The 66,171-nt window shown below is 50.8% G+C and overlaps 3 protein-coding genes and 1 long non-coding RNA gene across 5 annotated transcripts; 3 read left to right on the forward strand and 1 right to left on the reverse strand.

Moving 5' to 3' along the window:
• Window positions 1–6,736: 6,736 nt before the first annotated feature.
• Window positions 6,737–9,907, reverse strand: LOC149120511 (uncharacterized). The gene is made up of 2 exons (XR_016225874.1): window positions 9,363–9,907; window positions 6,737–8,236 (listed from the first exon to the last, which is right to left on the reverse strand). It is a non-coding gene; the product is annotated as an uncharacterized LOC149120511 (long non-coding RNA).
• A 2,532-nt stretch (window positions 9,908–12,439) lies between these two features.
• LOC100349300 (zymogen granule membrane protein 16-like) lies at window positions 12,440–19,394 on the forward strand. 2 transcript variants are annotated; one of them, XM_070064769.2, is made up of 3 exons: window positions 17,908–17,962; window positions 18,104–18,236; window positions 19,011–19,394. In XM_070064769.2, exons 1-3 carry the CDS (start codon window positions 17,908–17,910, stop codon window positions 19,366–19,368), a joined length of 546 nt encoding a protein of 181 aa, XP_069920870.2. In that variant the 3' UTR covers window positions 19,369–19,394. The 2 variants fall into 2 exon arrangements, 1 of the variants encoding a protein (XP_069920870.2); XR_016225875.1 differs by lacking the exons at window positions 17,908–17,962; window positions 19,011–19,394 and adding an exon at window positions 12,440–12,645 and having other exon boundaries at window positions 18,104–18,131.
• Window positions 19,395–39,944: 20,550 nt separating this feature from the next.
• Window positions 39,945–41,366, forward strand: LOC138847018 (zymogen granule membrane protein 16-like). Its single transcript, XM_070064549.2, has 3 exons — window positions 39,945–39,999; window positions 40,141–40,273; window positions 41,048–41,366. The coding sequence occupies exons 1-3, from the start codon at window positions 39,945–39,947 to the stop codon at window positions 41,364–41,366; spliced, it is 507 nt and encodes a 168-aa protein (XP_069920650.2).
• Window positions 41,367–51,294: 9,928 nt separating this feature from the next.
• Window positions 51,295–52,766, forward strand: LOC138847124 (zymogen granule membrane protein 16-like). Its single transcript, XM_070064875.2, has 3 exons — window positions 51,295–51,349; window positions 51,491–51,623; window positions 52,397–52,766. The coding sequence occupies exons 1-3, from the start codon at window positions 51,295–51,297 to the stop codon at window positions 52,752–52,754; spliced, it is 546 nt and encodes a 181-aa protein (XP_069920976.2). The 3' UTR covers window positions 52,755–52,766.
• The last annotated feature ends 13,405 nt before the right edge of the window (window positions 52,767–66,171 follow it).

Below are 66,171 nucleotides of genomic sequence, written 5' to 3' on the forward strand. Positions count from 1 at the left end.
GAAAAATATAAGTTCCTGTTGGTGCAAAAGTTTGAAATGCATGCCTCGGTTTTTTTTAAGCCATGCACAGTCTCCATGAACTTTGCAAAGATCCTCTGTGATTTTCAAACTGTTTTACACCAAAATTAACTTATCACTGCATTCTATTTTCCATGAACTTTTTGCAGTACCCTCGCATTGCGAGGGGAACCTTGGGTAGCAAAGATGCCAGACCTTTGGCAAGAGTCCAAGGTATAAAAACAGGCTTGGGCCTGTCTCCAGGACCCCACCATCTGCTGCCACTGTTCTTTCTGCTGGTGCCATGTGTTGGAGGAGGCTGGGAACGGAGTGTGACGGCACGCCCTCAGTGCCTGGAGTCCAGGAATCTTCTAGAAATTGTCTGCTTTGACTCATTCAGCAGCAGGTGACAAAAGAGAAACCTAAAAAAAAAAAAAAAAGGAAGGTGATGTTCCCAGAGCCACACCACCCACGTGTGTGTGTGTGTGCGTATGTACGTGTGCATGCGCGCATGTGTGTGTGTGCGCACGTGAGTGTGCATGTGTGTGTGTGCGTGTATGTGTCACAGGGGGCAGGGGCTGCGGGGGAGCAGAGCTATAAAAACCTGGTCTGGTAATAGACATTCATAGCTTCTTTTGCAAAATGACAGCCATTTAACGCGCCTACAAAAATATGTTGACAAGTTAGTGTCTTAGAAAAAAAAAAAAAAGATGGCCACTGGGCAGGCTGGCTGGGAGAGGTCTGTCCCGCTAGATTCGAGGAAGGCTCCAGGAGCAGACTGCAGTGTGAGGTCGGGGGAGGAGGTGGCGGAGGAGGCCCAGGACACAGGCAGAGCCCCGAGGGGTTTAGGATCCAATGCGATTACAGCCTTCAAATAGAGCCAGCGCTTGCACTCAGAAGTGGTTGAGTTGGCAAATCTTTTGTCATATGTGTTTAACTACAAGAGGAACTTGTTTGGTTTGTTTTTAAAGATTTATTTATTTATTTAAAAGGGAGAGTTAGAGACAGAGAAGGAGAGACACAGAGAGACAGAGACAGAGAGACAGAGAGAGAGAGGTCTTCCATCCGCTGGTTCACTCCCCAGATGGCCACAACAGCTGGAGCTGCGCTGATCCAAAGCCAGGAGCCAGGAGTTTCTTCCGGGTCTCCCACATAGGTGCAGGGGCCCAAGGACTTGGGCCATCTTCCACTGCTTTCCCAGGCCACAGCAGAGAGCTGGATCGGAAGAGGAGCAGCCAGGACACGAACTGGCACCCATGTGCGATGCCGGTGCCGGAAGCTGCAGCTTTACCCACTACGCCACTGTGATGGCCCCCAATAAACAAATCCTTTTTTTTTTTCTTAAGAGTTGCTCTTTATCCCAACCGTCCTCACCTGCCCTTGCTAGATCTACTTGAGGGCCTGAATGGGGAGGGTCAGGACGGTCAGCAGCACCAAGAGTGTGGAGTTGGCTACGAAATTCCACAGCCCCCACCCTCCCCTGTGCCCTCCCCAGGGAGATCCACAGACCTACTCTGTCCCATGCAGTGGCCACCTTACCCCCACATGGCTGTGCACATTCCAGTTAATCCAAATACATCTCCGGGTTATGTCTCAAGTGTTCCATGGACACAGGCAGCTAGTGGCCATGTTACCGGAGAAATTGCAGGGTTCTTGTCTTCGCACAAGAAAGAATTCAGGCGTGAGACAGAGAGTAGTGGGAGGTAAAAGTAGCAAAGTTTATTAGGAAAGGGACATCCATAAGAACGGATGGGCACCTCTCCAGACAGGACCTGAGAGAGAGTGCCCAGTCGCTCGGACTCGGGGCGGGGGTGGGGGGGGGAGAAGGAGCAAGGTTACATAGTTGAGTGCAGAGATTACACCTGGCCAGACCAGGCAGGCCACTCAGCAGAGAGGCAGAGAGCGTGCAGTTTTTAAGGAGATGGGTCTTGCTTCCCCACCTCTGTTCCCCTTGGAACAAAGGGCTTTTTGGATGTAAATAGAAAAACTTCTGAGTTTTCTCTTGAAGGTCTGAAACAAAGGACTTTATGGATGCAAATGTTATCAGCCAGGAGGAAGGGTGGGCAGGACCCCCTAGAGAATGGGGATCCAGAGCAGGGTGTTTGAAATGCAGATACTGGGCTGCACCTGAGAGATATCAGGTGGAAGGGGGCAGGCAGGGCAGGATGTGAATACCGGGCTGCCCCTGAAACACCATCAGGATGACTTTGAGATGCAGCATATGCTGGTCATAGATGGCTTCTCTTTAGGCCTTTATGTCGCACACACATAAGCTCATAACTGACTTCCCCCCTCAAGAGGCAATACCCAAAATTCTTCTTTGGGATTATGGATGGAGATCCGTTTTCTGTAACTTCTTCAAAGCTGGCATGTGGGCGTCGAGGGGGGTTTGGGTATTTCCTCTTACTATCTGTCTTATGGTGTGCAACAGTGGCCTTGGAAAGACTGTCCTACTCGGTCCAGAGGGCTGTTCAGGTCATCCAGTGGAATGGGCTGGAAGCCTTGTCTGACGACCATTTGGAGTTCGACAGCTTTTATTCTGTTAGAGACAAAACAAACAAGGGCATTAAAAACACATGGTCCAAAGAGAAGCAGCAAGATTACAGAGGTTATTGGGCCAAGGAGAGGGAATAGCCAGGATTTCCATGACCAGATGTCAGGCCAGAAGTTCCAGCCCTGCTTGGCCTGGTCCTGGAGCTGTTTGGCTTTGTCCAGGAAAAGTACGAATTTGGATTTGTACCTGTCTAGTCTGATTGACCGAGAGACAACATTCTTCCTAGAACATGGCACAGACACCCCCCAGAACAGCACTTAGCATGTCCAATTTCTTTCTTTCATAACCTTTTGTGACTTCCACACACCCTCTTCAACTTACTTGAAACATGCCATCATTTCCATTCCAGTCTAGAGTAAACTAGCCATCAGGATTCTTACAACCATGTCCTTTCCTTATTTAAAAAGCTCTTTCCTTTTTAACCCTTCTTGCCAAGAACACTCTTTCCTTCTAAACCTTACTTACCAAGCACACATTTTTATCCTTGTGATGTTTTCCATAGAGCCTGGTTGGCTCTTTCTACCTTACCACAAGTCTGAGGTCTCCATGCAGAGTGAAGGTGCCTTACAAATCCCCTGTGTGATCTAGAGCTCTGGTTAAGGCAATCAGTTTGCTAACTGAGCAAAAGTTCCTGGGGGCAGAGCACGCTTCAGTAACGTGCCATGCTGTAACTGTTGCATACCCAGAGAAGCAGGTCCCATCTGACAAAGCTGCTTCCATCTTGAACCAAACTTCATGTGTGTTAGTCAGGGGGCTGTCTTTTAGGTCCCTTCTGCTGGCATAGATCAAGTCTATAGTCTCAGCAGAGGAGTGGAGGGGACCACTTTCCCCCTGGGTTAGAGTAGAGCAATACCTTATTTTTACCTGAGGGTTTTTTAGAAGGAGGACCTGATATTTTAGTATTCTGCGATCTGTGAGCCAGTGAGAGCCCTTTTGCTCTAATAGAGAATTTATTTGGTGTGGGGTATAAAGGGCAATGTCTTGTCCCACTGTAATTCTAGATACCTCCTCTGTCAGCAAGGCAGTTGCTGCCATTGTCTTTAGGCAGTGAGGCTATCCTTGTGCAACCATGTCTAAGGTTTTAGAAAAGTAGCCCACAGGTTGCTTAACAGGTCCCAGATCCTGAGTTAACCCTCCTAAGTTGCCTCCCTTCCTCCCAGTGATGTGCAGCTGGGAGGGTCTCTCTGGATTTGGCAGTCCTAGCACAGGGCTTTAGTCATAGCATCCTTTAGTTGAGCAAAGGCTGTGGTTTGCTCTTTCCCCCAAAGGAGGGGTCTCTGCTTTGGCTGCCTGTCGAGAGCCTGGTTTAGGAACTGTGCTGTTTTCCTGTATCTGGGAACCTGATAGAGAAAACTGGGACTGCCTGAAGTTTGCAGAAGTAGGAATTTGCTGCATGGCCCATATCCTCTCTGGGGCAGGTTTTCTCTCCCCAGGGGTGAGGATAAGGGTTAAATAATTAACACTCTAATGGACTAGCAATGCTTTGTTTTCCTCTGGATACCCAGTAGCTAGTTTTGCTAGGAAGTTAACCCAATGTACAAGACTAGAGTCTCAGGCTGGGAAAGGAGACAGACTAACAAATCATTTACATTTAACCATCTACATTATGGACTATTGTGCACCCCCCTTAAGAGATAGGCCCTTTAAGTCCTCAGTGAGGACCTGTCCAAATAGGTGCAGGACTATCTGAGTTAGCTGTTACTGAAAGCCCTGTGTTTAGGAACTGGCAGGGAGGGCTTTCTAAGCTTAATGCTATTGGATAGACTTTTAAGGCCTGGCTGGGTGTGTGAGGCCCAGACCTATCCATGGGGTGCTGGAAGAGAATTGCAAGAGATGCAAATCTCCTTTAAGGGAGGCCCCCTGTTGACTTGGATTACATGGCTGGACTAGGAGGAGAGCTGAATAGGAGGCTGATGGAAATAGGCAACTTGCATGTCACTGACCCTAGGCCATCCCCTCAATAGCAGTGGCTGGAGCTGGAAGCTGGGCGGAGGCTGGGCAGAGCCAAAGGCTTTTTAGCTCAGGGCCACAGGGTCTGTGGTTCTGAACCAGGAGTCCTTCGACACCCAGGGCAGTTCCGTGTCCAGTGGCCTTGCTCTTGGCAGCGCTGACAGAAGGCATTTGCTGTCATGACACCTGCTTGCCCAATGCCCTGGCTCCTCATATCAGCAACAGGTGCCGTTTGGGGTGCACTGGCCTTGCTGGGTCTCCTTGACGGCAGATCACTGTGTAAAGCAGCCATGGATTGGCCTGTTGCCCATCCTCTGCTGCTTGCTTGCTCCTCGTTCTCCTGGTCTCTAATAAAGTAGACCAAATAGGCAGCCTCTATGATGTCAGTCAAGGGGGTGCTCAACCCATCCCTGATTTTTGAAGATTTCTTTAATATCAGGGTGAGCTAAAAAACTATGGTCATGGGCAAATTCTGACACTTAGTATTTTCCTGCGAGTTGAGACCGCGCCCATGAGGAGAACTATGACCCTTTAGGTAAGATCCACTGTGGTGACCTGCTTGCATACTTTGAGGTCATCAGTGCAACTTCCTATCTATCCCTCAGTTTGGTTTAAAAGGGGAGTTCTGCCCATTTACCACGTACACCGAAAAATCGATCTAGCTGTCACATCAGTTCATAGTTTAACCTCTTTTTCTGGCTATGCTGTTTGGGGGCCCTATACTGTGGCCAGGCATTATTACAGAAAAGGTCAGTCATCTCTTACATCAGGTCTGGGGATCAAACCGTACATCACAGTGGAGAGTCCTGCAGAACAGTAGTAACTTCCCTTCTGGAAGAGAAAAGAGGAGAAGTGAGGCAGCGAGTCGGGTCTCTAGCCTGACTTCCTGGGCTTTCAGATTTAACTGGCATTTGACCAGTGCTTACTGCATAGCCTGACTTAGAGAGGAGAAATAGTGGCAGAGGTCTCTGCCATCCCTTGGCTTCTGGGTATTTACCATGTAGCCAGTGGGCTATGGGCCTGGGTTTCCGGGTTTAACTAGTCTTACCGTGTAACCCATAAGTTTAGGTTTTGGGCTTCCGGGCTTTCACCGTGTAGTTGTGGACACTAGAGTTTTCTTGGGCTCCTGGAACCCAGTGCTCTAGCATCTGCCGCATAACCATCCCCTGTTGGCTCTAAGTCTCTTTTGGAACACTTTCTCCCTTTTGGCTAGACCTCTGTTTGATCCACATTTGAACTAGCAATGCCTGGTTGTTCAGCGTTAGCTGGATGGAGACTGTGTCAGCCCCTGTTTAAAGGATTTGGCTTCTGAGCCAGAGACTGGAGCAGCTAGAAAGAAACACATTCATTGTCGCTCCCCCTCTTCGCGGAGGAACGACACAGGACCCCGCGCTGTTCTCTTGTCTGCTCGGCCCTCCCCACCTCCATTGAGGGGCGGGCCCCCCTGCCACTTTCCCCACTTCCGCGGGGGAGCGGCACACCGCTGGCCAGCTCGGGGGCTGTCGGCCAGCTCGGGGGCTGCTCAGATGTTCCTCAGGTGTTCCTGGTGCATGTTGGCTCTCTCCTCCTTTATAGTCCTCTTCCACCAATCCCAACTCTGCTACCCACATGCCTAGTACGCTGCTCTCCTCCAATCAGGAGCAGGATCAGCTCCTGCAGGTTATTGGTCGAACTGGAGGCAGCTGTGTAGAAGCCGTTTTCTCCTCTCCCAGCGCCATATTGTGGGAGAGCAGATGCATAGAATAAGTCTTAATTCCAGTAACTTAGTCTAGTCCCAGTTGCTCCCCACAATTTATAACTGAAGTTTAGCATCATTTCACATCTTGGCACCACTTTTAATCTAAACAGCCTGATTGGTTATTATCTCTGCAAGATGAGAGATCTATCTTTTGACATCTCCAGGAGCCCTCTGGAGATACCAAAAGTCCAGAGAATTTAGAACTTTGATTTTCAGAAAGTCTGTTAAAGGTGCCAAGAGAACTTAGAGTATCTGGTCAAAATAGAATTCCTTAACATCCTGAAATGACAGCCATTCATTAGTCAGGGTGATTTTAACACTTTTAGACCAGATCTGTCATAATGATATGTAACAATGCTTTTCATCAATCTGAACTTAACAGAGACGGTTGAGTACACAATAGATTACTTTGGCAGAACATGAATTCTAGGTCTCTTGTTGTCGAATAAACCAGAAATAAAAAAAACCTTGAACATAAGAGTTAGCACACAAAGTCATCACATAACTCAGAATTATTTAACAGAGTCAAAAAGAGCTTACACGACCTAACTTTAGAAATGGCAGAGCAACCGATTAAGCAGACATTGTTAAAAAGAGACGTTACAGTTTTTGCAAAAACAGATTTAAGATTTACGATTGAGACCATTTCCAGATATTTACCAACATTAGTGCACATTTTTTAAAAACCCCATTGTTATAACAGAAGATCAGACTTCAACTTTAGGTCAGTGTAATTTTGGCATTAGCACTCAACTTAAAGAAAACTCGTAAACAATATTTTAAAATCGTAAACATTTGAAAACTTTTCATGACTTGCTCACACCTTCTGAAACTTTACACCCGTAGTTACTTTTACATAGTCTTGAATTGTCATGTATGGACAACCTTTGAGAATACATGCTAACAAACTCAGTCTCTCTTATCGAATTTGAGATACTAAAAGTACACGTAATACATTTTCCCAAGTTTTACTTAGCACCAATGCCTAGATGACTTAAAACACTGAGTTATTAATGACTACCACACCATTATCTGAATTAAAGTCAAAACTCCATTTCCCATGCCTGTAAGTAACATGAGGGTAACACCTGAGCAGCAACAGGGACACTAGTGCATGTTTACAACTTTGAAAAGAAACAAGTTTAAAGCATATCAAGGACATGTACAACTGAGCAAGGGAGCCACCGGGCAAACCCAAGGGCTTGTGCATTAACTCAATTCTCTGAACCAAACTATACTGGCTTACTTTAGTTAACAACATAAAGGCCTGTATACACAGAATTTACTCTCATTTTCATAAGACCACTCTAGCTGGAAAGCAAAAACATGAATACAGCATAGGTCTGACACCGTTTACAACATTTTAATACATTTCACATAACCTGAATTGACTCAAGCAGCTGTTACTTTAACAAATTTTAGAGTCTCATCCTTTGAGAGTTCCAGGGATCCGACTGGAAGCCCAAAGTTGGAAGACTTGGTTTAGATTTTTTTTTTTTTTTTGACAGGCAGAGTGGACAGTGAGAGAGAGAGACAGAGAGAAAGGTCTTCCTTTTGCCGTTGGTTCACCCTCCAATGGCCGCCGCAGCCGGCACACTGCGCTGATCCGATGGCAGGAGCCAGGTGCTTCTCCTGGTCTCCCATGGGGTGCAGGGCCCAAGCACTTGGGCCATCCTCCACTGCACTCCCTGACCACAGCAGAGAGCTGGCCTGGAAGAGGGGCAACCGGGACACCCGGTGTGCCGGCACTGCAAGGCGCAAGGCGGAGGATTAGCCTAGTGAGCCAGGGCGCCAGCCTTCGGTTTAGAATTTAAGCTGTCAGAGTCAAACGGTTTAACGTAAACAACTTCCCGTTGCAGTTTTCCCATTCAAGACTCATAATGGCAATAAAAACGCGAAAACTTCAAGACAGGTGAACGCTCTCAGATAAGTCAGGGACAGCAGCACAGAAAAGAACTCGTCATCAGCGTATGAGCCCATTGCTTAGGCGTCCATAACTGCAAAGAGAAAAACCCATCAGGTTGGAAAGGTTGATGGGTTAAGGGTCTCGATCCCTTAGGTAAGGCCAGCAGTGGAACTGAATTGGAACTTCCTCCCGGGGAGGAAAAAAGCTGCCCTGGGGGCGCGCTCCCTAGAGATATCTGGCTATGCCTGCCTGGGTGCGGCAGGCCACGAGGACTGGAATAAAGTGCAGAGAAAGGCTGTGGTCCCCCATTTACAGGGAAGACTGCGCACACCGGGGCCTGGCAGGACTAGCCGTGGGGTTGGGTAGGTGCGCCATTTCACCAAGAGTGCTGGGAACCTCCTATAATTCAACCAAAGCCAGATCAATTAGGACTACTGCAGACACTCAGTCAATTACAACAGGTAGTAAACTTTAGCTCTTTTCCAGATTTAGTCCTCAGGCAATCAAAGCTTAGCAACAGGAATAGTTCACAAAAACTTTAAGACGCACCAGAGCTACCATAAGCTGCAAAGATGGAAAACTTTCTACCAGGTTGGGAAGGGTTAACAGGTAACAGCTTTTCCCTTAGGTGGAGAGACCAGTGGAATTTCCCTCTCCCTTTCTCCTGGCCAGTGGTATAGGAATGGAGATGAGGAGAGCAAAAGAGTGGGGGAGGGAGCCCCGGGAGGAGGAGGAAGGCAGAAAGCAATGGAGGACTAGACGTGCCCTCACCTTCCGCTATGAATCTCAGCTGGAGGAGAGCATAGGGAAAGGCCCTCCTGTCTGGGGGCTGAGTGGGGTTTGAAACCTCCTATCGCTCAAGGTTACCCACTACCTAGTTGTCTGAGTTTACCTGGAGGGCCAATATTAGCCTCGACCGAAGCTAAGCCCTGCTCGCGTAGCAGTAGGCAGCGTGACCAGGCGTCCCTCCGAGAGAGAGACCTGGTCCTCGGGTCGCAGTCCGGCTGCCGGGAAGCTGAAGAGAGCTCAGGGGGTCTCCAGGCTCTCAGACAACTGCCCTTCCTAATTTCCCTCCCGTTCCTTACAATCCCTCTGGAGTTTCGGCCGTAGCTAAGCCGTGGCCGGGGGGACTCCGCGTTCTCGGAGAGCTGTGGGGTGCCGGACACTCAACGGTCACTTCCACAGATCCGTTCCCGCTTGAGGGAAGGAATACTGACCTCCAATGTCCTCAAAATCCCTTCGTGGTTACCGGAGAAATTGCAGGGTTCTTGTCTTCGCGCAAGAAAGAATTCAGGCGTGAAACAGAGAGTAGTGGGAGGTAAAAGTAGCAAAGTTTATTAGGGAAGGGACATCCGTAAGAACGGATGGGCACCTCTCCAGACAGGACCTGAGAGAGAGTGCCCAGTCGCTCGGACTCGGGGGGGGGGGCGGGGGGGGAAGGAGCGAGGTTACATAGTTGAGTGCAGAGATTACGCCTGGCCAGACCAGGCAGGCGACTCAGCAGAGAGGCAGAGGGCTGAGCGTGGAGTCGGGTTGAGGCCTGGGGTTTTTAAGGAGATGGGTCTTGCTTCCCCACCTCTGTTCCCCTTGGAACAAAGGGCTTTTTGGATGTAAATAGAAAAACTTCTACCTGAGTTTTCTCTTGAAGGTCTGAAACAAAGGACTTTATGGATGCAAATGTTACCACCAGGAGCAAGGGTGGACAGGACCCCCTAAAGGATTGGGATCTGGAGCAGCATATCTGAAATGCAGATACTGGGCTGCACCTGAGAGACATCAGGTGGGAGGGGGCAGGCAGGGCAGGATGTGAATACCGGGCTGCCCCTGAAACACCATCAGGATGACTTTGAGATGCAGCATATGCTGGTCATAGAGGTCTTCTCTTTAGGCCTTTATGTCGCACACACATAAGCTCATAACTGACTTCCTACCTAACAGCCACATTGCCACCATTCCAGAAGGATCTGTTGTACAACACTTCCGGTCCAAGGGTCACCCCATTGGTGTCTCCTGGAAGCACACTGCAGTGGGGTCGCAGGCTCCCCAAGACTGCAGAGTTGGAACGTTTAGCTCATCAGGCAACTCAGCTGAAATGCAGGGCACTGGCCCCCTGTTCTCAGCATCGGGAGCCCCCCGGGAGCTTTTAGGAGTGCCAGATGGCTTGGCTGAGCCGCCATCTGTGGGACCATGGCCAAACGTCTGTAAGTCAGAGTACCCCCGGTTGGAAGGGCATGGCAACACAGGGAGGTTTGCTCAGCCTTGACCGGCACCATCCTGGAGGGCAGAGCGTGGCACACGGTGTGTCCTGCAGTGTACCAGGGCCCGGTCAGGTGCCAAGACAGGGGACAGGGCTGCAGGGTCGGGGAGGGGAGAGCTGCCCCTCATCCTTCATGCAATACACATTGATGGGCAACCTTGTGCTAAACTATTCTTTAAAAAACAAAGATTTATTTTGTTTGTTTGAAGGAGTCACAGAGAGAGGTAGACAGAGAGATCTTCCATTCGCTGGTTCACTCCTCAGATGGCAGCTTTACCCACCATGTCATGGTGTCAGCCCCCAAAACCCAACTTTCCAGACTTAACTTTATTACATGTGCCCTAATCTCACAATGAGACAAAGCCATAGCTCCCTGACTGACCTATGTATGTACTTATTTATCCATTCATCTGACCATCCACCCATCCATCCATCTGTCCATTGGTCCATCCGTCTGTCTGTCCTGGGCCACCTGTCTGTCCGTCCATCTGTCTGTCCAGAGTCCTGTGACTACATCCCTGTGTTAGCTGCAGCGTCATTCACAATAACCAAGCTTTTAAATCAACCTGAACGCCCATCGGCAGATGAACGGAGAGAGAAAAACATGGTGTTTCTACACAGTGAGATCCCGTTCACCCACGAAAAGAAGGAAGTCCTGGCCCTCGAGACATCCAGGACGAACAAACCTGGAGGACAGTGTGGCCAGACACAGAAGCACAAACACCCAGGGCCTCACTCACTCAGATGGGGGAATCTCAAAAATGCTGACATCATAGTGGTCAGTTGTAGAACAGTGGTTGGGAGAGATGGGGGAGGGGTGGAAGAGGGAGGTGAGGGGGAGGATGCCAGCAGCTACAAAGGGACACTAAGAGAAGAGGGGTGTGGCCTGGTAGGGTGACCTGGTTAACAAGAAGGTGTTGGATATTACAGCTGGAAGAAGGTTTGAGTGCTTCCACCAGGGAGTGATAATAAATCTATGAGGTGATACGCTAACCACTCTCATTCGATCCACATACGGTGCATACATATATTGAAACACCAAAAAGTGCCCCATAAATATGTACTCAAAGAGAGTCTGTTTATTACTTTCTTGCAAGATGTGTTGATTTAAAAGGCAGAGTGGCCAGAGGGAGGAAGAGAGAGAGAGTGATCATCCATCCTCTGGTTCATCCCCCTACATGGCCGCAACAGCTGGGCCTGGGGCCAGGCTGAAGCCAGGAGCCAGGAATTCCATCTGGGGCTCCCATGTGGGCCACAGGGGCCCGAGCACTTGGGCCATCCTCTGCTGCCTTCCTAGGTGCATTAGCAGGGGGCTGGATTGGAAGCAGAACAGCAGGGAGAGTCCATGTTGTGAATCCAGTGCTTTGGCTCTCTACCAGGTGCTGGGATCCACAGCCTTGGCCCTTGACGTTGGAACACCTTCTGTCTGGTTCACTTTGACTATTCCAACAGGGCTCAGCTGAAGCATCATCCCCGTGGAAACCTGGGATCTCTGCAGACGGACAGATGGAATTGTTTCAGGAGGGGGGGTACAGAAGGCACACCTCCCAGGGGGGAGCCATGCTGTCTCTTCACCCAGTGTTCACCCAGCGATTCCCAAAGAATGACTTCACTTCTGGGCTGGGTTTCAAGGACAATGATCAGGCAATACCCAGGATGGGTTGGCCTAGATTTCTAGATGCGACAGCCAAGCCAAGCTCACCGGCAGATTCAGCGTGCTCAAGGCGAGCTGAAATTCTCAAGAAGAGAAGCCAGTGGGGGTCAGAGTGTGGAAGTGTGTGTTCCCACATCTGTGTGTGCTGGCCCCAGCAGATGATGAGTTAAAGTCCTCGAGCCCCTGCCCCCCATGGGGGGAGACCCAGATTGAATTCCTAGCTTCCAGGGCCGGCACTGTGGCCTACTAGTGCAGCGATATTAGGCGCACGAGGCAATCCAAAGATGGCGCCCAAAGGAAGTAAGGTGGGTGGAACCCGAGGTTGTTTACCACCAAAGCTGATTGGCCGTGCAGCATCAGGAGAGATGACAACGACTGATGACAAGTCTACAGACATATGGCTGGTTCCGTAAAAAATCGCCCCATAAAATGACCTTTTAAGCAATTGGTTGGTCCTTATGCTCTGACCCAATAATCGTGCAGTTTTGTGCTTTAAAAGGTTTTACTACGCGTGCAATAAACGAGTTCCTGCTTGACTCGACTTCCCGCTGCGTCTGATTGTCTCCGGGATCGGGAGGCTGGGGAACGGGTGAGTGGCGCACTTGCCTTTCCTGGGACCCAGTCCATCCGCGTTTGGGTGGACTCAGACCCTGCACACTAGGTTAAGCCTCTGCCTGCAGTCAGTGCTGACATCCCATATAGGTACCAGTTCAAGTCCCGTCTGCTCCACTTCCAATCCAGCTCCCTGCTAATGGCCTGGGAAAGCAGTGGAAGATGGCCCAAGTGTCTGGGCACCTGCACCCATGTGGGAGACCCAGAAGAAGCTCCTGGCTCCTGGCTTCAGCTCAGCCCAGCTTCAGCCATTCTGGTTACTTGGGGAGGGAACTATTGGATGGAAGAACTTTCTCTCTTCCTGGCTCCCAGCTTCAGCCTGGTCCAGCCCAGCTGTTGCAAGAAGGTGTCAGAGTCGACCACCCGAAAAACGTCACCAAGAGACACGTCTCTTATGCAAACAGCACGGGGAAGTTTTATTGATTATCCAGCATGCTGGGGCTGTCTGATCATCATGAACAGAGCAGCCCCGAATAACCAAAGGTTAGGGTTTATAAAGGCAAAAACCACAAAACCGGGAGAGGGGGGGAGAATACACAGTTGCTAAGCGGTTGCTAATATCTTACAATCAGCAATTATGATTTTAAGACATAGACAAATCACATCTTCATTATTAGCCCCGGTAACCCAGGTGCAACCTTTCTACTTTTAAGCTTGAGCAATCATGCTAGGGGGTTTTTGTGCGTTGCCAAGGGTGATGTAGTGCACTGCTATTGTCCGACTAGTTGAGATCATAGTTTCAGACCAGAGTCTCACGGTGGGGGGCAGGGGGTTGCTTTCCCAGAATGCAGTCTCAAGTGCTCCAAAATGGAGTCCCTACTGTCAAGGTGCTACTTTACTCTGTCTTATTTTCACAGCTGCACCAGGAAGGTTTAAACCTGTAAGCTTAAGCTTAACTTTTTACATCCGCACATATACAATTTTAACTCTTCAAAGGTAGGGAGTAAACCAGCAGATTGGAGCTCTCACTCCCTTTCTTTCTGCCTCTCAAATAAAGAACACATTAAAAATTAAAAAAAAAAAAAAGGCAAGACAAACATACATTGTCCGCGCTAAAGTGAATTTAGGACATTTTGGCTACCAATGAAACTATGACTCCAAGCCACATTTACTGAGTATCTGTACGCCAGGACTCGACCGGCAGTCTTCATGGGGCCTGCTCTTAGGAAGTTAACTTAAGGAGGACGGACAAGCAAACAAGCCTCACAGACCAGCAATGAGAGCCGGCAGCCCGCGCAGCCCAAGCCCCTGCTGTTCTCAGCGTGTGTTCTCTGTGTGTGGAATTCTTGGGGAGGCTTCCAGAATAAGTCTCCCTGATGGGTGTGGGGAGAGGGGGGACGGGGGAGGGGGTGGACTCAGGCCTTTCTAGTCGGACAGCTTCATGGAGGGCATGGGAACCCCCAAGGTCACGGTTCTGGGCTATGTTGTCTAACCAGAGGCCCAGAGGAGGCTAGGCCCAGTGGACATGGTCCCCAAGGGACAGGAAGCTCAGTGAAAAATCTCCTGGTTTCTCCCTGAATGCCTCCACAATTGCTACTCTTGTTTAGTTTATTTTCTCTTTGTTTCCAGAACACAGGACAATCAAACACCCTAAGGCAGGGATCCCTATCTGTCCGAGTTGTTAGCATCAGCCTTATCTAGTTCCTCTACCCTGAATAAGGTGCTCTCCAAGTGGCCGTGGGGTGAATTCCTTCCATCAGGGGGCGCTGTCGTTGCTTTGTGTCAGGGAGAATTCCTCTAACAAGCCCAGCAGATTTGGTTTATTTTCTCCATCAGGAGGCTTCATCCTTGGTAGATCACCTGAGTTCTGTTTTTTATTGCTTAATAAAATATCTGAGCCCAGGTCCTTTGTAAAGCAGAGGAGATTTCTCCAGCTCACGGTTTTGCAGCTGAAAATCCAAGACCTGGCAGCCCCACTGACTCCCCCCCTGGTGAGGGCCTTGGTCTGCATCTCGCCAAGGCATCATGGTGGGAGTGTGTGCAGGGGGAGAAGGCAGTCATGTGGGGATACAGAAAGCCAGAGAAACTCAGGAGCTGTGCTGTGTGTGTGTGTGTGTGTGTGTGTGTGTGTGTTTTTTTTTTACAGGCAGAGTGGACAGTGAGAGAGAAAGAGAGAAAGGTCTTCCTTTGCCGTTGGTTCACCCTCCAATGGCGCTGATCCCAAGGCAGGAGCCAGGTGCTTCTCCTGGTCTCTCATGGGGTGCAGGGCCCAAGCACCTGGGCCATCCTCCACTGCACTCCCGGGCCACAGCAGAGAGCTGGCCTGGAAGAGGGCAACCGGGACACAATCTGGCACCCCAACCGGGACTAGAACCCAGTGTGCCGGCGCCGCTAGGTGGAGGATTAGCCTAGTGAGCCACGGCACCGGCCCTGTTTTTGTTTTTCTAACATGAGGTGCAGAGAGAGAGAGAGAGAGAGAGAGAGAGAGAGAGAGAGAGAGAGAGAAAGCACTCTCATTCACTGGTTCACACACCCAAATGCTTGCAAAAGGATTTTGCACTCTGCCCTCAGAGGGTAGTGAGTTCCCAGGGTTTGTGCTGCCGTGGCGTCCAGGCTGCTCACCCCAGGAGCAGGGGCCCGGTTACCAGCCCTTCACCTGGTAGGACAGCTGGATGCAACCCACATGACTGACTCCACTGACCCCACTCCACACGGGCTGTGCACAGGGGCCGCGGTGCCCATCTGTCCTTCACAGCATGGCCTCCAGGAACCATGCCTGCTGGAGCTAAACCCTCCAATTAGATCGCCCCACGGGAAACCTGCTTGGAGAATGCCCTGGCCCAATGACAGCTTTGGTTCTCTCTCTCTCTCTCTCTCTCTCTCTCTCTCTCTGCAGTCCCTCCCTGCTAACCTTCCCACTGGCCATACAAGTCATGTTACCTTCCCCCTCTGGAATCTTCAAGTATAATAATAAAAAAGCCCTTGTTTCTGTTATTTCATGCGTTTCCTTCAGCTGCCTCCTCCGTCTGACCCGACAGATGCCCCCTGGCCCCACGAACAGAAGCCTTGTCCTGCTTGAGGCTCTCCCGGGGAGTGGCTGTCTTGGCTGATGGCCACTCTCCAAAAACAGACTTCCAGACCACGATAGCGGGCGAAGCTGGTGGACATTCAAATCTGCCACCCACCCCAGGCCAGCCTGTTTCCTGTTAGTAAATACGGGATGACACCTGTGTCGCGTTATTTTAGGGGATGAAATGACATACAATAATATGACTGGGCAATTCTCGGAGATAGGTGTTTGATTGTCCTGTGTTCTGGAAACAAAGAGAAAATAAACTAAACAAGAGTAGCAATTCTGGAGACGCCAGACAAGAGGACTCGGGGCTTGAGGTGGCGAGAGATCCACCCTCGCGGGGCCGAAGGAGTCTGACACCCACTCCGAGGTTCCAGACCCAAGGGTGGGCTACGGCTCCAGGACCTTTCTGCCATGGTGTCTGAGAGTCCAGGGCAGGGGGGCACCTAAAGCCCAGCCCCACCCTGCCCCAAGGAGGACCTGCACCCCCTCAGCCCCTCAGCTTCCCTCATGCTCGCTAGAATGACGTCTCTTGGGAGGGGGGCAACTTGCAGCCCAAGTCACCCTTCTCAGAGACAGAGATGGTTTGAGAAGGGGCTGGCAGGTTGAGGCTGGCTGGCTGGCTAGCCTTGCTAATGTACAAGATAGTCCCCATGATGTGATAGAATCCATAAAGTGGTATATGGTTGTATGGGTGTTTGCCATGCCATTCTTTAAACTTTACTGCCTGCTTGGGGTGTTTTTGCCTTTTTTTTTTTTTTTTTTGTAATAAAATATCAGGAAAGAGAGGGAAAAATTCTTTTTTTTTAAAGATTTATTTATTTGAAGGTCAGAGTTACACAGAGAAGAAGAGGCAGAGAGAGAGAGAGAGAGAGAGACAGAGAGAGAGAGGTCTTCCATGTGATGGTTCACTCTCCAGATGGGGGAACATCCAAAGCGGTCCATCGGATCGGCTCAGTTCTGGCCATTGCGGCCGTGTGGGGAGTGAAGCAGTGGATGAAGACTTCTCTGTCTCTCTCTCTCTCTCTCTCTCTCTCCCTTGCCACACTGAATAAATAAAATAAATTAATCAAAAGCTTCTGGTGACCATGCCTCAAGCTTGTCCTGCCCCTCCTGGCCTTGGCACTCAGCCAAGTGGACCCCACCTTGTCATCCGTAAGCTTTACGAGAGGGACAGACCCTGCCCAACACCTGATGCCAAGAGGTTGACCTTGTTTGCTCAGGAGGTGAGCTTCACTTGATAAAGAGTAGGAGGGGCCGGCGCCCCAGCTCACTAGGCTAATCCTCCACCTAGCGGCGCCGGCACACTGGGTTCTAGTCCCGGTTATCCCTCTTCCAGGCCAGCTCTCTGCTGTGGCCTGGGAGTGCAGTGGAGGAAGGCCCAAGTGCTTGGGCCCTGCACCCCATGGGAGACCAGGAGAAGCACCTGGCTCCTGCCTTGGGATCAGCACCATTGGAGGGTGAACCAACGAAAAAGGAAAACATTTCTCTCTGTCTCTCTCTCACTGTCCACTCTGCCTGTCAAAAAAAAAAAAAAAAAAAAAAAAAAAAAAAAAAAAAAGGAGCAGGAGGGAGGGCTAGGAGCTGGTATAAAAGTTCTGGAAGGTTCTAAGGGGTTACCTTGCACCTGAAGCTCCCAGGTGAGAGGTGTTAGGGATTCCTGGGTCTGCCTTTGAGGGGGTGGTGATTCAGATCTGATCTGGTCTGGGGAAGGGGATGCCTGGATTGAGTGGCAGGGAGTGTTACTGAAGTGGGCACCTGGGTTGAAGCTATCTTGGGTATAGAGATGTGTCAGCTGTCAGTTGAAGGACTAGGAACCTGGGACACTCAGGTGACTGGGAAAGGCCAGGCGTGTGTCGGTGGACAAAGAATCGTGACAAAGATCCCATCTGCTGGTTCACTCCCCCACATGGCCGCAATGGCCAGAGCTGGGCCAATCTGAGCCAGGAGCCTGGAGCTTCTTCCAGGTCTCCCAAGGGGGTGCAGGGCCTCAAGTGCTTGGGCCATCTTCCACCGCCTTCCCAGGGCACTAGCAGAGAGCTGGACCTTGCTGGAGCAGACCAAGGAACACCAGGTCTGGAGGATGCACTGCAGGCTGTGGACAGTGCTGTGCACCTTGAGCCTGGGTCTCGCTAGGTGGGAGCTGAAGGGTCAGGCCACCCGGAGGCCAGAGGGAAAGGGGGAAACCTCCCCCTCTGCTCTCTTCTTCCCCCCTGCAGCCTGGCGATGTGGACCTTCATGCTCCTGGGCCTTCTCTGTGCCTCGGCCTCTGCCAGTGCCAGTAAGTGAGCCGCTGGGACTCTGGGGGCGGGAGGTGGGAAGGGGCCCCTGCTCGGCTGGTGGCCAAGGCTTGCAGGGCCGCCCCTGAGCGGTGGGAACTGGGAGGTCTTTGCCTCCAAGCCCCCCTTTCTTTCCACTGCAGTCCAGGCCAGGGCCTCCTCCTACAGTGGCGAGTACGGAAGTGGAAGAGGGGAGCCATTCTCCCACTCCGGCCTCCAGCTGGAAGGCCCCATCACAGCCATCCGTGTCCGGGTTGACAGCTTCAATATTGCGGGGTAAGGCTCCTCCGCATTCCTCAAGCTCTTACTAACTCAGGAAGTGCTCTTTCACTCTGGGCCACCTGTGCCTCAACCAACAGGTCCCTAGTGTGGCAGGATACGGGGATAGCTGTGAAAGGACTCGGCTTCCAGAACTGTACCCTTTGGACTCCTCCCTCCCCGAATATGCCTGGTGGTGGCAAATCATTAATAACCACTAACTCTCAGGGGCCTGGAAGTCGACCAGCCCAGCCCACCCGCCTTCTGCGGTTTAAAGTTTCTTTCCAATATCCCTGCTGGGTGTCCTGCAACTTTGCTCAACGCCTCTCTTGAGCAGTCCCCACTCCATTGCTAGTCAGAAAATTCTATCACGTGCAGAGCCAAAGTGTGTCCCCTGATCCTGGATCTGCCTCCTGGGACAGCAGGGACAAGCCTCTTCCCTCTCCCACAAGGGAGCCACTCAGCTGTTAGAAAATCCCTTTGCTTCCACAAGTGCGGGAATGGGGGAGGGGCATCGTAGGTGGCTGGACTCCAAATTCAAGGCCTGCCATGTGCTGTGTGTGGGCGACTCTGGGCAAGCTGCCTTCCTTCTCTGCACCTGCTGTCAGCCAGGCCAGGAGCTGAAGTTCTTTGTGTGGTCCTCCAGGGCTCACCCGGCCTACACTTTTGGGGCAACTAGCAGGGACTGCTCATGCTAGCGTCCAGTTTGGAGGACTCCACGTGCAGGCCAAACGGTCCTGAACTCTGATGACCTAATCAGTGTCCCCGTTCCTGCCCTCCCACCCGTCCCAGTCTCCAGGTGCGCTATGGCCAGGTGTGGAGCGACTATGTGGGTGGCAACCTGGGAGACCTGGAGGAGATCTTTCTGCACCCAGGGGAGTCAGTGATCGAGGTTTCTGGGAAGTACAAAAACTATCTGAAGACCCTGAAATTTTTCACCAACTACGGTCGCATCCTTTCCTTTGGAAAAGGCAGAGGCGTAATCTTCTATGCTGTCCCCTTGGACCTGGACGCCGTGCTCCGATTCATCAGTGGCCGAGCTGGCTTATTTGTCAGCGCCATTGGCCTGCACTGGGACACCATCCCAGAAACTACCCCAGCAACTGCTGAGCCCGCCTCCTCCGTGGCAGGGCCCCGTGGTGGGGTGTGACAACTCCCTGATCACTATTTCCATACAAATGGCTCAATAAAAGGACATGGCTAAAGCTGGTGTGCATGTGGGTGTGTGCAGGCGGGACCCACTCTTGGAGGGCGGTGTGACTCTCAGCTCTGGCTACCTGCTGCTAAGAGTGGGAGCACGAGGGAGACAGGTGTTGAGAATCCTGGGCTCTTCCGTACGTCGCAAGGAGAGTGACGCTGGTTTGTACCAACTCTTTTCGGGGTTAGCTCATGAGAATGTCTGTCCAAACAGGAGTTCTGAAGGGAAGGCTCAGCGGGGGCACACCGCCGAGCCCCAGGTGTGCCTCTCTGGCGCCCTCCCCCCTGAGAAGGGGCTGGCTTCTCTGACCAAAGGCTGTCCCCTCTCCCTGGAGCTCAGCTGCAGGTGGGTGGCCTGCACCTCTGTCCTCCCATCTGTCCCAGATCCGCTCTCCCTGCTGAAGTTTCGCCCCAGTTTGTGCTTAAGGACTCCACCCCATTCCCCAGGCCAGTTCTTCCTCGTCTTACCCCTAACCTGGTGCTCTTGCTTAGCCCTCTGGGAACTGGCGCTCAGGCAGATGAGAAGCCCGTGGCTGAGACACACCCATGTCCCGTATTAGAGCGAGTGGGTTTCATTCCTGACTCCACCTTCCTGCTGACGTGGCTCCTGGGAGGCAGCAGGGACGGTTCAGGATGGTTCAAGTGCCACCCACACGGGAGAGCCGGATGAGTTCTCCGCCAGCTTCTGCCCCCACTCCCACCTCTCTAACAAACAGAAAATAAAAACAGGGCCAGCGCAGTGGCTCATAGGCTAATGCTCCGCTTATGGCGCCGGCACACCGAGTTCTAGTCCCGGTTGGGGCGACGGATTCTGTCCCGGTTGCCCCTCTTCCAGGCCAGCTCTCTGCTGTGGCCAGGGAGTACAATAGAGGATGGCCCAAGACCTTGGGCCCTGCACCCCATGGGAGACCAGGAGAAGCACCTGACTCCTGCCTTCGGATCAGTGTGGTGCGCCGACCGCAGTGCACCGGCCTCGGCTGCAATTGGAGGGTGAACCAATGGCAAAAGAAGACCTTTCTCTCTGTCTCTCTCCCTCACTGTCCACTCTGCCTGTCAAAAAAAAAGACAAAAACAAAACAAAACAAAACAAAACAAAACAAACAAACAAACAAAAACCAAAAACACGGTGCAAGGAGAAGCATGTCCTTTCTTGGCAGCGCTGACAGAAGGCATTTGCTGTCATGACACCTGCTTGCCCAATGCTCTGGCTCCTCATATCAGCAACAGGTGCTGTTTGGGGTGCACTGGCCTTGCTGGGTCTCCTTGACGGCAGATCACTGTGTAAAGCAGCCATGGATGGGCCTGTTGCCCATCCTCTGCTGCTTGCTTGCTCCTCGTTCTCCTGGTCTCTAATAAAGTAGACTAAATAGGCAGCCTCTATGATGTCAGTCAAGGGGGTGCTCAACCCATCCCTGATTTTTGGAGATTTCTTTAACATCAGGGTGAGCTAAAAAACTGTGGTCATGGGCAAATTCTGACACTTAGTATTTTCCTGCGAGTTAAGACCGCGCCCATGAGGAGAACTATGACCCTTTAGGTAAGATCCACTGTGGTGACCTGCTTGCATACTTTGAGGTCATCAGTGCAACTTCCTATCTATCCCTCAGTTTGGTTTAAAAGGGGAGTTCTGCCCATTTACCGCGTACACCGAAAAATCGATCTAGCTGTCACATCAGTTCATAGTTTAACCTCTTTTTCTGGCTATGCTGTTTGGGGGCCCTATACTGTGGCCAGGCATTATTACAGAAAAGGTCAGTCATCCCTTACATCAGGTCTGGGGATCAAACCGTACATCACAGTGGAGAGTCCTGCAGAACAGTAGTAACTTCCCTTCTGGAAGAGAAAAGAGGAGAAGTGAGGCAGCGAGTCGGGTCTCTAGCCTGACTTCCTGGGCTTTCAGATTTAACTGGCATTTGACCAGTGCTTACTGCATAGCCTGACTTAGAGAGGAGAAATAGTGGCAGAGGTCTCTGCCATCCCTTGGCTTCTGGGTATTTACCATGTAGCCAGTGGGCTATGGGCCTGGGTTTCCGGGTTTAACTAGTCTTACCGTGTAACCCATAAGTTTAGGTTTTGGGCTTCCGGGCTTTCACCGTGTAGCTGTGGACACTAGAGTTTTCTTGGGCTCCTGGAACCCAGTGCTCTAGCATCTGCCGCATAACCATCCCCTGTTGGCTCTAAGTCTCTTTTGGAACACTTTCTCCCTTTTGGCTAGACCTCTGTTTGATCCACATTTGAACTAGCAATGCCAGGTTGTTCAGCGTTAGCTGGACGGAGACTGTGTCAGCCCCTGTTTAAAGGATCTGGCTTCTGAGCCAGAGACTGGAGCAGCTAGAAAGAAACACATTTATTGTCACTCCCCCTCTTCGCGGAGGAACGACACAGGACCCCGCGCTGTTCTCTTGTCTGCTTGGCCCTCCCCGGGTTTGCTGCCATCCCTCCACCTCCATTGAGGGGCGGCCCCCCCTGCCACTTTCCCCACTTCCGCAGGGGAGCGGCACACCGCTGGCCAGCTCGGGGGCTGCTCAGATGTTCCTCAGGTGTTCCTGGTGCATGTTGGCTCTCTCCTCCTTTATAGTCCTCTTCCACCAATCCCAACTCTGCTACCCACACGCCGAGTACGCTGCTCTCCTCCAATCAGGAGCAGGATCAGCTCCTGCAGGTTATTGGTCGAACTGGAGGCAGCTGTGTAAAAGTTGTTTACGCCTCTCCCAGCGCCATATTGTGGGAGAGCAGATGCATAGAATAAGTCTTAATTCCAGTAACTTAGTCTAGTCCGAGTTGCTCCCCACAATTTATAACTGAAGTTTAACATCATTTCACATCTTGGCATCACTTTTAATCTAAACAGCCTGATTGGTTATTATCTCTGCAAGATGAGAGATCTATCTTTTGACATCTCTAGGAGCCCTCTGGAGATACCACAAGTCCAGAGAATTTAGAACTTTGATTTTCAGAAAGTCTGTTAAAGGTGCCAAGAGAACTTAGAGTATCTGGTCAAAACAGAATTCCTTAACATCCTGAAATGACAGCCATTCATTAGTCAGGGTGATTTTAACACTTTTAGACCAGACCTGATCATAATGATATGTAACAATGGTTTTCATCAATCTGAACTTAACAGAGACGGTAGAGTACACAATAGATTACTTTGGCAGAACATAAATTCTAGGTCTCTTGTTGTTGACTAAACCAGAAATAAAAAAAAAAAAACCTTGAACATAAGAGTTAGCACACAAAGTCATCACATAACTCAGAATTATTTAACAGAGTCAAAAAGAGCTTACACGACCTAACTTTAGAAATGGCAGAGCAACCGATTAAGCAGACATTGTTAAAAAGAGATGTTACAGTTTTTCAAAAACAGATTTAAGATTTATGATTGAGACCATTTCCAGATATTTACCAACATTAGTGCAAATTTTTAAAAACCCCATTGTTATAACAGAAGATCAGACTTCAACTTTAGGTCAGTGTAATTTTGGCATTAGCACTCAACTTGAAGAAAACTCGTAAACAATATTTTAAAATCGTAAACATTTGAAAACTTTTCATGACTTGCTCACTCACACCTTCTGAAACTTTACACTGGTAGTTACTTTTACATAGTCTTGAATTGTCATGTATGGACAACCTTTGAGAATACATGCTAACAAACTCAGTCTCTCTTATCGAATTTGAGATGCTAAAAGTACACGTAATACATTTTCCCAAGTTTTACTTAGCACCGATGCCTAGATGACTTAAAACACTGAGTTATTAATGACTACCACACCATTATCTGAATTAAAGTCAAAACTCCATTTCCCATGCCTTTAAGTAACATGAGGGTAATACCTGAGCAGCAACAGGGACACTAGTGCATGTTTACAACTTTGAAAAGAAACAAGTTTAAAGCATATCAAGGACATGTACAACTGAGCAAGGGAGCCACCGGGCAAACCCAAGGGCTTGTGCATTAACTCAATTCTCTGAACCAAACTGTACTGGCTTACTTTAGTTAACAACATAAAGGCCTGTATACACAGAATTTACTCTCATTTTCATAAGACCACTCTAGCTGGAAAGCAAAAACATGAATACAGCATAGGTCTGACACCGTTTACAACATTTTAATACATTTCACATAACCTGAATTGACTCAAGCAGCTGTTACTTTAACAAATTTTAGAGTCTCATCCTTTGAGAGTTCCAGGGATCCTACTGGAAGCCCAAAGTTGGAAGACTCAGTTTAGAATTTTTTTTTTTTTTTTTGACAGGCAGAGTGGACAGTGAGAGAGAGAGACAGAGAGAAAGGTCTTCCTTTTGCCGTTGGTTCACCCTCCAATGGCCGCCGCGGCCGGCACACTGCGCTGCTCCGATGGCAGGAGCCAGGTGCTTCTCCTGGTCTCCCATGGGGTGCAGGGCCCAAGCACTTGGGCCATCCTCCACTGCACTCCCGGGCCACAGCACAGAGCTGGCCTGGAAGAGGGGCAACCGGGACACCGGGTGTGCCGGCGCCCCAAGGCGGAGGATTAGCCTAGTGAGCCAGGGCGCCAGCCTTGGGTTTAGAATTTAAGCTGTCAGAGTCAAACGGTTTAACGTAAACAACTTCCCATTGCAGTTTTCCCAATCAAGACTCATAATGGCAATAAAAACGCGAAAACTTCAAGACAGGTGAACGATCTCAGATAAGTCAGGGACAGCAGCACAGAAAAGAACTCGTCATCAGCGTATGAGCCCATTGCTTAGGCGTCCATAACTGCAAAGAGAAAAACCCATCAGGTTGGAAAGGTTGATGGATTAAGGGTCTTGCTCCCTTAGGTGAGGCCAGCAGTGGTACTGAATTGGAACTTCCTCCCGGGGAGGAAAAAAGCTGCCCTGGGGGCGCGCTCCCTAGAGATATCTGGCTGTGCCTGCCTGGGTGCGGCAGGCCACGAGGACTGGAATAAAGTGCAGAGAAAGGGTGTGGTCCCCCATTTACAGGGAAGACTGCGCACACCGGGGCCTGGCAGGACTAGCCGTGGGGTTGGGTAGGTGCGCCATTTCACCAAGAGTGCTGGGGACCTCCTATAATTCAACCAAAGCCAGATCAATTAGGACTACTGCAGACACTCAGTCAATTACAACAGATAGTAAACTTTAGCTCTTTTCCAGATTTAGTCCTCAGGCAATCAAAGCTTAGCAACAGGAATAGTTCACAAAAACTTTAAGACGCACCAGAGCTACCATAAGCTGCAAAGACGGAAAACTTTCTACCAGGTTGGGAAGGGTTAACAGGTAACAGCTTTTCCCTTAGGTGGAGAGACCTGTGGAATTTCCCTCTCCCTTTCTCCTGGCCAGTGGTATAGGAATGGAGATGAGGAGAGCAAAAGAGTGGGGGAGGGAGCCCCGGGAGGAGGAGGAAGGCAGAAAGCAATGGAGGACTAGACGTGCCCTCACCTTCCGCTATGAATCTCAGCTGGAGGAGAGCATAGGGAAAGGCCCTCCTGTCTGGGGGCTGAGTGGGGTTCAAAATCTCCTATCGCTCAAGGTTACCCACTACCTAGTTGTCTGAGTTTACCTGGAGGGCCAATATTAGCCTCGACCGAAGCTAAGCCCTGCTCGCGTAGCAGTAGGCAGCGTGACCAGGCGTCCCTCCGAGAGAGAGAGACCTGGTCCTCGGGTCGCAGTCCGGCTGCCGGGAAGCTGAAGAGAGCTCAGGGGGTCTCCAGGCTCTCAGACAACTGCCCTTCCTAATTTCCCTCCCGTTCCTTACAATCCCTCTGGAGTTTCGGCCGTAGCTAAGCCATGGCCGGGGGGACTCCGCGTTCTCGGAGAGCTGTGGGGTGCGGAACACTCAATGGTCACTTCCACAGATCGTTCCCGCTTGAGGGAAGGAATACTGACCTCCGATGTCCTCAAAATCCCTTCGTGGTTGCCAAAATTGTTACCGGAGAAATTGCAGGGTTCTTGTCTTCGCGCAAGAAAGAATTCGGGCGTGAGACAGAGAGTAGTGGGAGGTAAAAGTAGCAAAGTTTATTAGGGAAGGGACATCCGTAAGAACGGATGGGCACCTCTCCAGACAGGACCTGAGAGAGAGTGCCCAGTCGCTCGGACTCGGGGGGGGGGCGGGGGGGAGAAGGAGCGAGGTTACATAGTTGAGTGCAGAGATTACGCCTGGCCAGACCAGGCAGGGGACTCAGCAGAGAGGCAGAGGGCTGAGCGTGCAGTCGGGTTGAGGTCGGGGGTTTTTAAGGAGATGGGTCTTGCTTCCCCACCTCTGTTCCCCTTGGAACAAAGGGCTTTTTGGATGTAAATAGAAAAACTTCTACCTGAGTTTTCTCTTGAAGGTCTGAAACAAAGGACTTTATGGATGCAAATGTTATCAGCCAGGAGGAAGGGTGGGCAGGACCCCCTAGAGGATTGGGATCTGGAGCAGGGTATCTGAAATGCAGATACTGGGCTGCACCTGAGAGATATCAGGTAGAAGGGGTCAGGCAGGGCAGGATGTGAATACCAGGCTGCCCCTGAAACACCATCAGGATGACTTTGAGATGCAGCATATGCTGGTCATAGAGGTCTTCTCTTTAGGCCTTTTATGTCGCACACACATAAGCTCATAACTGACTTCCTACCTAACAGCCACATTGCCACCATTCCAGAAGGATCTGTTGTACAACACTTCCGGTCCAAGGGTCACCCCATTGGTGTCTCCTGGAAGCACACTGCAGTGCAGTCGCAGGCTCCCCAAGACTGCAGAGTTGGAACGTTTAGCTCATCAGGCAACTCAGCTGAAATGCAGGGCACTGGCTCCCTGTTCTCAGCATCGGGAGCCCCCCGGGAGCTTTTAGGAGTGCCAGATGGCTTGGCTGAGCCACCAACTGTGGGACCATGGCCAAACGTCTGTAAGTCAGAGTCCCCCCGGTTGGAAGGGCATGGCAACACAGGGAGGTTTGCTCAGCCTTGACCGGCACCATCCTGGAGGGCAGAGCGTGGCACACGGTGTGTCCTGCAGTGTACCAGGGCCCGGTCAGGTGCCAAGACAGGGGACAGGGCTGCAGGGTCGGGGAGGGGAGAGCTGCCCCTCATCCTTCATGCAATACACATTGATGGGCAACCTTGTGCTAAACTATTCTTTAAGAAACAAAGATTTATTTTGTTTGTTTGAAGGAGTCACAGAGAGAGGTAGACAGAGAGATCTTCCATTCGCTGGTTCACTCCTCAGATGGCAGCTTTACCCACCATGTCATGGTGTCAGCCCCCAAAACCCAACTTTCCAGACTTAACTTTATTACATGTGCCCTAATCTCACAATGAGACAAAGCCATAGCTCCCTGACTGACCTATGTATGTACTTATTTATCCATTCATCTGACCATCCACCCATCCATCCATCTGTCCATTGGTCCATCCGTCTGTCTGTCCTGGGCCACCTGTCTGTCCCTCCATCTGTCTGTCCAGAGTCCTGTGACTACATCCCTGTGTTAGCTGAAGCGTCATTCACAATAACCAAGCTTTTAAATCAACCTGAACGCCCATCGGCAGATGAACGGAGAGAGAAAAACATGGTGTTTCTACACAGTGAGATCCCGTTCACCCAGGAAAAGAAGGAAGTCCTGGCCCTCGAGACATCCAGGACAAACAAACCTGGAGGACAGTGTGGCCAGACACAGAAGCACAAACACCCAGGGCCTCACTCAGATGGGGGAATCTCAAAAATGCTGACATCATAGTGGTCAGTTGTAGAACAGTGGTTGGGAGAGATGGGGGAGGGGTGGAAGAGGGAGGTGAGGGGGAGGATGCCAGCAGCTACAAAGGGACACTAAGAGAAGAGGGGTGTGGCCTGGTAGGGTGACCTGGTTAACAAGAAGGTGTTGGATATTACAGCTAGAAGAAGGTTTGAGTGCTTCCACCAGGGAGTGATAATAAATCTATGAGGTGATACGCTAACCACTCTCATTCGATCCACATACGGTGCATACATATATTGAAACACCAAAAAGTGCCCCATAAATATGTACTCAAAGAGAGTCTGTTTATTACTTTCTTGCAAGATGTGTTGATTTAAAAGGCAGAGTGGCCAGAGGGAGGAAGAGAGAGAGAGTGATCATCCATCCTCTGGTTCATCCCCCTACATGGCCGCAACAGCTGGGCCTGGGGCCAGGCTGAAGCCAGGAGCCAGGAATTCCATCTGGGGCTCCCATGTGGGCCACAGGGGCCCGAGCACTTGGGCCATCCTCTGCTGCCTTCCTAGGTGCATTAGCAGGGGGCTGGATTGGAAGCAGAACAGCTGGGAGAGTCCATGTTGTGAATCCAGTGCTTTGGCTCTCTACCAGGTGCTGGGATCCACAGCCTTGGCCCTTGACGTTGGAACACCTTCTGTCTGGGTCACTTTGACTATTCCAACAGGGCTCAGCTGAAGCATCATCCCCGTGGAAACCTGGGATCTCTGCAGACGGACAGATGGAATTGTTTCAGGAGGGGGGGTACAGAAGGCACACCTCCCAGGGGGGAGCCATGCTGTCTCTTCACCCAGTGTTCACCCAGCGATTCCCAAAGAATGACTTCACTTCTGGGCTGGGTTTCAAGGACAATGATCAGGCAATACCCAGGATGGGTTGGCCTAGATTTCTGGACGTGACAGCCAAGCCAAGCTCACCGGCAGATTCAGCGTGCTCAAGGCGAGCTGAAATTCTCAGGGAGAGAAGCCAGTGGGGGTCAGAGTGTGGAAGTGTGTGTTCCCACATCTGTGTGTGCTGGCCCCAGCAGATGATGATTTAAAGTCCTCGAGCCCCTGCCCCCCATGGGGGGAGACCCAGATTGAATTCCTAGTGTTACAGTCGAATTAGAGTTGAATTGCTCTTGCCATCCCAAAAACGCTCCAAGAGACCTTCTCTCATGTAATTAACAAAGGGTAAAGTTTATTGATGTTCCGACATGTTGGGGCCCCCGTCCCAGTACAGGCGAGCGGCCTCGAATAGTCTTGGGTTGGGGTTTTTATACACGTTTAAACAAAGAAAATCAACCATTGCGTAGAGCAGACAGTGGTATAGAGTAAACAATTGATACAAGTTAAGTGATTTTACAATCAGTTGATTTATGAACACAGGGAGTATCAAAAAGCCTCCTATTGCCAAAAGGGAGGGCCACACAAGATTGCAGGAACTGCCTTGATGATACCTAGGAACGCAGCCGAATGGCGATAAGGGACACCTGGTGGAGTCAGGGGTCCAGGAGGCAGAGATATATGGTGACTTCTTCTATCTCACTTAGGTGAAACTGAGGTTACCTCACATTGGGGTAATTTACTGACTAATGGCTATGCAGAGCAAGTCTAACAAGGTCAGGAAAGTTCACCAGAGGAGGTTGGGCGGGGAGCAGCTTTTAACTTTTTAACCCTTCATTCCCCACTCCTCTTAGGCCAGGGTCTCTAATCTTAGAGACCATCTGTTTCCCCTTTCCCATGTGTTACATATTGTTGACGAATTACCATGAGTTTAACATTTTTAGCTAGGGAGACTTAGTGAACCATGACTCAAACCATCCCTATTGCTGAAGTCTGTCCCACTGTCTTTCCTCTAAGCGTTTACGTAGTTGAGCCATGTTGTCCCTCGCCACCCCTGTCTTGTCTACATAGAAGCAGCATTCCTCCTTAAGGGCTGCGCATAACCCCCCCTCCTCTATGAAAATGAGATTCAACCCCCGCCTGTTCTGCAATACTGAAATGCAGATACTGGGCTGTATCTGGGAGGTTGTGGAAGATTTGTCAGGCAGAAGGTGTGGGGATCTCCACCTGGCAGGTTATCAGGTAGAAGGGGGCAGGGCAGGATGCAAAGGCCGGGCTTCCAGTGAAACATTGTCAGGATGACTGAGGTGCAGATGCATATGCTGGACACATTAGGCCTTTATGTCACACACACATAAGCTCATAACTGACCTTCTGTCTAATATTTTCCCCTCAAGAGGTAATACCCAAAATTCTTCTTTGGGATTATGGATGGAGTTCCGTTTTCTGTAACTTCTTCGAAGCTGGCATGTGGGCGTCGAGGGGGGGTTTGGGTATTTCCTCTTGCTACCTGTCTTATGGTGTGCAACAGTGGCCTTGGAAAGACGGTGCCGCTCGGTCCAGAGGGCTGTTCAGGTAGTCCAGTGGAATGGGCTGGAAGCCTTGCCTGATGACCATTTGGAGTTTAACAGCTTTTAGTCTGTTAGAGACAAAACGAACAAGGGCATTAAAAACACACAGTGCAAAGAGAAGCATCAAGATTGCAGAAGTTATTGGGCCAATGAGAGGAAACAGCCAGGATTTCCGTGACCAGATATCAGGCCAGAAATCCCAGCCCTGCTTTGCCTGGTCCTGGAGCTGTTTGGCTTTTTCCAGGAAAATTTGGATTTGTACCTGTCTAGTCTGATTGACCCAGAGACAACATTTTTCCTAGAACATGGCACAGACACCCCCCAGAACAGCACTTAGCATGTCTAATTTTTTTTATAACCTTTTGTGACTTCACACACCCTCTTTAACTTACTTGAAACATTTTATCATTTTTATTTTAGTTTAGAGTAAACTAGCCACCAGGATTCTTACAAACCATGTCCTTTTCTTATTTAAAAAGCTCTTTTCTTTTTAACCCTTTTTGCCAAGAACACTCTTTCCTTCTAAACCTTACTTACCAAGCACACATTTTTATCCTTGTGATGTTTTCCATAGTGCCTGGTTGGCTCTTTCTACCTTACCAGAAGTCTGAGGTCTCCATGCAGAGTGAAGGTGCCTTACAAATCCCCTGTGTGATCTAGAGCTCTGGTTAAGGCAATCAGTTCTGCTAAATGAACAAAAGTTCCTGGGGGCAGAGCATGCTGTAACTGTTGCATACCCTGAGAAGCAGGTCCCGTCTGACAAAGCTGCTTCCATCTATGAACCAAACTTTATCTGTGTTAGTCAGGGGGCTATCTTTTAGGTCCCTTCTGCTGGTATAGATCAAGTCTATAGTCTCAGTAAAGGAGTGGAGGGGACCACTTTCCCCTGGAACTGGCAGGGAGGGCTTTTTAAGTTTATTTTTAAGGCCTGGCTGGGTGTGTGAGGCCCAGACCTATCCATGGGGTGCTATTAAGAGAATTGTAAGAGATGCAAATCTCCCTTAAGGGAGGCCCCCTGTTGACTTGCATTACATGGCTGGACTAGGAGGAGAGCTGAATAGGAGGCTGATAGAAATAGGCAACTTGCATTTTACTGACCCTAGGCCATCCCCAATAGCAGTGGCTGGAGCTGGAAGCTGGGCAGAGCCAAAGGCTTTTTAGCTCAGGGCCACAGGGTCTGCGGTTCTGAACCAGGAGTCCTTCGACACCCAGGGCAGTTCCATGTCCAGTAGCCTTGCTCTTGGCAGAGTTGACAGAAGGCAGTCGCTGTTACAACAGCTGCTTGCCCAATGCCCTGGCTCCTTATGTCAGCAACAGGTGCCATTTGGGGTACATTGGCTTTGCTGGGTTTCCTTGACAGTGGATCACCGTGTAAAGCAGCCACTGATTGGCCTGTTGCCCATCCTTATATCGCTCCTGCTGCTAGCTTGCTCCTCATTTTCCTGGTCTCTAATAAAGTGGACCAAGGAGGCAGCCTCTATGATGTCAGTCAAGGGGGTGCTCAACCCCGTCCCTGATTTTTGGAGGTTTTTTTTTTTTTTTTTTAACATTTTAAAACTTTTTATGACTTGTTTATACCTTTGGAAACTTTACATCTGTAGTTACTTTTATATAGCCTTGAATTGTCATGTGTGGACAACCTATGAGAATACATGCTAACAGACTCAAACAGTCTCTCTTATCGAATTTGAGATGTTAAAAGTACACATAATACACCTTTCCAAGTTTTACTTAGTACTGATGCCTAGATGACTTAAGACACAGAGTTATTAATGAATACCATACCAGTATCTGAAGTAAAAGTCAAAATTACATTTCCATGCTTTTAAGTAATATAAGGACAACACCTCCTGAGCAGTAAACACGGTCACTAGTGCATGGTTACAACTTTGAAAAGATCTTTATCATTAAGAGAAACAAGTTTAAACACATCAAAGACATGTAAAACTGAGCAAGCAAGCCACTGAGCAAACTGAAGGGCATTTGCATTACCTCAATTTTCTGAACCAATCTGCATTGGCTTACTTTAGTTAACGACATAAAGGCTTGTATACACAGAATTTACTCTTATTTTTATAAGACCATTTTAGCTGGAAAGTAAAAACATGAATACAGCATAGGTCTGACACCATTTATAACATTTTAATACATTTCACATAGTCTGAATTGACTCAAGCAGCTGTTACTTTAACAAATTCAGAGTCTCATCCTTTGAGAGTTCCAGGGATCCAACTGGAAGCCCAAAGTTGGAAGACTCGATTTAGAATTTAAGCTGTCAGAGTCAAACCATTTAGCCAAAATTAGTACATTTTTGATCAGTTGGGTAATTACTCAAACATTAAAAACAGATAAACAACGTAGTCTCAGTACTACAAATAATAAAACATGAAACCTTCAAGACAGGTGAACACTCTCATCAGATAAGTCAGGGATAGCAGCACAGAAAAGAGCTGATAAAAACCCATTTACATTTTGGAATAACCTGTTAAGAATTTTTAAATTAAGACAACATTTTTAAAGTTTTTATTATATAGTTTAGAACAGTTGGTTCTGAATGGAATTTTCCCATAATGTGTCCCCCTTGGTTGTACAAAACAAGAGATAAAGACCTCCGGAACAGGCACTGATCCGGAGTGAGATTGCTTCGCCCGCCTGGTGAACACGGAGCTGCAGGTTATGGCCCATTTAGACTCTGTAGCTGCAGGGCCGTGGAGCCACAAACACATTTACACCACACACACGCTCTTTTCCATTGCAGACACCAGGCAGGTCCCTGGTAGAGGGGCAACAGAAACCCCCCTTCCGCACAAAGGCGGGCCTGAGTACTGAGTGCCCCAGGGTGACTTACCGGGTCCTGAAGTCCAGGAGATCCATCCATTTGCCCCATTTGGTCAGCCATGGGGAGTCAGTCTGGGGGGACGGGTATGGCTCGGGGAGTTAGGGTCCTGAGGAATAAGTCAGGAGGCGCGCCTTCCCATCCTCCGCCTGCCATTCCTGGGCCCCAGCTGAGTCCTGCAGGTTGAGGCTCAAAGGGCCAGCTTTGTTTGAACACACAGGGGGTTTCAGCACTTGCTAATGGCACAGCAGGGATTTCCCTGCTGCCTGTGAAGGGGGAGTGGAGGGATCTGCTGGCCCCTGGGGAGCTGCTTCTGGTACCCTCTCCTGTGGCCCCCTCTGCCGGCCCCACAGCCAGGGCCGGGCGGCTGGTAGGGAGGAGGGAAAATCAAATCTTCAGAGTCGCCCTGTAAAACAGAATAGAGCGGCGCCGAGGCTGAAGTCTTAGTTTGTTTTATCTGCTTTGCTGGGACGGTCCTGGACGACTAAAATCTTTTTTTGAAGGTTGTTTCTGAGGGAGTAAAAGAGGCTTTAACCAGGAAAGGGAGTTTTTACCAGATCTTGCCAGACCAGGATGTCAAGGGTGCCCTCAGGCGCCCACCCTACTTCAAAGGTAGGCCAATCTGCAGAACAAAGGGTGGTTAGTCTCCCTTTCTAAGAGTTGTCTAAATCCGTCCCATTGTCTGAATTTCAGAAAGGCAAATACAAATAGCCAAAAACAAACACCAAAGAGACTCACAAAAAGGCACTGAACAAAACAAAAAAGACAAAAAATGGAACATCGGCCTCACGCCTGCGGAGCGACCCGCTGCGTTCCTACAGAGGTGGGGAGCCTGGCCCCCTACAGAGTCCCAGATGGGGTCCGAGAACCACACTGACACACAGACACAGATACGAATGCAAGTTCCGGAACCACTTCAGAACCTACAAATGCAGACTCTGGGACCACTTCAGAGTCTCGCGACAATGCCACACACAAACAGACAAACACAGACTCTGGAACCGCATCAGAGCCCTGTGACAATGCCGGCAATACAAAATGTGAGTCTGAAAACAGTTTATGCAATAGAAGTAAAACCTGAAAGAGAAAGGATGAATACTGATGCTGGCACCAAATTCCCGACCGCGGGAATTCCAGATGGGAGTTTCGCTGAGCGTCCTCAGTCTCCCGGTCCTCCCGAGGCGTCCCTCGAGGCTGTAGCGTTGTGGCTTCCGGGCACGTCTGCCAGCCCAACGTCTACCGTGCCAGCCCGAAACCGCTTCAGGCCTGAACCAGATACAGAAACAGAAATGCACGTGCACAGAGTCCCTATCCTTTAGGCGCCTTTACTTACCCCGAGAGATGTCCGTTGGAGACGTCCGTGGGCAGCAGAGCCATCTCGGTGGAACCTCCATATGTTACAGTCGAATTAGAGTTGAATTGCTCTTGCCATCCCAAAAACGCTCCAAGAGACCTTCTCTCATGTAATTAACAAAGGGTCAAGTTTATTGATGTTCCGACATGTCGGGGCCCCGTCCCAGTACAGGCGAGCGGCCTCGAATAGTCTTGGGTTGGGGTTTTTATACACGTTTAAACAAAGAAAATCAATCATTGCGTAGAGCAGACAGTGGTATAGAGTAAACAATTGACACAAGTTAAGTGATTTTACAATCAGTTGATTTATGAACACAGGGAGTATCAAAAAGCCTCCTATTGCCAAAAGGGAGGGCCACACAAGATTGCAGGAACTGCCTTGATGATACCTAGGAACGCAGCCGAATGGCGATAAGGGACACCTGGTGGAGTCAGGGGTCCAGGAGGCAGAGATATATGGTGACTTCTTCTATCTCACTTAGGTGAAACTGAGGTTACGCTCACATTGGGGTAATTTACTGATTAATGGCTATGCAGAACAAGTCTAACAAGGTCAGGAAAGTTCACCAGAGGAGGTTGGGGGGGGAGTAGCTTTTAACTTTTTAACCCTTCACTAGCTTCCAGGGCCGGCACTGTGGCCTACTAGTGCAGCGATATTAGGCGCACGAGGCAATCCAAAGATGGCGCCCAAAGGAAGTAAGGTGGGTGGAACCCGAGGTTGTTTACCACCAAAGCTCATTGGCCGTGCAGCATCAGGAGAGATGACGACGACTGATGACAAGTCTACAGACATATGGCTGGTTCCGTAAAAAATCGCCCCATAAAATGACCTTTTAAGCAATTGGTTGGTCCTTATGCTCTGACCCAATAATCGTGCAGTTTTGTGCTTTAAAAGGTTTTACTACGCGTGCAATAAACGAGTTCCTGCTTGACTCGACTTCCCGCTGCGTCCGATTGTCTCCGGGATCGGGAGGCTGGGGAACGGGTGAGTGGCGCACTTGCCTTTCCTGGGACCCAGTCCATCCGCGTTTGGGTGGACTCAGACCCTGCACACTAGGTTAAGCCTCTGCCTGCAGTGCTGACATCCCATATAGGTACCAGTTCAAGTCCCGTCTGCTCCCCTTCCAATCCAGCTCCCTGCTAATGGCCTGGGAAAGCAGTGGAAGATGGCCCAAGTGTCTGGGCACCTGCACCCATGTGGGAGACCCAGAAGAAGCTCCTGGCTCCTGGCTTCAGCTCAGCCCAGCTTCAGCCATTCTGGTTACTTGGGGAGGGAACTATTGGATGGAAGAACTTTCTCTCTTCCTGGCTCCCAGCTTCAGCCTGGTCCAGCCCAGCTGTTGCAAGAAGGTGTCAGAGTCGACCACCCGAAAAACGTCACCAAGAGACACGTCTCTTATGCAAACAGCACGGGGAAGTTTTATTGATTATCCACCATGCTGGGGCTGTCTGATCATCATGAACAGAGCAGCCCCGAATAACCAAAGGTTAGGGTTTATAAAGGCAAAAACCGCAAAACCGGGAGAGGGGGGGAGAATACACAGTTGCTAAGCGGTTGCTAATATCTTACAATCAGCAATTATGATCTTAAGACATAGACAAATCACATCTTCATTATTAGCCCAGGTAACCCAGGTGCAACCTTTCTACTTTTAAGCTTGAGCAATCATGCTAGGGGGTTTTTGTGCATTGCCAAGGGTGATGTAGTGCACTGCTATTGTCCGACTAGTTGAGATCATAGTTTCAGACCAGAGTCTCACGGTGGGGGGGGGTGGGGGGTTGCTTTCCCAGAATGCAGTCTCAAGTGCTCCAAAATGGAGTCCCTACTGTCAAGGTGCTACTTTACTCTGTCTTATTTTCACAGCTGCACCAGGAAGGTTTAAACCTGTAAGCTTAAGCTTAACTTTTTACATCCGCACATATACAATTTTAACTCTTCAAAGGTAGGGAGTAAACCAGCAGATTGGAGCTCTCACTCCCTTTCTTTCTGCCTCTCAAATAAAGAACACATTAAAAATTAAAAAAAAAAAAAAAAGGCAAGACAAACATACATTGTCCGCGCTAAAGTGAATTTAGGACATTTTGGCTACCAATGAAACTATGACTCCAAGCCCCATTTACTGAGTATCTGTACGCCAGGACTCGACCGGCAGTCTTCATGGGGCCTGCTCTTAGGAAGTTAACTTAAGGAGGACGGACAAGCAAACAAGCCTTACAGACCAGCAATGAGAGCCGGCAGCCCGCGCAGCCCAAGCCCCTGCTGTTCTCAGCGTGTGTTCTCTGTGTGTGGAATTCTTGGGGAGGCTTCCAGAATAAGTCTCCCTGATGGGTGTGGGGAGAGGGGAGACGGGGGAGGGGGTGGACTCAGGCCTTTCTAGTCGGACAGCTTCATGGAGGGCATGGGAACCCCCAAGGTCACGGTTCTGGGCTATGTTGTCTAACCAGAGGCCCAGAGGAGGCTAGGCCCAGTGGACATGGTCCCCAAGGGACAGGAAGCTCAGTGAAAAATCTCCTGGTTTCTCCCTGAATGCCTCCACAATTGCTACTCTTGTTTAGTTTATTTTCTCTTTGTTTCCAGAACACAGGACAATCAAACACCCTAAGGCAGGGATCCCTATCTGTCCGAGTTGTTAGCATCAGCCTTATCTAGTTCCTCTACCCTGAATAAGGTGCTCTCCAAGTGGCCGTGGGGTGAATTCCTTCCATCAGGGGGCGCTGTCGTTGCTTTGTGTCAGGGAGAATTCCTCTAACAAGCCCAGCAGATTTGGTTTATTTTCTCCATCAGGAGGCTTCATCCTTGGTAGATCACCTGAGTTCTGTTTTTTATTGCTTAATAAAATATCTGAGCCCGGGTCCTTTGTAAAGCAGAGGAGATTTCTCCAGCTCATGGTTTTGCAGCTGAAAATCCAAGACCTGGCAGCCCCACTGACTCCCCCCCTGGTGAGGGCCTTGGTCTGCATCTCGCCAAGGCATCATGGGGTGGGAGTGTGTGCAGGGGGAGAAGGCAGTCATGTGGGGATACAGAAAGCCAGAGAAACTCAGGAGCTGTGCTGTGTGTGTGTGTGTGTGTGTGTGTGTTTTTTTTTTTTTTTACAGGCAGAGTGCACAGTGAGAGAGAAAGAGAGAAAGGTCTTCCTTTGCCGTTGGTTCACCCTCCAATGGCGCTGATCCCAAGGCAGGAGCCAGGTGCTTCTCCTGGTCTCTCATGGGGTGCAGGGCCCAAGCACCTGGGCCATCCTCCACTGCACTCCCGGGCCACAGCAGAGAGCTGGCCTGGAAGAGGGCAACCGGGACACAATCTGGCACCCCAACCGGGACTAGAACCCAGTGTGCCGGCGCCGCTAGGTGGAGGATTAGCCTAGTGAGCCACGGCACCGGCCCTGTTTTTGTTTTTCTAACATGAGGTGCAGAGAGAGAGAGAGAGAGAGAGAGAGAGAGAGAGAGAGAGAAAGCACTCTCATTCACTGGTTCACACACCCAAATGCTTGCAAAAGGATTTTGCACTCTGCCCTCAGAGGGTAGTGAGTTCCCAGGGTTTGTGCTGCCGTGGCGTCCAGGCTGCTCACCCCAGGAGCAGGGGCCCGGTTACCAGCCCTTCACCTGGTAGGACAGCTGGATGCAACCCACATGACTGACTCCACTGACCCCACTCCACACGGGCTGTGCACAGGGGCCGCGGTGCCCATCTGTCCTTCACAGCATGGCCTCCAGGAACCATGCCTGCTGGAGCTAAACCCTCCAATTAGATCGCCCCACGGGAAACCTGCTTGGAGAATGCCCTGGCCCAATGACAGCTTTGGTTCTCTCTCTCTCTCTCTCTCTCTCTCTCTCTCTCTCTGCAGTCCCTCCCTGCTAACCTTCTCACTGGCCATACAAGTCATGTTACCTTCCCCCTCTGGAATCTTTAAGTATAATAATAAAAAAGCCCTTGTTTCTGTTATTTCATGCGTTTCCTTCAGCTGCCTCCTCCGTCTGACCCGACAGATGCCCCCTGGCCCCACGAACAGAAGCCTTGTCCTGCTTGAGGCTCTCCCGGGGAGTGGCTGTCTTGGCTGATGGCCACTCTCCAAAAACAGACTTCCAGACCACGATAGCGGGCGAAGCTGGTGGACATTCAAATCTGCCACCCACCCCAGGCCAGCCTGTTTCCTGTTAGTAAATACGGGATGACACCTGTGTCGCGTTATTTTAGGGGATGAAATGACATACAATAATATGACTGGGCAATTCTCAGAGATAGGTGTTTGATTGTCCTGTATTCTGGAAACAAAGAGAAAATAAACTAAACAAGAGTAGCAATTCTGGAGACGCCAGACAAGAGGACTCGGGGCTTGAGGTGGCGAGAGATCTACCCTCGCGGGGCCGAAGGAGTCTGACACCCACTCCGAAGTTCCAGACCCAAGGGTGGGCTACGGCTCCAGGACCTTTCTGCCATGGTGTCTGAGAGTCCAGGGCAGGGGGGCACCTAAAGCCCAGCCCCACCCTGCCCCAAGGAGGACCTGCACCCCCTCAGCCCCTCAGCTTCCCTCATGCTCGCTAGAATGACGTCTCTTGGGAGGGGGGCAACTTGCAGCCCAAGTCACCCTTCTCAGAGACAGAGATGGTTTGAGAAGGGGCTGGCAGGTTGAGGCTGGCTGGCTGGCTAGCCTTGCTAATGTACAAGATAGTCCCCATGATGTGATAGAATCCATAAAGTGGTATATGGTTGTATGGGTGTTTGCCATGCCATTCTTTAAACTTTACTGCCTGCTTGGGGTGTTTTTGCCTTTTTTTTTTTTTTTGTAATAAAATATCAGGAAAGAGAGGGAAAAATTCTTTTTTTTTAAAGATTTATTTATTTGAAGGTCAGAGTTACACAGAGAAGAAGAGGCAGAGAGAGAGAGAGAGAGAGAGACAGAGAGAGAGAGGTCTTCCATGTGATGGTTCACTCTCCAGATGGGGGAACATCCATAGCGGTCCATCGGATTGGCTCAGTTCTGGCCATTGCGGCCATGTGGGGAGTGAAGCAGTGGATGAAGACTTCTCTGTCTCTCTCTCTCTCTCTCTCTCTCTCCCTTGCCACACTGAATAAATAAAATAAATTAATCAAAAGCTTCTGGTGACCATGCCTCAAGCTTCTCCTGCCCCTCCTGGCCTTGGCACTCAGCCAAGTGGACCCCACCTTGTCATCCGTAAGCTTTACGAGAGGGACAGACCCTGCCCAACACCTGATGCCAAGAGGTTGACCTTGTTTGCTCAGGAGGTGAGCTTCACTTGATAAAGAGTAGGAGGGGCCGGCGCCCCAGCTCACTAGGCTAATCCTCCACCTAGCGGCGCCGGCACACTGGGTTCTAGTCCCGGTTATCCCTCTTCCAGGCCAGCTCTCTGCTGTGGCCTGGGAGTGCAGTGGAGGAAGGCACAAGTGCTTGGGCCCTGCACCCCATGGGAGACCAGGAGAAGCACCTGGCTCCTGCCTTGGGATCAGCGACATTGGAGGGTGAACCAACGAAAAAGGAAAACATTTCTCTCTGTCTCTCTCTCACTGTCCACTCTGCCTGTCAAAAAAAAAAAAAAAAAAAAAAAAAAAAAAAAAAAAAAGGAGCAGGAGGGAGGGCTAGGAGCTGGTATAAAAGTTCTGGAAGGTTCTAAGGGGTTACCTTGCACCTGAAGCTCCCAGGTGAGAGGTGTTAGGGATTCCTGGGTCTGCCTTTGAGGGGGTGGGGATACAGATCTGATCTGGTCTGGGGAAGGGGATGCCTGGATTGAGTGGCAGGGAGTGTTAGTGAAGTGGGCACCTGGGTTGAAGCTATCTTGGGTACAGAGATGTGTCAGCTGTCAGTTGAAGGACTAGGAACCTGGGACACTCAGGTGACTGGGAAAGGCCAGGCGTGTGTCAGTGGACAAAGAATCGTGACAAAGATCCCATCTGCTGGTTCACTCCCCCACATGGCCGCAATGGCCAGAGCTGGGCCAATCTGAGCCAGGAGCCTGGAGCTTCTTCCAGGTCTCCCAAGGGGGTGCAGGGCCTCAAGTGCTTGGGCCATCTTCCACCGCCTTCCCAGGGCACTAGCAGAGAGCTGAACCTTGCTGGAGCAGACCAAGGAACACCAGGTCTGGAGGATGCACTGCAGGCTGTGGACAGTGCTGTGCACCTTGAGCCTGGGTCTGGCTAGGTGGGAGCTGAAGGGTCAGGCCACCCGGAGGCCAGAGGGAAAGGGGGAAACCTCCCCCTCTGCTCTCTTCTTCCCCCCTGCAGCCTCACGATGTGGACCTTCATGCTCCTGGGCCTTCTCTGTGCCTCGGCCTCTGCCAGTGCCAGTAAGTGAGCCGCTAGGACTCTGGTGGCAGGTGGCGGGAAGGGGCCCCTGCTCGCCGGGTGGCCAAGGCTTGCAGGGCTGACCCTGAGTGGTGGGAACTGGGAGGTCCTTGCCTCCAAGCCCCCCTTTCTTTCCACTGCAGTCCAGGCCAGGTCCTCCTCCTACAGTGGCGAGTACGGAAGTCCAGGAGGAGAGCCATTCTCCCACTCCGGCCTCCAGCTGGAAGGGCCCATCACAGCCATCCGTGTCCGGGTCAACAGCCGCTATATTGTGGGGTAAGGCTCTTCCGCGTTCCTCAAGCTCTTACTAGCTCAGGAAGTGCTCTTTCACTCTGGGCCACCTGTGCCTCAACCAACAGGTCCCTAGTGTGACACGCTATGGGGATAGCTGTGAGAGGACTCGGCTTCCAGAACCGTACCCTTTGGACTCCTCCCTCCCCGAATATGCCTGGTGGTGGCAAATCATTAATAACCACTAACTCTCAGGGGCCTGGAAGTCGACCAGCCCAGCCCACCCGCCTTCTGCGGTTTAAAGTTTCTTTCCAATATCCCTGCTGGGTGCCCTGCAACTTTGCTCAAGGCCTCTCTTGAGCAGTCCCCACTCCATTGCTAGTCGGAAAATTCTATCACGTGCAGAGCCAAAGTGTGTCCCCTGATCCTGGATCTGCCTCCTGGGACAGCAGGGACAAGCCTCTTCCCTCTCCCACAAGGGAGCCACTCAGCTGTTAGAAAATCCCTTTGCTTCCACAAGTGCGGGAATGGGGGAGGGGCATCGTAGGAGGCTGGACTCCAAATTCAAGGCCTGCCATGTGCTGTGTGTGGGCGACTCTGGGCAAGCTGCCTTCCTTCTCTGCACCTGCTGTCAGCCAGGCCAGGAGCTGAAGTTCTTTGTGTGGTCCTCCAGGGCTCACCCGGCCTACACTTTTGGGGCAACTAGCAGGGACTGCTCATGCTAGTGTCCAGTTTGGAGGACTCCACGTGCAGGTCAAAAGGTCCTGAACTCTGATGACCTAATCAGTGTCCCCGTTCCTGCCCTCCCACCCGTCCCAGTCTCCAGGTGCGCTATGGCCAGGTGTGGAGCGACTACGTGGGTGGCAAGCTGGGAGACCTGGAGGAGATCTTTCTGCACCCAGGGGAGTCGGTGATCCAGGTGTCTGGGTCATACAAAAAGTATCTGAAGACCCTGGACTTTTTTACCGATTATGGTCGCATCCTTTCCTTTGGGAGAGACACAGGCGTAATCTTCTATGCTGTCCCCTTGGACCTGGACGCCGTGCTCCGATTCATCAGTGGCCGAGCTGGCTTATTCATCAACGCCATTGGCCTGCACTGGGACAACTACCCCAGAAACTGCCCCAGCGACTGCTGAGCCCGCCTCCTCCGTGGCAGGGCCCCGTGGTGGGGTGTGACAACTCCCTGATCACCATTCCCATACAAATGGCTCAATAAAAGGACATGGCTAAAGCTGGTGTGCATGTGGGTGTGTGCAGGCGGGACCCACTCTTGGAGGGCGGTGTGACTCTCAGCTCTGGCTACCTGCTGCTAAGAGTGGGAGCACGAGGGAGACAGGTGTTGAGAATCCTGGGCTCTTCCGTACGTCGCAAGGAGAGGAGACGCTGGTTTGAACCAACTCTTTTCGGGGTTAGCTCTTGAGAATGTCTGTCCAAACAGGAGTTCTGAAGGGAAGGCTCAGCGGGGGCACACCGCCGAGCCCCAGGTGTGCCTCTCTGGCGCCCTCCCCCCTGAGAAGGGGCTGGCTTCTCTGACCAAAGGCTGTCCCCTCTCCCTGGAGCTCAGCTGCAGGTGGGTGGTCTGACCTCTGTCCTCCCATCTGTCCCAGATGCGATCTCCCTGCTGAAGTTTCGCCCCAGTTTGTGCTTAAGGACTCCACCCCATTCCCCAGGCCAGTTCTTCCTCGTCTTTACCCCTAACCTGGTGCTCTTGCTTAGCCCTCTGGGAACTGGCGCTCAGGCAGATGAGAAGCCCGTGGCTGAGACACACCCATGTCCCGTATTAGAGCGAGTGGGTTTCATTCCTGACTCCACCTTCCTGCTGACGTGGCTCCTGGGAGGCAGCAGGGACGGTTCAGGATGGTTCAAGTGCCACCCACACGGGAGAGCCGGTTGAGTTCTCCTCCAGCTTCTGCCCCCACTCCCACCTCTCTAACAAACAGAAAATAAAAACGGAGCCGGCGCCGTGGCTCATAGGCTAATGCTCCGCTTATGGCGCCGGCACACTGAGTTCTAGTCCTGGTCAGGGCGCCGGATTCTGTCCCGGTTGCCCCTCTTCCAGGCCAGCTCTCTGCTGTGGCCAGGGAGTCCAGTGGAGGATGGCCCAAGTGCTTGGGCCCTGCACCCCATGGGAGACCAGGAGAAGCACCTGGCTCCTGCCTTCGGATCAGTGCGGTACACCGACCGCAGTGCACCGGCCTCGGCTGCCATTGGAGGGTGAACCAATGGCAAAGGAAGACCTTTCTCTCTGTCTCTCTCTCTGAATGTCCACTCTGCCTGTCAAAAATAAAAAATAGAATTAAAAAAAAAATCGGAGAGTCTTTCCTTAGGGACCCACCATTTCAACAGTGTGAACTTGGCCAACACCACAGCCAAAGTGGAAATTCTGGGGCAGGCACGTAGTATGGTGGTTAAGTTGCCACTAGCGGCTGAGTCCCATATCTGAGTGCCTGGGTTCAAGGCCTGGCTCCACTTTCGTTTTTTAAGACTTTTTCAAAAAATGTATTTATTTGAGAGTTACAGAGAGGCAGAGGCAGAGCCAGTGGCAGAGAGAGAGAGAAAGATGTCTTCCATCTGCTGGTTCACTCCCAGATGGCTACAACGGCCAAAGCTGGGCCGATCTGAAGCCAGGAGCCAGGAGCTTCTTCTGGGTCTCCCACGTGGATACAGGGACCCAAGGACTTGGAGCATCTTCTACTGCTTTCCCAGGCCATAGCAGAGAGCTGGATCACAAGTGGAGCAGCCGGGACTTGAACCGGTGCCCATACAGAATGCCAGCACTGCAGGCGGCAGCTTTACCCACTACTCCACAGCCTGGCTCCACTTTTGAGTCCAGCTTCCTGTTAATGCCAACCATGTGGGAGGCCTGCATTGAGTTCTGGGCTCCTGGCTTCAGTCTGGCCCAGCATGCCTGTCGTGGGCATTTAGGGAGTGAACCAATGGATGGGACATCTCTGTCTGCCTTTCATAGAGCATGAAAATAAAGTTTTTACAAAAGTAAATTCCAAAGTAGAGACATTTTCATCTTTGATTGCCCCAAGTACAAGGGGTTAGTTAGAATTCAGGGGCAGCATTAGGATGGCTGGATAGAGTCAGTGAGGACATAAAGTGGCTTTGGGAAGAATTTCCAGGACTCTAAAATACTGGCAGTTTTAGGTTTTGGTGGTAGTGGTGGGCAGTAACATATTGCTTCCCATAGATTTCTTTGTGTCATAGGGAATGTCAAAGACATAATTCTTCCCAACTAGACAAAGAGAAGTTACAGACATGTAATTTTGTTAGAAAAAATTTTTAAAAACCCCAAGCACGATAAAAAGAAGCCCACCACTAGCATGTTTTTATAACAATTCCTTGGGCACCAGATGTTGCTGTGGATCCATTCTGAGAGGAGGATGGTGGTGGGGGCAAGAGGCGTGGAGTCACCACACAGACCCCAGGTGTGGGTGAAAGCAGTCCAGATGCCAGCAGCTGGAAGACTCATTTATTTCAGTTGGTACAGCAGCTTATAGAGCCAAAGCAGCCAATCTGGTCAAGGGGTGGTCTATGCCCTAACCAATCACAGCCTCTTGCCAGGCAGTTTCCAAAGCCATCCAATCACAGCCTGTTGCCAGGCAGTTTCCAAAGCCATCCAATCACAGCCTGTTGCCAGGCAGTTTCCAAAGCCATCCAATCACAGCCTGTTGCCAGGCAGTTTCCGTTGCCTGTGGCCACCTTGCATGGCCTTCTCATTCCACCACAAATTCCATCACAGAATATTATGACATTGGAATTCTTTTTGAGCTATAAATATCATAGATCTTACCCTTTTCAAGTGTGCAAGTGATTTTTAGTATATTTGTAAGGTTTGTAAAGCCTTCATCGCCAATTCCAGAATACCTAAGTAAACAAACAAACAAACAAACAAACAACAAAAAAAAACCTGAGGCCATGAGTTTTCTCCCCAGCCTCCCTTTAGCCCAGCAGAGTCATGTTCTCATGTGTGAACCTGAGGAAGAATTAAATCAGGCTGATAACAAAGCCATTGCCTTACATACTCATTTGTGGTGAGAACATTTACGATCTACTTTTAGCAATTCTGACGAAAGTCACCATTCCATGTGATCTATTGATCACTAAAGGCTGCCTCTTCCTTTCACCTGAAACTTTGTATGCTCTGATCAACATCTTGCCTCTCTCCATCCAGTGTTCCACCAAGCCTCTCATGACTACCGCTTTGTTTTTTTTTTTTTTTTTTGGTAAAGATTATTTATTTGAAAGGCAGAATGACAGAGAGAGGGAGAGACAGGGAGAGATCTTCCATCCACTGATTTACATCCCATACAGCTACAATTGCTGGGGCTGGTCCAGGCTGTAATCAGGAGCCTAGAATCTCATCTAGGCCTCTCATGTGGGTAGCAGGGACCCAAGCAGTTAGGCCACCCTCCACTGCTTCCCCAGGTGCATCAGCAGGAAGCTGGATCAGAACTGGAGCAGCTGGGACTCAGATCAGCCTCTGATACGGGAAGCCGCTTAGCCCACTGTGTCATTACTCTGGCCCCTGCTGACGGCCACCCTGCTCTCAAATTCTGAGTTGGTATTTCTTCGATTCTACACGTAAGTGGGATGTGGTATGTATTTGTCTCTCTGTGCCTGATTTCCCTTAGCATAGTGCCCTTCAGGTTCACCCCTAGGATTACAAAGGACAGCTTACTCAAAGGTCATCAGCACATAAATAGTGAAGTTCAAGTGCTACAGTGAAGTTCATGTGCTGGGTGTGGAAGAAGCCATTCAGGAAAGCAACAGGTATAGAAAAGGAGAAAGGCAGGACTAAGCGAACTGGGAAACACCAGTGTTGGTTGGTACAAAGAGGAGGCAGTTACAGAACTATAGAAGGGAGGTTAATGTTGTGGCACAGCAGGTTAAGGCACCACACTGCATCCCATACTGCAGTGCCCTTTGGAGTCCTGGCTACACTCCTTCTGGTCCAGCTCCCTGCCTCTGATAATGGCTCAAGTGATTGAGTTCCTGCTACCCATCTTGGATGGAGCTCCTGGCTCCTGGCTTTATGCTGGCCCAGCCCCAGCTGTTGTAGGCATCTGGGGAGTGAACCAATGGATGGAAGATCTCTCTCCTTCCCTCTGTCTGCACTCAAATCAATAAATAAAGAAAAAAAGAACTAGAGAATGGAGTGGTATGGGAGGCAAGGAGAAGGCAAGAGAGAAATTCCAAGAAGTGGCTGAGGCCATGATAATGGAGAAAAGGAAAGATCTCCGTTTCTTCCATGGTGGCTGTGAGGAGGTCATCCATTATCTTGACAAGCACAGCTTCAGTGGCCTGCAGGAATCGGCTGAAGCAGGCTGCAATTTGCTAAGGAATGAATGGGAGGTGAGGATTCACAGAGGCGAGGGCTATTTCAAGAAGTGTGTCTCTAGAAAGACAAAAATAAGCTGGTCGTCATAGCTCTGGGGACTGTGATGTTGCTGTGGATTCATTCTGAGAGTAGGAACAAGAGGCATGGAGTCACCACACAGACCCCAGGTGTCAGGTGAAAGCAAGCCAGAGGCGAGCAGATGGAACACTCATTTATTTCAGTTGGCACAGCAGCTTATAGAGCCAAGGCAGCCAATCTGGTCAAGGGGTGGTCTATGCCCTAACCAATCACAGCCTGCTGCCAGGCAGTTTCTAAAACCAAGCCATCCAATCATAGCCTGTTGTCAGTCAGGCTCCATTGTCATGTTGTTTCCGAAGCCATCCAATCACAGCCTGTTGCCAGGCAGTTTCCGTTGCCTGCGGCCATCTTGGCATGACCTTCTCTTTCCACCACATTTCTTCCTTTTCGTTTATTTTTGAGCAACAGGAGGCATGATTCTTGGCCAGACCATTGTTGACCCCGTTTCCATGTGGTCTCTGCACGTGGCTGTGCTTCTCTTAGGTTGTCTCCCAGAGGATCTTACCCATCTTTGACTAACCAGTGCTTAAAACGCGAGGCCACAGGAGTGCTTGCTCAGATAGGGAAAGGAATGAGGAACAATGGTAATCAGGAATGGCATGACCGCGCACAGGCTGTGGTCCGTTTGAGTGGCTGACCAGAGCTAGTGGGGTATAAAGCAGTAGCAGATGTGGCTGTAGGTACTTTCTCAGGGTAGGATGATAGGGCAGATGGATCCGCTAACAAGGCAGACTCTCAGTCTTGTTCAGCTGGTTCTGGTTGGCTGAGAGTTGCAGGCTTGATGTTTCTGGCTGGTACCCAAATGGGCTGTCCCGCATTCTCTGGAAAGACACAAGCATATCCTCGCCGCTAGGTTAGCAGAAGCCTTTTTACAGGCGTTGGAATCCAGGGCCTGAATTCTGTGTTCACTTCGAGATTAACGGCAAACATGTGGGTGGGATGGGGTCTAGCAGCTGTCCTGAGAGCCTGGGTGCCTGGGGACTGCCACAAACGTGGGGATCCTCACTGGGTGCGGATGGGATGACCTCGCGTTGGTTACTGCTTCGCGGTCATCTAAGTTCATCCCATGGATATTTGGGGGTGGCTGACTAGGCATTGCTGCGTTGTTTGCTACATTGTCGTTTTCACTGTTGGAGCTCTCTCTCCCTAAGTTTCAACTGTTGCCTGTGAGGCAGCAGCCTGAAGTGACAGGCTCTTATCACTCACAGACTCACTATATTTCTCCTGTGCTTACTGGGGGACATCCTTGATTCATTAGGTCAAGGCCGTATGCCCACACGGTGTCTCCGGAGCGTCACCTCTCTCGAGTGAGGGACAATGACATGCTTCCGAATTCTGGCATGATCAGTCCTTATGTGAATTCGCCGGGCGAACCGACAGTAAAAGGAGGAGCTGAGAAGCGGCGTTAGGCTTCTGGGTGGTGTGTGCCTGCCTAACCTGGGGTGACTTAGACCGAGGACAAGGACAAGGAAAGGGGTGAAGGAGCGGGTCCACAGGAACACCTGTCCTATTTTATACACAGAAGTGTTCAGCCTGATTCTAGAATCACAGACAAAAGCCAGTTAGGATCTTTTCGATTAAACTTGTTGTATTTAGTCTTTGACAGGTGAAGGAGGCTCAGTCCCACCATGGGGTCTGGATTGCACAAAGACTCGAAAAGAGGGCAAAGGCTGCTTTGTTGTTTTCAGGCCACACAGGAGGGGAGGATAAGGCAGCACCCAGTGACTTGGAAGCCATGGCCTCCCTTTTCTGCTGTCACTTTTGCAAAATCCTGAGAAGAACTCCCTGGAACTCCTTGTCACACGTGACAAGTTCACGTTGCTCTGAGCTAGGTAGCTCCGCTGCCCTCTTGGTCAAAACACAACCTGTGTTGCTGGTCCTTTGAGAGAGGAGCTGTGTCATTGGCTCAAAGGAGGCAGGATCATGTGACGGTTCCAAGCTGCTTCCCCCATGGTGTGGGGGTGCAGGGGGGCATTTTATAGATGACGTAGCAGACAGCTGGTGTGTGGAGATGCAGGTTGGGCAAGTTCTCATTGGAGGAGCTTGGAAACAGGCTAGCATGGCACTGGCTCCTGCATACAGCTGCTTTGCCAAGCAAAAAGCTGAAAAGGCAGAAGACCTTTGGACTTCCATAGCCTGTAGCACTGGGGCTGGTGAAGTTTAAGGCAACTCCTTGACATTTTCAGGGGCAGTAGGCCGGGCCCCTGGGTGAAATGGAAAACGGGGGGCAGGGGTTCGGGGCAACAGATTAAGCCACCGCTTGGGATGCCTGCATCCCACATCAGAGTTCCCGGTTGGACTCCCAGCTGCTCCACTTCCACTCCAGCTCCCCTAATGCATCCTGGGAGGCAGCATATGATGAACAAGTGCTTGGGCCCTGCTGCTCATGTGGGAGCCCAGATAGAGTCCCTGGCTTGTGGCTTCAGCCTGGCCTAGGCCTGGCTGTGCGGGCACGTGGAGAGCGAAACCGTGGATGGAAGATCCCCATCTCTCTCTCTCTCCCTGTCACTCTACCTTTCAAGGAGAAGAAAATAAACACGTTTTAAAATTGCCAAAGAGAGGACCGGCATTGTGGCACAGCGGGTTAAACTGCCTACCTGCTACACCAGCATCCTATAAATTTTTTTATTTAATTTTTACTTTTACTATTTTTAGAGGAAGATTTTATTTAATGAATATAAATTTCAAAAGTAGAACTTTTGGATTCTAGCAGTGCATCCTGTAAGTTGAAGTGCTGGTTCGAGTCCTAGCTACCTGCTTCCCATCTAATTCCCTCGAACACGCCTCGGAAGGTAGCAGACAAGGGAACAAATATTTGGGACCCTGTCACCCATGTCTGAGACCCTAAGAGAGAGGCCTGGCTCCTGGCTTTGGGCTGTCCCATCCTCAATGTGGTGGCCATTAAAAATATATTTATGTCTTATTTGAAAGAGTGGCAGAGAGAAAAGAGAGAAAGAGAGAAAGATCTTCCATTCCTGGCTTCACTTCCCAGATGACCACAACGGACAGGCCTGGACCAGGCCAAAGCCAGGATCCAGGAGCTTCATCCGGGTCTCCCACATGGGAGCTGGGGTCCAGGCACTTGGGCCATTCTCTGCCTCTTTCCCAGGCGCATTAGTAGGGAGCTGGGTTGGAAATGGAGCAGCCGGGACACGAACTGGTGCCCATACACGGGGTGCTGGCATTGCCGCCAGCAGCTTTACCCACAACGCCACAACGCCGGCCCCCTAAATAATTAGTGTTACAAATTCTAGTGTGAACAGATCGACAGGTGGGAGCTTGGTGTTCCACCGCCTTCCCGCTCTGCGCTGGTGCTTCAGTCACTACCTAGGGCAAATGTGGACTCTAGGAAAGGACGGGGCGGGGCCCTGGGACCCCTTCAGGGCCTCTGTCTTAAGGGTCCTGGGAGTTTCCTGCAGGCATCAAGGGAGAGAATCAGCAGTGAAAGGCAGACAGAGGACAAGGGACAAGGTCAAGCCGAGTGGCTGGGTGAGGTGACAGTTCCATCAAAGGTTACCTGAAGGCCAAGGAGAAGAGAGGAGACACCTTGGCATTCCTGGCCTGGGTGCACCTGTGCTCCCGGAAGTGCGCCTCCCTACTTCCGGCTCTGGAGGGCGGGGCTCCCTTTGCCATTTGGGCTGAGCCCCCAGTGCCAGATGGTGAGCCAGCACGAGGGGAGGGAGTGGGATGCCCTGAGCGACGGGTCAGGAGCCACTGATAAGCGATGCTAGTTACTCCAGACCCTCCATGGCCTCCATGCTTCTGTCTTCTTGGAAGACCTGCTGACTCAGAGGGGTCACAGGGGCCAGTCCTGGAGACGCCAGACAACAGGACTCGGGGCTTGAGGTGGAGAGATCCACCCTCGCGGGGCCGAAGGAGTCTGACACCCACTCTGAAGTTTCAGACCCGAGGGTGGGGGAGGGCTCCAGGACCTTTCTGCCAGGGTGTCTGAGAGTCTGGGGCAGGGGCCCAGCCCCACACTGCCCCACCCTGCCCCAAGGAGCACCTGCACCCCCTCAGCCCCTCAGCTTCCCTCATGCTCGCTGGAATGACGTCTCTTGGGAGGGGGGCAACTTGCAGCCCAAGTCACCCTTCTCAGAGACAGAGATGGTTTGAGAAGGGGCTGGCAGGTTGAGGCTGGCTGGCTGGCTAGACTTGCTAATTTACAAGATAGTTCCCATGATGTGATAGAATCCATAAAGTGGTATATGGTTGTATGGGTGTTTGCCATGCCATTCTTTAAACTTTACTGCCTGCTTGTTGTTCGTTTTTTTTTTCTTTGTTTGTTTATTTTTTTTTCTTTTTGTATCAAAATATCAGGAAAGAGGGGGAAAATTCTTTTTTTAAAGATTCATTTATTGGGCCGGCACCGTGGCTCACTAGGCTAATCCTCCGCCTAGCGGCGCCGGCACACCGGGTTCTATTCCCGGGCCGGGCGCCGGATTCTGTCCCGGTTGCCCCTCTTCCAGGCCAGCTCTCTGCTGTGGCCAGGGAGTGCAGTGGAGGATGGCCCAAGTGCTTGGGCCCTGCACCCGCATGGGAGACCAGGAAAAGCACCTGGCTCCTGGCTCCTGCCATCGGATCAACGCGGTGCGCCGGCCGCAGCGCGCCGGCCACGGCGGCCATTGGAGGGTGAACCAAAGGCAAAGGAAGACCTTTCTCTCTGTGTCTCTCTCTCACTGTCCACTCTGCCTGTCAAAAAATAAAAAAATAATACAAAAATAAAAAAATAAAGATTTATTTATATATTTGAAGGTCAGAGTTACACAGACAGAGAAGACGCAGAGAGAGAGAGAGAGAGATAAAGAGAGGTCAGTGTTGATTCAGATCTGATCTGGTCTGGGGAAGGGGATGCCTGGATTGAGTGGCAGGGAGTGTTAGTGAAGTGAGCACCTGGGTTGAAGCTATCTTAGGTGCAGAGATGTGTCAGCTGTCAGTTGAAGGACTAGGAACCTGGGACACTCAGGTGACTGGGAAAGGCCAGGCGTGTGTCGGTGGACAAAGAATCGTGACAAAGATCCCATCTGCTGGTTCACTCCTCCACATGGCCGCAATGGCCAGAGCTGGGCCAATCTGAGCCAGGAGCCTGGAGGTTCTTCCAGGTCTCCCAAGGGGGTGTAGAGTCCCAAGTGCTTGGGCCATCTTCCACCGCCTTCCCAGGGCACTAGCAGAGAGCTGGATCGGAAGTGGAGCAGACGGGACTTGAACCAGTGCGCATATGGGATGGCCGCTCCAGGGGCGGAGGACTCACCTACTGCACTCCAGCGGCCAGCTTGTCGGTGTTGGCTCTGATGCTGGGTTCAGGAAATTCAGCCGTCTCCAGGCTGAGGCCTATCCTCCATCCTAATTCAGAAAGTCCCCGTCCTGGCTGTGTCAGGACACAGCGCACACCAAGAGTGAGCGCTGACCTTCTGCTTGGAGGGGAAAAGGAGGGCGTGGCTACAGCCAGACCAAGGGCGGGCCAGTGACAGTCGGACCCTGGAACATCAGGTCTGGAGGATGGCACTGCAGGCTGTGGACAGTGCTGTGCACCTTGAGCCTGGGTCTGGCTAGCTGGGAGCTGAAGGGTCAGGCCACCCAGAGGCCAGAGGGAAAGGAGGAACCTCCCCCTCCTTTCTTCTTCCCCCTGCAGCCTCACGATGTGGACCTTCATGCTCCTGGGCCTTCTCTGTGCCTCGGCCTCTGCCAGTGCCAGTAAGTGAGCCGCTGGGACTCTGGTGGCAGGTGGCAGGAAGGGGCCCCTGCTCGGCTGGTGGCCAAGGCTTGCAGGGCCGCCCCTGAGCGGTGGGAACTGGGAGGTCCTTGCCTCCAAGCCCCCCTTTCTTTCCACTGCAGTCCAGGCCAGGTACTCCTCCTACAGTGGCGAGTACGGAAGTGGAGGAGGAGAGCCATTCTCCCACTCCGGCCTCCAGCTGGAAGGGCCCATCACAGCCATCCGTGTCCGGGTCAACAGCTTCAATATCGTGGGGTAAGGCTCTTCCGTGTTCCTCCAAGGTCTTAGACCTCAGGAAGTGCTCTTTCACTCTGGGCCACCTGTGCCTCAACCAACAGGTCCCTAGTGAGGCAGGATATGGGGATAGCTGTGAGAGGACTCGGCTTCCAGAACCGTACCCTTTGGACTCCTCCCTCCCCAAATATGCCTGGTGGTGGCAAATCATTAATAACCACTAACTCTCAGGGGCCTGGAAGTCGACCAGCCCAGCCCACCCGCCTTCTGTGGTTTAAAGTTTCTTTCCAATATCCCTGCTGGGTGCCCTGCAACTTTGCTCAACGCCTCTCTTGAGCAGTCCCCACTCCATTGCCAGTTGGAAAATTCTATCACGTGCAGAGCCAAAGTGTGTCCGCTGATCCTGGATCTGCCTCCTGGGACAGCATGGACAAGCCTCTTCCCTCTCCCACAAGGGAGCCACTCAGCTGTTAGAAAATCCCTTTGCTTCCACAAGTGTGGGAAAGGGTGGGGCATCGTAGGAAGCTAGACTCCAAATTCAAGGCCTGCCATTTGCGGTATGTGGGAGACTCTGGGCAAGCTGCCTTCCTTCTCTGCACCTGCTGTCAGCCAGGCCAGGAGCTGAAGTTCTTTGTGTGGTCCTCCAGGGCTCACCCGGCCTACACTTTTGGGGCAACTAGCAGGGACTGCTCATGCTAGCGTCCAGTTTGGAGGACTCCACGTGCAGGTCAAAAGGTCCTGAACTCTGATGACCTAATCAGTGTCCCCGTTCCTGCCCTCCCACCCGTCCCCAGTCTCCAGGTGCGCTATGGCCAGGTGTGGAGCGACTACGTGGGTGGCAAGCTGGGAGACCTGGAGGAGATCTTTCTGCACCCAGGGGAGTCAGTGATCGCGGTGTCTGGGTCATACAGCAACTACCTGAAGACGCTGAACTTTGTGACTGACGAGGGTCGCTTCCTTTCCTTTGGGAAAGACACAGGCATAATGTTGTATGCTGTCCCCTTGGACCCAAACACCGTGCTCCGATTCATCAGTGGCCGAGCTGGCTTATTCGTCAACGCCATTGGCCTGCACTGGGACACCATCCCAGAAACTGCCCCAGCGACTGCTGAGCCCGCCTCCTCCGTGGCAGGGCCCCGTGGTGGGGTGTGACAACTCCCTGATCACCATTCCCATACAAATGGCTCAATAAAAGGACATGGCTAAAGCTGGTGTGCATGTGGGTGTGTGCAGGCGGGACCCACTCTTGGAGGGCGGTGTGACTCTCAGCTCTGGCTACCTGCTGCTAAGAGTGGGAGCACGAGGGAGACAGGTGTTGAGAATCCTGGGCTCTTCCGAACGTCACAAGGAGAGGAGACGCTGGTTTGAACCAACTCTTTTCGGGGTTAGCTCTTGAGAATGTCTGTCCAAACAGGAGTTCTGAAGGGAAGGCTCAGCGGGGGCACACCGCCGAGCCCCAGGTGTGCCTCTCTGGCGCCCTCCCCCCTGAGAAGGGGCTGGCTTCTCTGACCAAAGGCTGTCCCCTCTCCCTGGAGCTCAGCTGCAGGTGGGTGGTCTGACCTCTGTCCTCCCATCTGTCCCAGATGCGATCTCCCTGCTGAAGTTTCGCCCCAGTTTGTGCTTAAGGACTCCACCCCATTCCCCAGGCCAGTTCTTCCTCGTCTTTACCCCTAACCTGGTGCTCTTGCTTAGCCCTCTGGGAACTGGCGCTCAGGCAGATGAGAAGCCCGTGGCTCAGACACACCCATGTCCCGTATTAGAGCGAGTGGGTTTCATTCCTGACTCCACCTTCCTGCTGACGTGGCTCCTGGGAGGCAGCAGGGACGGTTCAGGATGGTTCAAGTGCCACCCACACGGAGCGCCGGTTGAGTTCTCCTCCAGCTTCTGCCCCCACTCCCACCTCTCTAACAAACAGAAAATAAAAACGGAGCCAGCGCCATGGCTCATAGGCTAATGCTCCGCTTATGGCGCCGGCACACCGAGTTCTAGTCCCGGTTGGGGCGCCGGATTCTGTCCCGGTTGCCCCTCTTCCAGGCCAGCTCTCTGCTGTGGCCAGGGAGTGCAGTGGAGGATGGCCCAAGACCTTGGGCCCTGCACCCCATGGGAGACCAGGAGAAGTACCTGACTCCTGCCTTCGGATCAGTGTGGTGCGCCGACCGCAGTGCACCGGCCTCGGCTGCAATTGGAGGGTGAACCAATGGCAAAAGAAGACCTTTCTCTCTGTCTCTCTCCCTCACTGTCCACTCTGCCTGTCAAAAAAAAGACAAAAAAACAAAACAAACAAACAAACAAACAAACAAAAAACAACAAAAACACAGTGCAAGGAGAAGCATCAAGATTACAGAATTATTGCGCCAAGGAGAAGAAATAGCCAGGATTTCCATGACCAGATGTCAGGCCACAAATCCCAGCCCTGCTTGGCCTGGTCCTGGAGCTGCTTGGCTTTGTCCAGGAAAAGTACGAATTTGGATTTGTACCTGTCCAGTCTGATTGACCCAGAGACAACATTCTTCCTAGAACATGGCACAGACACCCCCCAGAACAGCACTTAGCATGTCCAATTTCTTTCTTTCATAACCTTTTGTGACTTCCACACACCCTCTTCAACTTACTTGAAACATGCCATCATTTCCATTCCAGTCTAGAGTAAACTAGCCATCAGGATTCTTACAACCATGTCCTTTCCTTATTTAAAAAGCTCTTTCCTTTTTAACCCTTCTTGCCAAGAACACTCTTTCCTTCTAAACCTTACTTACCAAGCACACATTTTTATCCTTGTGATGTTTTCCATAGAGCCTGGTTGGCTCTTTCTACCTTACCACAAGTCTGAGGTCTCCATGCAGAGTGAAGGTGCCTTACAAATCCCCTGTGTGATCTAGAGCTCTGGTTAAGGCAATCAGTTTGCTAACTGAGCAAAAGTTCCTGGGGGCAGAGCACGCTTCAATAACGTGCCATGCCGTAACTGTTGCATACCCTGAGAAGCAGGTCCCATCTGACAAAGCTGCTTCCATCTATGAACCAAACTTCATGTGTGTTAGTCAGGGGGCTGTCTTTTAGGTCCCTTCTGCTGGCATAGATCAAGTCTATAGTCTCAGCAGAGGAGTGGAGGGGACCACTTTCCCCCTGGGTTAGAGTAGAGCAATGCCTTATTTTTACCTGAGGGTTTTTTAGGAGGAGGACCTGATATTTTAGTATTCTGCGATCTGTGAGCCAGTGAGAGCCCTTTTGCTCTAATAGAGAATTTATTTGGTGTGGGGTATAAAGGGCGATGTCTTGTCCCACTGTAATTCTAGATACCTCCTCTGTCAGCAAGGCAGCCGCTGCCATTGCCTTTAGGCAGTGAGGCTATCCTTGTGCAACCATGTCTAAGGTTTCAGAAAAGTAGCCCACAGGTTGCTTAACAGGTCCCAGATCCTGAGTTAACCCTCCTAAGGTGCCTCCCTGCCTCCCAGTGAAGTACAGCTGGGAGGGTCTCTCTGGGTTTGGCAGTCCTAGCACAGGGCTTTAGTCATAGCATCCTTTAGTTGAGCAAAGGCTGTGGTTTGCTCTTTCCCCCAAAGGAGGGGGCTCTGCTTTGGCTGCCTGTTGAGAGCCTGGTTTAGGAACTGTGCTGTTTTCCTGTATCTGGGAACCTGATAGAGAAAACTGGGACTGCCTGAAGTTTGCAGAAGTAGGAATTTGCTGCATGGCCCATATCCTCTCTGGGGCAGGTTTTCTCTCCCCAGGGGTGAGGATAAGGGTTCAATAATTAACACTCTAATGGACTAGCAATGCTTTGTTTTCCTCTGGATACCTAGTAGCTAGTTTTGCTAGGAAGTTAAACCAATGTACAAGACTAGAGTCTCAGGCTGGGAAAGGAGACAGACTAACAAATCATTTACATTTAACCATCTACATTATGGACTATTGTGCACCCCCTTCAAGAGATAGGCCCTTTAAGTCCTCAGTGAGGACCTGTCCAAATAGGTGCAGGACTATCTGAGTTAGCTGTTACTGAAAGCCCTGTGTTTAGGAACTGGCAGGGAGGGCTTTCTAAGCTTAATGCTATTGGATAGACTTTTAAGGCCTGGCTGGGTGTGTGAGGCCCAGACCTATCCATGGGGTGCTGGAAGAGAATTGCAAGAGATGCAAATCTCCTTTAAGGGAGGCCCCCTGTTGACTTGGATTACATGGCTGGACTAGGAGGAGAGCTGAATAGGAGGCTCATAGAAATAGGCAACTTGCATGTCACTGACCCTAGGCCATCCCCTCAATAGCAGTGGCTGGAGCTGGAAGCTGGGCGGAGGCTGGGCAGAGCCAAAGGCTTTTTAGCTCAGGGCCACAGGGTCTGTGGTTCTGCACCAGGAGTCCTTCGACACCCAGGGCAGTTCCGTGTCCAGTGGCCTTGCTCTTGGCAGCACTGACAGAAGGCATTTGCTGTCATGACAGCTGCTTGTCCAATGCCCTGGCTCCTCATATCAGCAACAGGTGCTGTTTGGGGTGCACTGGCCTTGCTGGGTCTCCTTGACGGCAGATCACTGTGTAAAGCAGCCATGGATTGGCCTGTTGCCCATCCTCTGCTGCTTGCTTGCTCCTCGTTCTCCTAGTCTCTAATAAAGTAGACCAAATAGGCAGCCTCTATGATGTCAGTCAAGGGGGTGCTCAACCCATCCCTGATTTTTGAAGATTTCTTTAATGTCAGGGTGAGCTAAAAAACTGTGGTCATGGGCAAATTCTGACACTTAGTATTTTCCTGCGAGTTAAGACCGCGCCCATGAGGAGAACTATGACCCTTTAGGTAAGATCCACTGTGGTGACCTGCTTGCATACTTTGAGGTCATCAGTGCAACTTCCTATCTATCCCTCAGTTTGGTTTAAAAGGGGAGTCCTGCCCATTTACCGCGTACACCGAAAAATCGATCTAGCTGTCACATCAGTTCATAGTTTAACCTCTTTTTCTGGCTATGCTGTTTGGGGCCCTATACTGTGGCCAGGCATTATTACAGAAAAGGTCAGTCATCTCTTACATCAGGTCTGGGGATCAAACCGTACATCACAGTGGAGAGTCCTGCAGAACAGTAGTAACTTCCCTTCTGGAAGAGAAAAGAGGAGAAGTGAGGCAGCGAGTCGGGTCTCTAGCCTGACTTCCTGGGCTTTCAGATTTAACTGGCATTTGACCAGTGCTTACTGCATAGCCTGACTTAGAGAGGAGAAATTGTGGCAGAGGTCTCTGCCATCCCTTGGCTTCTGGATATTTACCATGTAGCCAGTGGGCTATGGGCCTGGGTTTCTGGGTTTAACTAGTCTTACCGTGTAACCCATAAGTTTAGGTTTTGGGCTTCCGGGCTTTCACCGTGTAGCTGTGGACACTAGAGTTTTCTTGGGCTCCTGGAACCCAGTGCTCTAGCATCTGCCGCATAACCATCCCCTGTTGGCTCTAAGTCTCTTTTGGAACACTTTCTCCCTTTTGGCTAGACCTCTGTTTGATCCACATTTGAACTAGCAATGCCTGGTTGTTCAGCGTTAGCTGGACGGAGACTGTGTCAGCCCCTGTTTAAAGGATCTGGCTTCTGAGCCAGAGACTGGAGCAGCTAGAAAGAAACACATTCATTGTCGCTCCCCCTCTTCGCAGAGGAACGACACAGGACCCCGCGCTGTTCTCTTGTCTGCTCGGCCCTCCCCACCTCCATTGAGGGGCGGGCCCCCCTGCCACTTTCCCCACTTCCGCGGGGGAGCGGCACACGGCCGGTTGGCTCTCTCGGGGGCTGCTCAGATGTTCCTCAGGTGTTCCTGGTGCATGTTGGCTCTCTCCTCCTTTATAGTCCTCTTCCACCAATCCCAACTCGGCTACCCACATGCCGAGTACCCTGCTCTCCTCCAATCAGGAGCAGGATCAGCTCCTGCAGGTTATTGGTCGAACTGGAGGCAGCTGTGTAAAAGTTGTTTACTCCTCTCCCAGCGCCATATTGTGGGAGAGCAGATGCATAGAATAAGTCTTAATTCCAGTAACTTAGTCTAGTCCGAGTTGCTCCCCACAATTTATAACTGAAGTTTAGCATCATTTCACATCTTGGCACCACTTTTAATCTAAACAGCCTGATTGGTTATTATCTCTGCAAGATGAGAGATCTATCTTTTGACATCTCCAGGAGCCCTCTGGAGATACCAAAAGTCCAGAGGATTTAGAACTTTGATTTTCAGAAAGTCTGTTAAAGGTGCCAAGAGAACTTAGAGTATCTGGTCAAAATAGAATTCCTTAATTCCTGAAATGACAGCCATTCATTAGTCAGGGTGATTTTAACACTTTTAGACCAGACCTGATCATAATGATATGTAACAATGCTTTTCATCAATCTGAACTTAACAGAGACGGTAGAGTACACAATAGATTACTTTGGCAGAACATGAATTCTAGGTCTCTTGTTGTCGAATAAACCAGAAATAAAAAAAACCTTGAACATAAGAGTTAGCACACAAAGTCATCACATAACTCAGAATTATTTAACAGAGTCAAAAAGAGCTTACACGACCTAACTTTAGAAATGGCAGAGCAACCGATTAAGCAGACATTGTTAAAAAGAGACGTTACAGTTTTTGCAAAAACAGATTTAAGATTTACGATTGAGACCATTTCCAGATATTTACCAACATTAGTGCACATTTTTTAAAAACCCCATTGTTATAACAGAAGATCAGACTTCAACTTTAGGTCAGTGTAATTTTGGCATTAGCACTCAACTTGAAGAAAACTCATAAACAATATTTTAAAATCGTAAACATTTGAAAACTTTTCATGACTTGCTCACACCACACCTTCTGAAACTTTACACCCGTAGTTACTTTTACATAGTCTTGAATTGTCATGTATGGACAACCTTTGAGAATACATGCTAACAAACTCAGTCTCTCTTATCGAATTTGAGATGCTAAAAGTACACGTAATACATTTTCCCAAGTTTTACTTAGCACCGATGCCTAGATGACTTAAAACACTGAGTTATTAATGACTACCACACCATTATCTGAATTAAAGTCAAAACTCCATTTCCCATGCCTTTAAGTAACATGAGGGTAACACCTGAGCAGCAACAGGGACACTAGTGCATGTTTACAACTTTGAAAAGAAACAAGTTTAAAGCATATCAAGGACATGTACAACTGAGCAAGGGAGCCACCGGGCAAACCCAAGGGCTTGTGCATTAACTCAATTCTCTGAACCAAACTGTACTGGCTTACTTTAGTTAACAACATAAAGGCCTGTATACACAGAATTTACTCTCATTTTCATAAGACCACTCTAGCTGGAAAGCAAAAACATGAATACAGCATAGGTCTGACGCCGTTTACAACATTTTAATACATTTCACATAACCTGAATTGACTCAAGCAGCTGTTACTTTAACAAATTTTAGAGTCTCATCCTTTGAGAGTTCCAGGGATCCGACTGGAAGCCCAAAGTTGGAAGACTCGGTTTAGAATTTTTTTTTTTTTTTTGACAGGCAGAGTGGACAGTGTGAGAGAGAGACAGAGAGAAAGGTCTTCCTTTTGCCGTTGGTTCACCCTCCAATGGCCGCCGCGGCCGGCACACTGCGCTGATCTGATGGCAGGAGCCAGGTGCTTCTCCTGGTCTCCCATGGGGTGCAGGGCCCAAGCACTTGGGCCATCCTCCACTGCACTCCCTGGCCACAGCAGAGAGCTGGCCTGGAAGAGGGGCAACCGGGACACCCGGTGTGCCAGTGTCCCAAGGCGCAAGGCGCAAGGCGGAGGATTAGCCTAGAGAGCCAGGGCGCCAGCCTTCGGTTTAGAATTTAAGCTGTCAGAGTCAAACGGTTTAACGTAAACAACTTCCCGTTGCAGTTTTCCCAATCAAGACTCACAATGGCAATAAAAACGCGAAAACTTCAAGACAGGTGAACGCTCTCAGATAAGTCAGGGACAGCAGCACAGAAAAGAACTCGTCATCAGCGTATGAGCCCATTGCTTAGGCGTCCATAACTGCAAAGAGAAAAACCCATCAGGTTGGAAAGGTTGATGGATTAAGGGTCTTGCTCCCTTAGGTGAGGCCAGCAGTGGTACTGAATTGGAAATTCCTCCCAGGGAGGAAAAAAGCTGCCCTGGGGGCGCGCTCCCTAGAGATATCTGGCTATGCCTGCCTGGGTGCGGCAGGCCACGAGGACTGGAACAAAGTGCAGAGAAAGGGTGTGGTCCCCCATTTACAGGGAAGACTGCGCACACCGGGGCCTGGCAGGACTAGCCGTGGGGTTGGGTAGGTGCGCCATTTTACCAAGAGTGCTGGGAACCTCCTATAATTCAACCAAAGCCAGATCAATTAGGACTACTGCAGACACTCAGTCAATTACAACAGATAATAAACTTTAGCTCTTTTCCAGATTTAGTCCTCAGGCAATCAAAGCTTAGCAACAGGAATAGTTCACAAAAACTTTAAGACGCACCAGAGCTACCATAAGCTGCAAAGACGGAAAACCTTCTACCAGGTTGGAAAGGGTTAACAGGTAACAGCTTTTCCCTTAGGTGGAGAGACCTGTGGAATTTCCCTCTCCCTTTCTCCTGGCCAGTGGTATAGGAATGGAGATGAGGAGAGCAAAAGAGTGGGGGAGGGAGCCCCCGGGAGGAGGAGGAAGGCAGAAAGCAATGGAGGACAAGACGTGCCCTCACCTTCCGCTATGAATCTCAGCTGGAGGAGAGCATAGGGAAAGGCCCTCCTGTCTGGGGGCTGGGTGGGGTTTGAAACCTCCTATCGCTCAAGGTTACCCACTACCTAGTTGTCTGAGTTTACCTGGAGGGCCAATATTAGCCTCGACCGAAGCTAAGCCCTGCTCGCGTAGCAGTAGGCAGCGTGACCAGGCGTCCCTCCGAGAGAGAGACCTGGTCCTCGGGTCGCAGTCCGGCTGCCGGGAAGCTGAAGAGAGCTCAGGGGGTCTCCAGGCTCCCAGCCAACTGCCCTTCCTAATTTCCCTCCCGTTCCTTACAATCCCTCTGGAGTTTCGGCCATAGCTAAGCCGTGGCCGGAGGGGACTCCGTGTTCTCGGAGAGCTGTGGGGTGCGGAACACTCAATGGTCACTTCCACAGATCGTTCCCGCTTGAGGGAAGGAATACTGACCTCCGATGTCCTCAAAATCCCTTCGTGGTTGCCAAAAATGTTACCGGAGAAATTTCAGGGTTCTTGTCTTCGCGCAAGAAAGAATTCAGGCGTGAGACAGAGAGTAGTGGGAGGTAAAAGTAGCAAAGTTTATTAGGGAAGGGACATCCGTAAGAACGGATGGGCACCTCTCCAGACAGGACCTGAGAGAGAGTGCCCAGTCGCTCGGACTCGGCGGGGGGGGGGGGGAAGGAGCGAGGTTACATAGTTGAGTGCAGAGATTACGCCTGGCCAGACCAGGCAGGCGACTCAGCAGAGAGGCAGAGGGCTGAGCACGCAGTCGGGTTGGGGCCTGGGGTTTTTAAGGAGATGGGTCTTGCTTCCCCACCTCTGTTCCCCTTGGAACAAAGGGCTTTTTGGATGTAAATAGAAAAACTTCTATCTGAGTTTTCTCTTGAAGGTCTGAAACAAAGGACTTTATGGATGCAAATGTTATCAGCCAGGAGGAAGGGTGGGCAGGACCCCCTAGAGGATTGGGATCTGGAGCAGGGTGTTTGAAATGCAGATACTGGGCTGCACCTGAGAGATATCAGGTAGAAGGGGTCAGGCAGGGCAGGATGTGAATACCGGGCTGCCCCTGAAACACCATCAGGATGACTTTGAGATGCAGCATATGCTGGTCATAGAGGTCTTCTCTTTAGGCCTTTATGTCACACACACATAAGCTCATAACTGACTTCCTACCTAACAGCCACATTGCCACCATTCCAGAAGGATCTGTTGTACAACACTTCCGGTCCAAGGGTCACCCCATTGGTGTCTCCTGGAAGCACACTGCAGTGCAGTCGCAGGCTCCCCAAGACTGCAGTGTTGGAACGTTTAGCTCATCAGGCAACTCAGCTGAAATGCAGGGCACTGGTCCCCTGTTCTCAGCATCGGGAGCCCCCCGGGAGCTTTTAGGAGTGCCAGATGGCTTGGCTGAGCCGCCATCTGTGGGACCATGGCCAAACGTCTGTAAGTCAGAGTCCCCCCGGTTGGAAGGGCATGGCAACACAGGGAGGTTTGCTCAGCCTTGACCGGCACCATCCTGGAGGGCAGAGCGTGGCACACGGTGTGTCCTGCAGTGTACCAGGGCCCGGTCAGGTGCCAAGACAGGGGACAGGGCTGCAGGGTCGGGGAGGGGAGAGCTGCCCCTCATCCTTCATGCAATACACATTGATGGGCAACCTTGTGCTAAACTATTCTTTAAGAAACAAAGATTTATTTTGTTTGTTTGAAGGAGTCACAGAGAGAGGTAGACAGAGAGATCTTCCATTCGCTGGTTCACTCCTCAGATGGCAGCTTTACCCACCATGTCATGGTGTCAGCCCCCAAAACCCAACTTTCCAGACTTAACTTTATTACATGTGCCCTAATCTCACAATGAGACAAAGCCATAGCTCCCTGACTGACCTATGTATGTACTTATTTATCCATTCATCTGACCATCCACCCATCCATCCATCTGTCCATTGGTCCATCCATCTGTCTGTCCTGGGCCACCTCTCTGTCCGTCCATCTGTCTGTCCAGAGTCCTGTGACTACATCCCTGTGTTAGCTGCAGTGTCATTCACAATAACCAAGCTTTTAAATCAACCTGAACGCCCATCGGCAGATGAACGGAGAGAGAAAAACATGGTGTTTCTACACAGTGAGATCCCGTTCACCCACGAAAAGAAGGAAGTCCTGGCCCTCGAGACATCCAGGACGAATAAACCTGGAGGACAGTGTGGCCAGACACAGAAGCACAAACACCCAGGGCCTCACTCAGATGGGGGAATCTCAAAAATGCTGACATCATAGTGGTCAGTTGTAGAACAGTGGTTGGGAGAGATGGGGGAGGGGTGGAAGAGGGAGGTGAGGGGGAGGATGCCAGCAGCTACAAAGGGACACTAAGAGAAGAGGGGTGTGGCCTGGTAGGGTGACCTGGTTAACAAGAAGGTGTTGGATATTACAGCTAGAAGAAGGTTTGAGTGCTTCCACCAGGGAGTGATAATAAATCTATGAGGTGATACGCTAACCACTCTCATTCGATCCACATACGGTGCATACATATATTGAAACACCAAAAAGTGCCCCATAAATATGTACTCAAAGAGAGTCTGTTTATTACTTTCTTGCAAGATGTGTTGATTTAAAAGGCAGAGTGGCCAGAGGGAGGAAGAGAGAGAGAGTGATCATCCATCCTCTGGTTCATCCCCCTACATGGCCGCAACAGCTGGGCCTGGGGCCAGGCTGAAGCCAGGAGCCAGGAATTCCATCTGGGGCTCCCATGTGGGCCACAGGGGCCCGAGCACTTGGGCCATCCTCTGCTGCCTTCCTAGGTGCGTTAGCAGGGGGCTGGATTGGAAGCAGAACAGCTGGGAGAGTCCATGTTGTGAATCCAGTGCTTTGGCTCTCTACCAGGTGCTGGGATCCACAGCCTTGGCCCTTGACATTGGAACACCTTCTGTCTGGTTCACTTTGACTATTCCAACAGGGCTCAGCTGAAGCATCATCCCCGTGGAAACCTGGGATCTCTGCAGACGGACAGATGGAATTGTTTCAGGAGGCGGGGTACAGAAGGCACACCTCCCAGGGGGGAGCCATGCTGTCTCTTCACCCAGTGTTCACCCAGCGATTCCCAAAGAATGACTTCACTTCTGGGCTGGGTTTCAAGGACAATGATCAGGCAATACCCAGGATGGGTTGGCCTAGATTTCTGGACGCGACAGCCAAGCCAAGCTCACCGGCAGATTCAGCGTGCTCAAGGCGAGCTGAAATTCTCAGGAAGAGAAGCCAGTGGGGGTCAGAGTGTGGAAGTGTGTGTTCCCACATCTGTGTGTGCTGGCCCCAGCAGATGATGATTAAAAGTCCTCGAGCCCCTGCCCCCCATGGGGGGAGACCCAGATTGAATTCCTAGCTTCCAGGGCCGGCACTGTGGCCTACTAGTGCAGCGATATTAGGCGCACGAGGCAATCCAAAGATGGCGCCCAAAGGAAGTAAGGTGGGTGGAACCCGAGGTTGTTTACCACCAAAGCTGATTGGCCGTGCAGCATCAGGAGAGATGACGACGACTGATGACAAGTCTACAGACATATGGCTGGTTCCGTAAAAAATCGCCCCATAAAATGACCTTTTAAGCAATTGGTTGGTCCTTATGCTCTGACCCAATAATCGTGCAGTTTTGTGCTTTAAAAGGTTTTACTACGCGTGCAATAAACGAGTTCCTGCTTGACTCGACTTCCCGCTGCGTCTGATTGTCTCCGGGATCGGGAGGCTGGGGAACGGGTGAGTGGCGCACTTGCCTTTCCTGGGACCCAGTCCATCCGCGTTTGGGTGGACTCAGACCCTGCACACTAGGTTAAGCCTCTGCCTGCAGTGCTGACATCCCATATAGGTACCAGTTCAAGTCCCGTCTGCTCCCCTTCCAATCCAGCTCCCTGCTAATGGCCTGGGAAAGCAGTGGAAGATGGCCCAAGTGTCTGGGCACCTGCACCCATGTGGGAGACCCAGAAGAAGCTCCTGGCTCCTGGCTTCAGCTCAGCCCAGCTTCAGCCATTCTGGTTACTTGGGGAGGGAACTATTGGATGGAAGAACTTTCTCTCTTCCTGGCTCCCAGCTTCAGCCTGGTCCAGCCCAGCTGTTGCAAGAAGGTGTCAGAGTCGACCACCCGAAAAATGTCACCAAGAGACACGTCTCTTATGCAAACAGCACGGGGAAGTTTTATTGATTATCCAGCATGCTGGGGCTGTCTGATCATCATGAACAGAGCAGCCCCGAATAACCAAAGGTTAGGGTTTATAAAGGCAAAAACCGCAAAACCGGGAGAGGGGGGGAGAATACACAGTTGCTAAGCGGTTGCTAATATCTTACAATCAGCAATTATGATTTTAAGACATAGACAAATCACATCTTCATTATTAGCCCAGGTGCAACCTTTCTACTTTTAAGCTTGAGCAATCATGCTAGGGGGTTTTTGTGCGTTGCCAAGGGTGATGTAGTGCACTGCTATTGTCCGACTAGTTGAGATCATAGTTTCAGACCAGAGTCTCACGGTGGGGGGGGGGGTTGCTTTCCCAGAATGCAGTCTCAAGTGCTCCAAAATGGAGTCCCTACTGTCAAGGTGCTACTTTACTCTGTCTTATTTTCACAGCTGCACCAGGAAGGTTTAAACCTGTAAGCTTAAGCTTAACTTTTTACATCCGCACATATACAATTTTAACTCTTCAAAGGTAGGGAGTAAACCAGCAGATTGGAGCTCTCACTCCCTTTCTTTCTGCCTCTCAAATAAAGAACACATTAAAAATTAAAAAAAAAAAAAAGGCAAGACAAACATACATTGTCCGCGCTAAAGTGAATTTAGGACATTTTGGCTACCAATGAAACTATGACTCCAAGCCACATTTACTGAGTATCTGTACACCAGGACTCGACTGGCAGTCTTCATGGGGCCTGCTCTTAGGAAGTTAACTTAAGGAGGACGGACAAGCAAACAAGCCTCACAGACCAGCAATGAGAGCCGGCAGCCCGCGCAGCCCAAGCCCCTGCTGTTCTCAGCGTGTGTTCTCTGTGTGTGGAATTCTTGGGGAGGCTTCCAGAATAAGTCTCCCTGATGGGTGTGGGGAGAGGGGAGACGGGGGAGGGGTGGACTCAGGCCTTTCTAGTCGGACAGCTTCATGGAGGGCATGGGAACCCCCAAGGTCACGGTTCTGGGCTATGTTGTCTAACCAGAGGCCCAGAGGAGGCTAGGCCCAGTGGACATGGTCCCCAAGGGACAGGAAGCTCAGTGAAAAATCTCCTGGTTTCTCCCTGAATGCCTCCACAATTGCTACTCTTGTTTAGTTTATTTTCTCTTTGTTTCCAGAACACAGGACAATCAAACACCCTAAGGCAGGGATCTCTATCTGTCGGAGTTGTTAGCATCAGCCTTATCCAGTTCCTCTACCCTGAATAAGGTGCTCTCCAAGTGGCCGTGGGGTGAATTCCTTCCATCAGGGGGCGCTGTCGTTGCTTTGTGTCAGGGAGAATTCCTCTAACAACCCCAGCAGATTTGGTTTATTTTCTCCATCAGGAGGCTTCATCCTTGGTAGATCACCTGAGTTCTGTTTTTTATTGCTTAATAAAATATCTGAGCCCGGGTCCTTTGTAAAGCAGAGGAGATTTCTCCAGCTCACGGTTTTGCAGCTGAAAATCCAAGACCTGGCAGCCCCACTGACTCCCCCCCTGGTGAGGGCCTTGGTCTGCATCTCGCCATGGCATCATGGTGGGAGTGTGTGCAGGGGGAGAAGGCAGTCATGTGGGGATACAGAAAGCCAGAGAAACTCAGGAGCTGTGCTGTGTGTGTGTGTGTGTGTGTGTTTTTTTTTTTTACAGGCAGAGTGGACAGTGAGAGAGACAGAGAGAAAGGTCTTCCTTTGCCGTTGGTTCACCCTCCAATGGCGCTGATCCCAAGGCAGGAGGCAGGTGCT

Source organism: Oryctolagus cuniculus, chromosome 19 (assembly GCF_051225735.1).
Source record: "Oryctolagus cuniculus isolate XC-2025 breed Fujian yellow rabbit chromosome 19, ASM5122573v1, whole genome shotgun sequence".
Taxonomy (NCBI): Eukaryota; Metazoa; Chordata; class Mammalia; order Lagomorpha; family Leporidae; genus Oryctolagus; species Oryctolagus cuniculus.

What these genes read in the sequence shown, in the direction of transcription:
- LOC100349300 (XM_070064769.2), top strand. Translation starts at nt 17,908, where the DNA reads ATGTGGACCTTCATGCTCCTGGGCCTTCTCTGTGCCTCGGCCTCTGCC. An exon ending in CTCGGCCTCTGCCAGTGCCA is followed by an intron (nt 17,963 to 18,103) that starts GTAAGTGAGCCG and finishes TTTCCACTGCAG; the next exon opens with TCCAGGCCAGGGCCTCCTCC. An exon ending in GACAGCTTCAATATTGCGGG is followed by an intron (nt 18,237 to 19,010) that starts GTAAGGCTCCTC and finishes CACCCGTCCCAG; the next exon opens with TCTCCAGGTGCGCTATGGCC.
- LOC138847018 (XM_070064549.2), top strand. Translation starts at nt 39,945, where the DNA reads ATGTGGACCTTCATGCTCCTGGGCCTTCTCTGTGCCTCGGCCTCTGCC. An exon ending in CTCGGCCTCTGCCAGTGCCA is followed by an intron (nt 40,000 to 40,140) that starts GTAAGTGAGCCG and finishes TTTCCACTGCAG; the next exon opens with TCCAGGCCAGGTCCTCCTCC. An exon ending in AACAGCCGCTATATTGTGGG is followed by an intron (nt 40,274 to 41,047) that starts GTAAGGCTCTTC and finishes CACCCGTCCCAG; the next exon opens with TCTCCAGGTGCGCTATGGCC.
- LOC138847124 (XM_070064875.2), top strand. Translation starts at nt 51,295, where the DNA reads ATGTGGACCTTCATGCTCCTGGGCCTTCTCTGTGCCTCGGCCTCTGCC. An exon ending in CTCGGCCTCTGCCAGTGCCA is followed by an intron (nt 51,350 to 51,490) that starts GTAAGTGAGCCG and finishes TTTCCACTGCAG; the next exon opens with TCCAGGCCAGGTACTCCTCC. An exon ending in AACAGCTTCAATATCGTGGG is followed by an intron (nt 51,624 to 52,396) that starts GTAAGGCTCTTC and finishes ACCCGTCCCCAG; the next exon opens with TCTCCAGGTGCGCTATGGCC.